Source organism: Arachis hypogaea, chromosome 20 (genome assembly GCF_003086295.3).
Source record: "Arachis hypogaea cultivar Tifrunner chromosome 20, arahy.Tifrunner.gnm2.J5K5, whole genome shotgun sequence".
Classification (NCBI taxonomy): Eukaryota; Viridiplantae; Streptophyta; class Magnoliopsida; order Fabales; family Fabaceae; genus Arachis; species Arachis hypogaea.
Window position 1 is genome coordinate 24,560,239 of NC_092055.1, and position 72,089 is coordinate 24,632,327.

General features: G+C 35.4%; 5 protein-coding genes across 6 annotated transcripts; 2 read left to right on the forward strand and 3 right to left on the reverse strand.

The window, feature by feature from the left end:
- Positions 1–18,598: 18,598 nt before the first annotated feature.
- On the reverse strand, positions 18,599–24,286 carry LOC112782309 (replication protein A 70 kDa DNA-binding subunit D-like). Of its 2 annotated transcripts, XM_072229854.1 has the most exons (14): positions 24,023–24,286; positions 23,701–23,830; positions 22,560–22,648; positions 22,288–22,397; positions 21,927–22,194; positions 21,251–21,346; positions 21,026–21,151; positions 20,849–20,933; positions 20,613–20,745; positions 20,335–20,492; positions 19,451–19,574; positions 19,166–19,348; positions 18,998–19,063; positions 18,599–18,884 (listed from the first exon to the last, which is right to left on the reverse strand). In XM_072229854.1, exons 7-14 carry the CDS (start codon positions 21,063–21,065, stop codon positions 18,735–18,737), a joined length of 939 nt encoding a protein of 312 aa, XP_072085955.1. In that variant the 5' UTR covers positions 21,066–21,151; positions 21,251–21,346; positions 21,927–22,194; positions 22,288–22,397; positions 22,560–22,648; positions 23,701–23,830; positions 24,023–24,286; the 3' UTR covers positions 18,599–18,734. The 2 variants fall into 2 exon arrangements, with proteins under 2 accessions (XP_072085955.1, XP_029151946.1); XM_029296113.2 differs by lacking the exons at positions 22,560–22,648; positions 23,701–23,830; positions 24,023–24,286 and having other exon boundaries at positions 22,288–22,553.
- Positions 24,287–26,303: 2,017 nt separating this feature from the next.
- LOC112784701 (uncharacterized) lies at positions 26,304–30,900 on the forward strand. The gene is made up of 3 exons (XM_025827998.2): positions 26,304–26,460; positions 29,995–30,191; positions 30,299–30,900. The coding sequence occupies exons 2-3, from the start codon at positions 29,996–29,998 to the stop codon at positions 30,634–30,636; spliced, it is 534 nt and encodes a 177-aa protein (XP_025683783.1). The 5' UTR covers positions 26,304–26,460; position 29,995; the 3' UTR covers positions 30,637–30,900.
- Positions 30,901–32,979: 2,079 nt separating this feature from the next.
- LOC112785622 (uncharacterized) lies at positions 32,980–35,091 on the reverse strand. Its single transcript, XM_025829076.1, has 2 exons — positions 34,384–35,091; positions 32,980–33,831 (listed from the first exon to the last, which is right to left on the reverse strand). Exons 1-2 carry the CDS (start codon positions 35,089–35,091, stop codon positions 32,980–32,982), a joined length of 1,560 nt encoding a protein of 519 aa, XP_025684861.1.
- A 102-nt stretch (positions 35,092–35,193) lies between these two features.
- Positions 35,194–35,904, reverse strand: LOC140183003 (uncharacterized). Its single transcript, XM_072230994.1, has one exon. The coding sequence runs from the start codon at positions 35,902–35,904 to the stop codon at positions 35,194–35,196; it is 711 nt and encodes a 236-aa protein (XP_072087095.1).
- A 3,215-nt stretch (positions 35,905–39,119) lies between these two features.
- LOC140183004 (uncharacterized) lies at positions 39,120–40,562 on the forward strand. Its single transcript, XM_072230995.1, has 3 exons — positions 39,120–39,356; positions 39,555–40,132; positions 40,211–40,562. The coding sequence occupies exons 1-3, from the start codon at positions 39,120–39,122 to the stop codon at positions 40,560–40,562; spliced, it is 1,167 nt and encodes a 388-aa protein (XP_072087096.1).
- Positions 40,563–72,089: the final 31,527 nt, after the last annotated feature.

A 72,089-nucleotide genomic window follows, 5' to 3' on the forward strand; every position in this document is an offset into this window, starting at 1 on the left:
TCCTACACCAAAAATTTTACATTTATATCGTTCTAAATAAACAAACATATTTTATTGACAATCATAACGTGTTTAACGAAATTGGTTTCACGTACATTCAACTCTTTCACCATCTCAGTACAGGTTCGTCTGAATAGTGCTGCGACCTCCTTATCGAACACAACAAAGTTTGTTGTACCAGTACCATCAAAAACCAGCAAATTTAACTTATACCTGTTTTGTTTTTAATTCAAAAACATCAATTAACACCTGGCCTATCACCCTTTAGTTACAACAAAATCATAAAAATGATATTCAACATAATTTAGATGCTCAAACACAATTTTTTTTAGATTTATCAGTTTTCTAGATTTTAGCCTAGCAAAGGAGACTTTGGTATAAAAGTGTTGTAGATATATGAATTTTTTTCTGTGCACTCTATCTTTGTTTGCCAGCTTTTTTTTTGTGGCTAAACCAGATTTTCATCAACCAAAGCAGTTTTTGTTTTTAATAAATATTAGTATTAAGCCAGATATTGCTAAATCATTAAAAATCAACATAATCAATTAGTTAACTATATTGCATTTTTATGAAAAGATTGCACAAATAAATCTAATTAGAGTAATACCTGTCAAGCACATTATTCACGTCCTTATTACAGCCATCGCAGAAGTATTCATCCGCATTAGCTTCTGCCTTCACGCTGCAAACACATGATTTATACCACCAACTTGGAACGGGTTCAACATCAAGAACAGTGGCCCGAACAACATAGAATCCAACCTATCTAGGAACAGTTTGAAAGTTTTTAAAAAAAAATTAACCAAACGAAAAAAAGTAGTTTTATATAAAGCATTCACATCCGCAGCAGCACGTAACTCCTTTATTGTCTTCCTCCCAATGGAATATAAAACTTCATCTTCATCAAGATATGCTGGTTTGCCAGAAACCACAGACAGGTACTGCGAGATCTCTCTATAGTACACACTACTTATCAATCACGATGCCACAAAAATACAGTCAATATGCACAACCATAAATAATTCACAATATTGTTACAATACCTTTTTCGAAGCATCAAAACCTCAGGAATATCTGGATTTATCAAGAGTCTAGTACCATACATAATGTTCTGCACAATATTGGTACCTATATATAACAATCATTGTTTAAATGAGTTGTACAATTATACATGACAAAAGAATTATCGAATGGAAGGTAACCAAAAGTATACTTAGATTTTAAAAAATAACTATAACCTACCGTGAACCTAATTAATTATTAAAACTTTTTATTTTAGCAATGACATATAAAAAAAAATATTTAATGCAAATATAAAATAATAAAAAGTATTATATAATAACAGAAATATAGTTTAAAATTATATATTGATTAATTAATTCTCGAGTAATTCAACATAGGATTTACAATCAACGAAGAAAAAAAAAACTGCTGATACCTCGTTTATCCAATTTTATATAATAATAGTTTGTATCACTTCAACCAATTAAATTTTAGAAATTAAAAACAAAAAAGAGAATTTCCAATGATATTTAAAAAAATCTCTACTTATCTCAACTGTTTTTACTATATGAAAATATTGATGGCATAACCTTCCTTCTATTGACAACCTTTCATGAGCCACCCATTTTGCATCTCAATAATTAGTAGAAATAGTTATAATAAGAATATAATCATTTGATAGTAATCAAATACTCACGTACCTCCAGCATTTTTTACTCTTGCAAATTGAAAAATAACTATTGGTAGTTGTTGATCGCCCGATGCTAAAAAATCCTTGATCCGGTCCACCATCTGTCCAAGAATAACAATATTAAGCTGTAAACTGTATAGAAATGCAAATTATTTAGAAAATAAAAGATTACTTATTTAAACATATTAAGTGGAGAGTAAGGATTGTTGGAAAAAATGCACCTGTCATTCTCAATATGAATGACCATCATGTTAATAAGTTTGCCATCGTTCATGTATTTCCTGTAATACCCGGTCTAACCAAAATTTAGTAAATAATAAATTAAATAGGAGCAAATATGGTTGGAAGATTTGGCAATTGGAATTTGATAATTTAAATATGAATTTGGATTCAGTGAATTTTTCCGAGTCGGAAAATATAGTTTTCTGCGTAAAAGTGCGCAGTGGAATTTTGACCGGCAGTACCGGCTGAGATCTGTCTGGTACTACAACTGAGGAAATTGATTATGGGTAAATAAGATTAAGAAATGAGGAATTATAATTAGGGAAGGTAGAAATATTTAAAGTGCGATTTAGAGCGCTAATCTTAAAGGTTTTGGCCCAAAATTGGGCCAATGGGCAAAAATAAGTGAACCGGGCCTAAGTGGGCCCAAGACCCAACATATATAAACATTAGTTGTGAGCATTTCAGCTCATTTTACCCTAAAAAGAAGGGTTGGGGCGCTGATTTGAGAAGAGAGAAGAGAAGAGAGAAAACCTAACTCTCTTTGATCTTCAAACCACCATAACTTGAGCTACGGAGCTCCGATTGACGAGCCGTTTGCGGCCACGCGTTGCTCTTCTCATTCTCTACAATTTTATCTAAGTTTGGTGGTGAGTATTTCATTCATCTCTGCCCAGTTTTCGAAATTCCCCACTGTTACACATTTTTGGGTAGTTAGTGTTGAAATCTTGTGATTTTGGGTGTTTAGGGATACTCCAACATGGATTCTAAGTGGGTTCTACCCCTACTTCATATGGGCTGAGGTAAGAAGTGCTCAAACCCTTGTGATTTGTCATTTTTATAAGCCCTAGGTTGATGTATGTATGTGACATTGGTTATGTTAGTGTATTTGGTGACGTTGGTGCACAATTGGGAGATTGGTATTGCTTGAGGAGCTTTGGTAAGGCTTGGAGCTAAGGTTGGTGAAGAATTCCACAGAAGAGGCTCAATTGGTTTGGCTACAAGAGGTACGGTTTAAGTTTCATTTAAGTACCATGTGTTGTGATGAGAATTCCTAGGCTAGATGCCCCTAGGATTAAGTTTGGATTGTGTAAATGGTTGGTGCTAATATACATAGTTGATATGTAATGTGAATTAATGATTGGGTTGAGAATTGTGTGACCTTGTATGCTTGGTGTATTGAGAATTTGATGTACTGGGTAATGAGTATTGTGGTTTATGCATTTAAATTGTGAAAAATGGGCCGGAGGCCGTGAATTTTGGGCCGGAGGCCGAAAAGAGGTAAGAAAGGTAAGTCGATGTGTGCATTGTATGATGGCACAAGTGATTGGATGAATTTCAGATAATGAATATATGAATGATTGGGTTGGTTATTGAATAATAAGGTTTGAGGAGTTGAGGTATGGGATTTGGTAAATTTGGGTGCAATTATATAGATGAGGTATGTTGGTTTTGGTTGAGATATATTATATGGTCATATATGTGATTATGATTATTGATGCCTTGATGGTATGATGATGCATTAGAGATATGTTTGTCGTGATATATGCTTGAGGAATGATTAAGGTTAATTTGTGGGTAAAGCCACGTGATAGTGAGTACGATATTGATTATGTATAATGATGGTTGATTGGAAATAGTGTTGTTGAAATTTGGCATGAGAAAGAGTATATGATATGTAAATGTGTTTGAGTTTGAGAAAGTGTCAACGTGCGAGTTGAGGAGGCTTGATGTTGATTTTGGTATATTTTGATTGATTTCAAAGAAAAGGCTGAAATTGGCATGTTTTGATTGATTTTAAAAAGAGTTGAAAATGGCTTGTTTTGAAAATGGCACTTTGTGGTTTTGTATGGAAACATGGTTTTGGGGCATACTTTGACGGGACATAACCTGGACTACGGATCTCTGTTTTCTGCCAAATCTGTTTAGAAATAAAATTGGATCCGGGATGTCCATGTCGTTCGAAGGACGGGTGAAAAACAATTTAAAATGAGAGAGTTATGTCCGTCGGAAGATTGGGGGTTGAATCTGTAAATTCTGCAGCTTTTAACTTAGAAAATTTTTAGCAGAACGACCCTACGCGCGTAGGCGCACCTGGCGCGTGCGCGCCGTTCTTCCAGAAAGCACCATCCACGCGTGCGCGTGGTGTGCGCGGGTGCGTCGATGCGCTGCACCAAATGCCCAGCTATTTTCCCGAGACTTGTGCCAGAGTTGTGCCAGTTTTGTGCCTGGGGCGCAAGAGCACCCACGCGTACGCGTGGCTGACGCTTGCGCGTCGTTTGGCTATTTTTCAACCCGCGCGTTCGCGCGTATGACGCTTGCGCGTCGATGAGTTTTGTGGCCATCCACGCGTGCGCGTGGAGTGCACGTATGCGTGGTCCTGTTTTCATGCCAAAGTTGATTTTTGAGTTTTAAAAGCCAAATCTCATACTTCTAAGCCTCCGATCTCACCTCTTATGTATTAAATCATTCTGATATGCCTAGCAATGAGCTAGGGGATGTGGTAACTTGCGAGTGAAGCAAGGGGAAAAGTTATGATCAATGATGATCAAAGATGATTATATGAGATATGGAGGATGACGGTGGAAGTACCGTGTATGCCATGAGCCGGAGGGCTATATTTATTGATAAATGGCCCGTTCTTGATTGGACCATGAGCCGGATGGCTGAGTTATTGCCGGGTTACGGCAAAGCCATTATTGTTTATGGCTGAGTATAAATGCATATATGATTAATGAATGAATATGTTAAATGGATAATAATGAAAAAATATTGAAATGTGATGTGCGACCCCGGGTAGTAGGCAGTGGCGTTGTCCACTTGCTCCGGGTATGAGACGGAAAAGGAGGATTATGATAAACGAGTTTAATCGTGGAGTTTTGAATAAATGTGTATTTGTGATACCTGGGTAGTAGCAAGGGTCATGGTTCGTCCCGCTTGCTCCGGGTCATTGTCTGAGGATTGATAATAATGAAGGGTGATTATGAATAAATGTTTATTTGTGATACTTGGGTAGTAGCAAGGGTTGTGGTTCGTCCCACTTGCTCCAAGTTAATGTTTGAGATTTGGTAACAATGAATGTTGATAATATGAATTGAGATTGAATGAATATATGTTTGAGATGCCTGGGCAGTAGCAAGGGTTGTGGTTCGTCCCACTTGCTCCGGGCCAATGCTTGAGATACCTGGGTAGTAGCAAGGGTTGTGGTTCGTCCCACTTGCTCCAGGTCAGAGATTGCGACGCCTGGGTAGTAGCGGCAGTAGTGGTGAATCCACTCGCTCCAGGTTGAGCTTTTAGACACCCGCCTGGGTAGTAGCCGCAGTAGTGATTATTTCACTGGCTCTGGGTTGAGCGGGCAGTAGCAAGGGGGTTGTAGCTCAAACCTACTTGCTCCGCAAGGGGTGTTTCTGTCCAATGGTTAGCTACCAGGACATGTCGGGTTGGCTATATAACCGACAGATGATATCATCAGCCATAGGGCAGGCATTCATCATATGCATATGTTTGAATTGTTTGGGTTTGCCATTTGTCTTGGATTTCTACATCATATATGCCATGTTACCTGACTATATGCTACTTGTTCTACTTGTATCATGTTTGTGTATTACTTGCCTGTATTGCTTGTGTTTGTACAACTGAGAGGCCCCTCATGCTGGTGTCGGTGGGTGTGAGGGTTGTTCTTGATGGGATGAATTGATGATGCGATTGCATGATGATGTATTGATATAGAACTGCTGAGGCAGAACAGCTGGTGATGGTTTTGCTTATGATTCTGAGTCTGATTCGTGGAAGAGTCAGCGAGTTGGGAAACATATGAAACATGAATTAAATTTAGCACTCCCTTATGACAGTTGCCTATTCATGGATTAGCGAGAACCTAGGATGAATAATTGGTGAAGAAGTTTAGGATGCTTAGTGAGTTTTTGTTGCAGTACATTGAATTTATTTGGCACTTTTACCGTACTGGGAACCCATGGGCCCGGGGTTCTCATTCCGTATATATCTCTTGTTTTTCAGATACAGGTCCAGGTGCTCAGAAGTGAGTTGTGGGTCGTCTGAGAGACGGCGAAGATCTTTATTTCCTCTACTTTGTGTTTTGATTAGAATCTCTCCACCTTTGTTTTGGAAAGTTTATATTATGTATTGAACTCTTTGAATTTGCCTATAGAGGCTCTCATGTTTCCTTCGGGAGAGATTAGGATATACTGTTGTCAACTAATTTCATAATGTACTCTAGCCGACCTAAACTTCGCGGGTCGCGACTAGTAGCTATTTACTTATGTTATATATATCTATCTGTTATCTATCTCTTTATCTCCTCTACGCCTTGTCCGTATATCGTTTTCGGCTTCACAGTTTATCTTTTGCTGTCGAAACGTGAGAGATACATCTTCGCGATTTTATTTCTACTCTTTTCAGGCTTCTCGATTAATACTCCTTTCGAAATTACCTATATTTATTTATTAAAAATCCACCTGAGAGTCGTACCACCGTAATATCATTGACTTATGACTCGAGCATAAGGATTTGAATATTAGGGTGTTAAATTATGGTATCAGAGCAGTTCGTTCTCGTGAGCCTGAGGGATGGAACTGCTTATGCTTCAATGCATACTCTGAGTCTGTGCCTGTGCTAGTTAGGGTATCCAATCGATACATCTAGCATGAAGTCCATGAGTGTACCTTTGGTACTTTGAAGCACTATACTTCCGATATTGAGACTGATCAACTTGATATCAATTGTTTGGTGTGTATAGGAACCAGATGGCACCTCGTGGACCCGGTCGGGGACGTGAAAGAGATCGTACTAATACGCAGGAACCGAAAATCAACCCGAATAACCCGGTAAACCTTATGGCGGCATTGGAGAATATGGCTGCTGCTATGCAGGCCACTACGGAGACTCTTGGGCAATAGATGAACAATAATGGCAATGGCGGAAGGGAAGCTCAGGGCCCGATGACACTGGAAACCTTCTTAAAGGTTAATCCACCTAAGTTCAAGGGAACCACCAATCCGACTGAAGCTGATACTTGGTTTCAGGCCATGGAGCGAGCACTGCAAGCGCAGTTGGTGCCTGAAGAGCAGCGTGTTGAATTCGCTACCTATCTACTCACGGGGGAAGCATCACATTGGTGGCAAGGGGCTCGACGTCTCCTGCAACAGGGGAATGATCATATCACTTGGGATGCCTTCCAGGTGGAATTCTATAAGAAGTACTTTCCGAATTCCGCCAGGACAGCCAAGGAATTGGAGTTACTGCAGCTAAAGCAAGGTGCTATGTCCATATCTGAGTATACAGACAAATTTGAGGAGCTATTCAGGTTTTCCCGCATGTGTCAAGGAGCTCCGGGAGACTTCGAGGAATGGAAATGTATTAAGTATGAAGGAGGGCTCCGGAGCGACATCTTAAGTTCAGTGGGACCAATGGAGATCCGAACTTTTTCAGAGTTAGTGAATAAGAGCAGAATTGCTGAAGAGTGTGTGAAAAGGAGGGTTGCAGAGAAGGGAAGTCATAGAGAGCACAACCAAGGATTCGCACCAAGGGGTCGAGAGTTTAAGGAGAGAGGATACGTACAACACTTTCCCCAAGGACAGAATAACTTTGCGACGAGTAAGGAGTCCCAAAGGAATGGTAAGGGAAAACGGGCAGCGGCTGCTTCTGATGTTTCAAGCTGTCAGAGATGTGGAAGTCATCACCCAAATAGGCCGTGCCGATTGGGGTTAGGTGTATGTTACAAGTGCGGGTTACCAGGGCATGTATCAAGAAATTGCCAACAAGGAGAGAGTCAGGATGCGGGCCGATTGCGACAGTAAGATTGAGGTAATTGCCTTAATACAAATGGATAAATGCCTATGATGTAAATGACTTTCTGTTAAGAATGATGTGTTGTGTTTGTTATGTAGTTGGTTGATTTCTGGATTTTTGGTGAAATGGATTGAACTCGTGACTTTTAGTTCCTTTGATTTAAATAGATAAGGGATGGTCCTAAATGATGGATTTGGAAACGTTAATTCGAATTGTCGGTCAAGTTAAGTGGTGGTTTAGTACTTGAGGAAATAAGTGATGGAACTAATACTTGACGAGAAATCAAGGTGGCATAGCGGAAGCTTGCTAAAGCGTTAGCATAGTATGGTAATAATAAGGAAAAGTAGAGCATGATTGGAAATGCTTTATGCTTTGAGTACTTAAAAGTTTAGTGAGCTTATGCAGATAATGATTCTAGGTAATTGGAATTAATTGCGGCTGTGAGCCTTGATGGTTCTGAAACGGATGAGGAAATTATCATTGATGCATAATTGGATTTAGATGATGAGAGAGTGCGAGTTGTCGTGTTTGAGAGATGAGTACCATGATGTTTGGTCATAGTGACCTTGGAATTAGATTGAGATTTATAATGATTGGTTTTGAAAGACGAATGTGAAAGCCACTAAATTGAAATATAGATGCAGTACTGAGATTGGTTTGAGGGAGCCCGTGACGGGTGGTAAACTCCAATTTTTGGGGAGGTACTGTTGAAAATTTTTCTCCAAAAAATTTGAAAGAGTGCTGGTTATGGTTTTGAGGATAATTTTTTATATGAGTAACTTTAACGAAAGAGATGTGTCTCGAATGCTTTTATAGATTATTAAAGGAAAGCGGATTCTCATGATTTTTGTTAAATTTTTATTTCAAACTCATTTGCTTTCTAGAAATGAAAGGGGTTTTTGATTGATGAGTCAGAGACTTTATAACAGCAAGTCATGTAGAAATTCGAAGGTTTGAGAATAAGAAAGTAAGTTTGGAGGTTATGCTTGGAGTTGAGCTGTGATTAGTGGTAATTGGCTTGGCAGAGGGAGAGGATAGTGATGGATGGAATTTTCGAGGGCGAAAATTTCTGTTAGAGGGATAGAATGTAATACCCGGTCTAACCGAAATTTAGTAAATAATAAATTAAATAGGAGCGAATATGGTTGGAAGATTTGGCAATTGGAATTTGATAATTTAAATATGATATTTGGATTCAGTGAATTTTTTCGAGTCGGAAAATATTAGTTTTCTGCGTAAAAGTGCGCAGTGGAATTTTGACCGGCAGTACCAGCTGAGATCTGTTTGGTACTACAACTGAGGAAATTGATTATGGGTAAATAAGATTAAGAAATGAGGAATTATAATTAGGGAAGGTAGAAATATTTAAAGTGCGATTTAGAGCGCTAATCTTAAAGGTTTTGGCCCAAAATTGGGCCAATGGGCAAAAATAAGTGAACCGGACCTAAGTGGGCCTAAGACCCAACATATATAAACATTAGTTGTGAGCATTTCAGCTCATTTTACCCTAAAAAGAAGGGTTGGGGCGCTGATTTGAGAAGAGAGAAGAGAAGAGAGAAAACCTAACTCTCTTTGATCTTCAAACCACCATAACTTGAGCTACGGAGCTCCGATTGACGAGCCGTTTGCGGCCACGCGTTGCTCTTCTTATCCTCTACAATTCTATCTAAGTTTGGTGGTGAGTATTTCATTCATCTCTGCCCAGTTTTCGAAATTCCCCACTGTTACACGTTTTTGGGTAGTTAGTGTTGAAATCTTGTGATTTTTGGTGTTTAGGGATACTCCAACATGGATTCTAAGTGGGTTCTACCCCTACTTCATATGGGCTGAGGTAAGAAGTGATCAAACCCTTGTGATTTGTCATTTTTATGAGCCCTAGGTTGATGTATGTATGTGACATTGGTTATGTTAGTGTATTTGGTGATGTTGGTGCACAATTGGGAGATTGGTATTGCTTGAGGAGCTTTGGTAAGGCTTGGAGCTAAGGTTGGTGAAGAATTCCATAGAAGAGGCTCAATTGGTTTGGCTACAAGAGGTACGGTTTAAGTTTCATTTAAGTACCGTGTGTTGTGATGAGAATTCCTAGGCTAGATGCCCCTAGGATTAAGTTTGGATTGTGTAAATGGTTGGTGCTAATATACATAGTTGATATGTAATGTGAATTAATGATTGGGTTGAGAATTGTGTGACCTTGTATGCTTGGTGTATTGAGAATTTGATGTACTGGGTAATGAGTATTGATTTGTGGTTTATGCATTTAAATTATGAAAAATGGGCCGGAGGCCGTGAATTTTGGGCCGGAGGCCGGAAAGAGGTAAGAAAGGTAAGTCGATGTGTGCATTGTATGATGGCACAAGTGATTGGATGAATTTCAGATAATGAATATATGAATGATTGGGTTGGTTATTGAATAATAAGGTTTGAGGAGTTGAGGTATAGGATTTGGTAAATTTGGGTGCAATTATATAGATGAGGTATGTTGGTTTTGGTTGAGATATATTATATGGTCATATATGTGATTATGATTATTGATGCCTTGATGGTATGATGATGCATTAGAGATATGTTTGTCGTGATATATGCTTGAGGAATGATTAAGGTTAATTTGTGGGTAAAGCCACGTGATAGTGAGTACGATATTGATTATGTATAATGATGGTTGATTGGAAATAGTGTTGTTGAAATTTGGCATGAGAAAGAGTATATGATATGTAAATGTGTTTGAGTTTGAGAAAGTGTCAACGTGCGAGTTGAGGAGGCTTGATGTTGATTTTGGTATATTTTGATTGATTTCAAAGAAAAGGCTGAAATTGGCATGTTTTGATTGATTTTAAAAAGAGTTGAAAATGGCTTGTTTTGAAAATGGCACTTTGTGGTTTTATATGGAAACATGGTTTTGGGGCATACTTTGACGGGACATAACCTGGACTACAGATCTCTGTTTTCTACCAAATCAGTTTAGAAATGAAATTGGATCCGGGATGTCCATGCCGTTCGAAGGACGGGTGAAAAACAATTTAAAATGAGAGAGTTATGTCCGTCGGAAGATTGGGGGTTGAATCTGTAAATTCTGCAGCTTTTAACTTAGAAAATTTTTAGCAGAACGACCCTACGCGCGTAGGCGCACCTGGCGCGTGCACGCCGTTCTTCCAGAAAGCACCATCCACGCGTGCGCGTGGTGTGCGCGGGCGCGTCGATGCGCTGCACCAAATGCCCAGCTATTTTCCCGAGAGTTGTGCCAGTTTTGTGCCTGGGGCGCAAGAGCATCCACGCGTACGCGTGGCTGACGCTTGCGCGTCGTTTGGCTATTTTTCAACCCGCGCGTTCGCGCGTATGACGCTTGCGCGTCGATGAGTTTTGTGGCCATCCACGCGTGCGCGTGGAGTGCACGTATGCGTGGTCCTGTTTTCATGCCAAAGTTGATTTTTGAGTTTTAAAAGCCAAATCTCATACTTCTAAGCCTCCGATCTCACCTCTTATGTATTAAATCATTCTGATATGCCTAGCAATGAGCTAGGGGATGTGGTAACTTGCGAGTGAAGCAAGGGGAAAAGTTATGATCAATGATGATCAAAGATGATTATATGAGATATGGAGGATGACGGTGGAAGTACCGTGTATGCCATGAGCCGGAGGGCTATATTTATTGATAAATGGCCCGTTCTTGATTGGACGATGAGCCGGATGGCTGAGTTATTGCCGGGTTACGGCAAAGCCATTATTGTTTATGGCTGAGTATAAATGCATATATGATTAATGAATGAATATGTTAAATGGATAATAATGAAAAAATATTGAAATGTGATGTGCGACCCCGGGTAGTAGGCAGTGGCGTTGTCCACTTGCTCCGGGTATGAGACGGAAAAGGAGGATTATGATAAACGAGTTTAATCGTGGGGTTTTGAATAAATGTGTATTTGTGATACCTGGGTAGTAGCAAGGGTCATGGTTCGTCCCGCTTGCTCCGGGTCATTGTCTGAGGATTGATAATAATGAAGGGTGATTATGAATAAATGTTTATTTGTGATACTTGGGTAGTAGCAAGGGTTGTGGTTCGTCCCACTTGCTCCAAGTTAATGTTTGAGATTTGGTAACAATGAATGTTGATAATATGAATTGAGATTGAATGAATATATGTTTGAGATGCCTGGGCAGTAGCAAGGGTTGTGGTTCGTCCCACTTGCTCCGGGCCAATGCTTGAGATACCTGGGTAGTAGCAAGGGTTGTGGTTCGTCCCACTTGCTCCAGGTCAGAGATTGCGACGCCTGGGTAGTAGCGGCAGTAGTGGTGAATCCACTCGCTCCAGGTTGAGCTTTTAGACACCCGCCTGGGTAGTAGCCGCAGTAGTGATTATTTCACTGGCTCTGGGTTGAGCGGGCAGTAGCAAGGGGGTTGTAGCTCAAACCTACTTGCTCCGCAAGGGGTGTTTCTGTCCAATGGTTAGCTACCAGGATATGTCAGGTTGGCTATATAACCGACAGATGATATCATCAGCCATAGGGCAGGCATTCATCATATGCATATGTTTGAATTGTTTGGGTTTGCCATTTGTCTTGGATTTCTACATCATATATGCCATGTTACCTGACTATATGCTACTTGTTCTACTTGTATCATGTTTGTGTATTACTTGCCTGTATTGCTTGTGTTTGTACAACTGAGAGGCCCCTCATGCTGGTGTCGGTGGGTGTGAGGGTTGTTCTTGATGGGATGAATTGATGATGCGATTGCATGATGATGTATTGATATAGAACTGCTGAGGCAGAACAGCTGGTGATGGTTTTGCTTATGATTCTGAGTCTGATTCGTGGAAGAGTCAGTGAGTTGGGAAACATATGAAACATGAATTGAATTTAGCACTCCCTTATGACAGTTGCCTATTCATGGATTAGCGAGAACCTAGGATGAATAATTGGTGAAAAAGTTTAGGATGCTTAGTGAGTTTTTGTTGCAGTACATTGAATTTATTTGGCACTTTTACCGTACTGGGAACCCATGGGCCCGGGGTTCTCATTCCGTATATATCTCTTGTTTTTCAGATACAGGTCCAGGTGCTCAGAAGTGAGTTGTGGGTCGTCTGAGAGACGGCGAAGATCTTTATTTCCTCTACTTTGTGTTTTGATTAGAATCTCTCCACCTTTGTTTTGGAAAGTTTATATTATGTATTGAACTCTTTGAATTTTCCTATAGAGGCTCTCATGTTTCCTTCGGGAGAGATTAGGATATACTGTTGTCAACTAATTTCATAATGTACTCTAGCCGACCTAAACTTCGCGGGTCGCGACTAGTAGCTATTTACTTATGTTATATATATCTATTTGTTATCTATCTCTTTATCTCCTCTACGCCTTGTCCGTATATCGTTTTCGGCTTCACGGTTTATCTTTTGTTGTCGAAACGTGAGAGATACATCTTCGCGATTTTATTTCTACTCTTTTCAGGCTTCTCGATTAATACTCCTTTCGAAATTACCTATATTTATTTATTAAAAATCCACCTGAGAGTCGTACCACCGTAATATCATTGACTTATGACTCGAGCATAAGGATTTGAATATTAGGGTGTTAAAATTCATCTCACCCTCTACGCCGGCCATAACTCCAGCAACGTCTTAAATAAATATCAAACAGAAAAATGTGCCCAAATCACACCTTTTAGTGATATTTTGTCATAATTAAAAAAAAAAATCAACTTGTGTACTTGCCATAAATTATACACTTACCAACCAAAAAAGGATGATGAGGAGAGTATCCCATAATTTCCCTAAAAGGGACCAACTTAATACCATATAACGGTATTGCATCACAGAAAGAGGGTAAGACAGTAGTTCTATCTTAAAAAAACAACCAAAATTGATGCGATGTTGTGCGATACAACCCACAGTTGTTGTTAACTCCAAAGTATGTAAAAACATACACAGTTCCTTCCGATATCAATGACTCGAACACAGTTATCAGATCCTCACCTACAGAAGCATGCATAGTTGTTCCCTATTTTTTCACAAAGAAAAAAAATTTTATTATTCACTTTCTACACCCAGTACCAATAAGCTCCAACTAAATAAACAAACAAAATTTATATAAAAATTTTCTTTCAATATTTATAACCGAATAAATAAAAAATATGATTTAAATCTAGAATATTAAGTATTAAGCATTAATAACAGATTTATATGCAACCAAAGGAAGAATATACACATAATGGATTCAAATGTTTAATACTTTAATATATACTATCGTTATATTTTAAACATATATTTAACTATATATTGAGAATAATTAGAATATTTAATTTTAACTGTATATCTAATTAGAACATTTTAAAAAGTTTGCTAAAAGTCTCTCAAAACTCCCTTTTTATTGGCCAAATATCCCTCCCTCCATTCTCAATTTAAATGATTCTCTTTTCCATTATAGTTCCTCATGGCCAACAGTGAAACCTTTTGAATCTTTTTCTTTTCTCTGGTGTACATTTTTTACAAAAGGAAGAGTTAGTTTTATATTTTGTACCTAGATTTTGTTCTTTTCTATATATATATATATATATATATATGCGTGCTAGTCACACTTATTGAAAGACTTGGTATTTGGATTGAATTCTATTCATTTAAATTGACTCTTAATGAGGACATATACTAAATTACCTAAAAAATTCATGAAATAAAATACAACAAAATAGAAGGCAAAGATTAATTTTTCTGATACATGTAAGTCGCAAGCAAGATGGGGATCTCATTGTGACATGACTTCATCATATTGAAGATAAAGTTACTTCATATATATTAAAAATAAAAATATAAAATACTGTTAATAAATAGTTATGGCCTAAAATTAATATATATCGGTCCTATGTTATGATTGTTTAAAATTTGTGCCATCTTCTTCGTGAACCACTCCTATTTCTGAATATTTTTCTGATCTCTAAACAACTTTATGAATCAAAATTTTTCTCTAAATCTCGATCTTAAGAGGGGGGGGAGAAGGGAGAGTGGAGGGTCACTGTTGTCAAAGTAGAGACAACGGCAGCAACTCTCCCACATCATCTAACTGTGTGTTACCAGGAGAAAGAAGAGAGTTTTTATCAACAGAGAGAAAAAATTTTTTTAAGTAATAATATAATTGGAATAATTCCACAAAATTATATAATTTATTTAATTAATTTTATTAAAAATCAAGACAATTAAACATAAGTCACCTTTAATAAAATTAATAGTTCAGTATTAGAATCTTAAAATAATGCTACATGAGAATATAATCGAATATTGAAATTTTATTATTCTTAAAATTGATAATGAAATCTTTTTATTTGATTATTTTATTTTTCATAAAATTTTTTTCATTAAGAATAAGTTGAAAATAGCATATAATAAATAAGTGACTCTATTAATTAGAAGTTGGTAAAATCGCTATCCTTCGAGTTAATACTAAATTATAAAATTGGAAGAAAAAAAAGTGTTAAGTGTACTGGTATTTTGGAATCTATGTCGAACATTTAAAAAAAAAAAAAACACCACCAAGAAGCTTAAATTATTGTATCTTCTTTAAAATACGATAATTGATCCCCACCCAAATAATAATAACTTGAGGAGTAAGGTCGCTGAACGCCAATGACTATTGTTTGATATACAGGTCAATTAGTCAATTACTTTCTTGTTCTTTTAGTCAATTACAGAAATAGCAGATATAATCATATAGTCAAAAAATCTGTATTCTAAAAGTATTCAATAAATTTTAATAAAAAAAAATAACATCTAAAATAATATATATATATATATATATATATATATATATATATATATATATATATATATATATTATACGCTAACAATATCCATAATTATCTAATTATATATTAGAGTCATGTTTGACTTGTATCAAAATAAAAAGAAAGTACTTTCAATGTCATTAGCATGTACCAAAAAACATAGATAATTAAATAAAACAAAACAGAGCCAATAACAAATTAAAGAAAAATTTTACTAAATAATACAATTTTTTTTAGTTCTATACCTATAACAAAAAATGACGCATCAGCCAATTCAAATGAAATACACTAAATATAAATATATTATGTAATACAATCATATTGATAAATTATTTTAGCTTATAAAATTATATTTCCTTAATAAAATTCTTTAATGCAGAATTTAAACCAAAATAAGACACATTAATTTTTAAAGTATTATTTAATTGTTATAGGACATTATAAGGATAATAATTAAAATTATATAAATTTTCTTATGAAACAAAATTTAAATGAAACAATATTTAACAGAGTTAAAATTTAAATCTTTTTTTACTGTAAAATATTCTTTTATAAAAAATTTTCTTGCTTTTCTTGCAAGGAAATATACAATTGGGGTTTATTCTTGTTCATTTTTTAATTGAATGGTCACAAGAAAATCATAAAACTGTTGAGATTGAAATTGTAATAATTATGAGAGTGAGGAACATACAAATGTGGGATTATGTGTATAAAAACAGAGAAATAATTGTGTGGATAAATAAATTAGAAGTACCTACTCATCCATCAATACCATTTCAATAGAGCTACTGGATTTGGGGTCTTTGAATTTTGGTAAAGACCAGAGTCTGATTACTCTGACATGAATCTTCCAGCTCTCTTTTGGCGGTGCAATCATCTCTAACAAATCATATTGTCTATCCATTTTTTCTCTAGATAAAAAAATAAGAGCAAACATAAATTATAGCATGTATGATAATAGTATAAGACCATACTTCCTAGGCTTTTATAACAACTAAGAAGAGGTATATTTTTTGGGTAAATCACTTTAAAATTAGACTGCATCCAAAATCATATTTCTTCCATAATCCAAAAGAAGAAAAAATCTGTCTTGATAATTTAAAAAATAAAAAAAGATTTGAATTGAAAATACATCTCTTATTCTATATCATAAATACTGTCAATTAAAAGTAAATTGAGTAAAAAAAGATATGAAAATAACAGCTGAATTCATGTCTTCCTTTAAGAATATATATATATATACACACGTATATAATAATACCCATAATATATGTATCAGAAGAAAGATATCGTATTATTTTATTTCGAAAAAAATCTCATCATTTTATTGTTGTTTTCTAAACTATGTATCATACGTAGCAAATTTAAGATAATTTTATTCAAATCATATGCCTTTTTTATGAGCTTAAATTATTAGAAAAAATAATTTTATAACATAGTATCGTATTTTTTATAATTTAAAATTTGAGGTATTGATTTTTATTGACTCCAAAAAAAATATTGCAACATAAGACAAATAAAAAAATAATATATAAGATTTAGACAAAATAAAAAAAATTACGTGAAAAGACGTATTAAAAGAGGGATCAATTGTATGATAAATTTAATTATATATGGGTCGCATGCAATTTGGGATTAGGGTTTTAAATTACATATATTAATGAATTAGTTCAGAGACTTACCATGGTTACAACCAAGGTTCTGAGAACAGGGAAAGGACCCAAGAAAGGATCCATCGGGAAGCTGTTGTTAGGATTGGGCATGTTTGTGTGCAAGTGTTTCAAGTTATTGGTTTTTTTTCTCTATAATCTAAAACACAAAACATACAACGTTGAGCTGAATAATCAAATAATAATCTACAAATTTTACAAAAACACAAAGCAACAGCAGTACAACAAATCCAGAACCCCAAAATCAAATAATCATTCAACGATTTCAACAAAACAAAACCCTATAATCATTCAATAATTTGTTGATTTTAGAAAAGAGATCCAGAGAATAAAATGAAATTCGAAGAATAGGTGCACACCAAAGCCACTGACCTTCGAGATAATGACGCCGAGACGACGGCGACAAGACGACCGCAAGCAGCAGGAAGAATCCGACGGAGGATGGCCGCCGAGTGATGAAGAAGACATCAAATAGGGGATCTGACTTGGAAAAATACCGACAGTACAAAGAGAAACTCTTCGGACAGCCACAGACGGCGGCAATCGGTCACTCCGTTCGGCGGCGGTGGAGGCTAGCTAGGGTTTTCTCTTCTTGTTATCTTTGAATGAAAGAATGAATAAAGGTAACAAAAGAGAGGAGGGAGACCAGCATGCACTAAGTGTTATTCCCTTTTTGTTTTCTTTATCTATTCTAATTTATAAAAGTAACAAAAGAGAGGAGGGAGACCAGCTAACGTGTTCTTGTTTTCTTTTGTTTTCTTTATTTATTCTAATTCCCTTTCTGTTTTCTTTATTTATTCTAATTCCCTTTTTATTTTCTTTTGTTTTCTCTATTCATTCTAATTTATAAAGAGACTACTTGTGATTGATCAGATTCTCTACACTTATTTTGATAAACGAAAAAATTGATTTAAAAAAAGTTTTTATTTCTGTTCATTGAATAGATTCTGTCTATTTTAAAATAATTGTTGTTTTAATTTTAACTTTTAGATTCATTAAAAAATTAAAATATGCATTTTAAATTAAAATAAAAGCCATACCTATTTTAAAACTGAAGAAGTATATGATAATGATAATAATAATGATGCTGAATGAGCAAATAATTTCAGTAATGCATGATTTATTCCCAAGTTCTCAAAGTAGTAATCATATCCATGTGAGAGAGGAGATTCCAATGCAAGGTTCAAGATATTCCAAGACCAAACATGCTGTGCATAGTTGAATCTCACTCAACTCTCCTTACAATTGCCAACATATTATCACCACCACCAATATTACACTTATTTCTTCAACGGACTTTCATTTTTTTATATAATTATTCAAATACTAATAATAATAATAACTATTTATTAAAAGAAAACACACTCAAAATCTTGGATTAAATAAACAAATATACGAAACAACTCTTGTATCAAGTTATAAGAGATAAATTAATGTCAACAGAAAAACTTTGAAAAATAAACTACTCATATATTGTAGATCCTAATAACTCTCAAACAACCATAGTTCATTCAAATAATAGTTTAAATAAATTATTCTCCTATATTTTAAATCGAACTGTGTAGAGGCGTGTTGATTTAGTCCTCCACCACAACCCACTTCCCTTTCTTAGATTTGGATGAAACTGACTCATCTCCAATCTCTTCAATATGTTTCTTAGCTCTGAGAATCTTAGAATTATGTTTCTCATCAACTGCAGGTGATGGAGTTGGCTCACTCTCACAAGCCTGGGATATGCCATCATGTACCAATAAATATAAGAATAATAATATTTTAGTTACTATGTAAAAATTAATAACATCACTGTAACAATTTAAATTGGAAATCATTTGACACAAACCTTAGAAGTGTTGTATGGACCAGTAGACAAACTCAATAGTTCAGAATTTTCATGGGACAAAAGGCCCTACAAAACAATTGATTCAATAAAAAGACATCATCAAAATCTGGTTGATCTGTTTTTCTAATACAGAAACAAAAGAAAAAGTTATTAGACAGAGGAGATTACAGTGTCAGGATTGTATTTATCCAGGAAGGCAGAGACCAGAGAATTCTCATTTGTCATTCTCAGCACATGAATCACATATGGTTCATAAGAGTTCAGATTCCTCATCTTGAGTTGCACTTTGAAGATGAACTTAATATCCCTAAGCTTATTAATCTCTTCGGGACAGGAATTTTTCTCAACACCCTTCACAGTTAGGAAAAAAAACTTCATTCATGCTCTCATAAGTAATAAAAATTAAGGTATAGTCCAGACTATTAACACAAAAAAATGAATATAACATCAAACCTTAGTCACACAAGACTGCCTAAGGTCCTTAGTAGAAACTCCAAGAAACTTTGCAGCTTCTCCATCGAACAAAACAAAAGAGGCAGCATCGGTGTGGTCTATCACCCTTATGTGGATGATGTACCTATTATTCACCAAAAGATATACAGTCCAAGAACAACACACTACATAAATCTTACCAATAATCAGTGTCTATACTATGCTATTACTGAATTGGATGCAAATAATTTTTTAATAGCTTACCCAAGAGTTTCCATCCCACAAGGAAGAATAAAACGTATCAAATGGAATTAAAAAAATCTAAAAGCAAGTGACCCCGTGAACAAATCAAAGCTAAATAAATCAGTAGCTAATAAATTTTTTTATATTTCCCTTGTGAATCAGAATCCAAAAACACAGAAATAGCAAGCCACGAGAGTAACTTTGCAATGTGATTTCAATAATAGTTAATCTAAATCTCCAACCCCACATTCACACAATTATCACCGACTGGCCATAACAAAAGCAAAAATTATGAGCAGTGCCTTTTAATTAAAAAAAATTACTAATCAAGTAGAATTTTACAACATGTAATCAAGAAAAAAATAATAATCATGAACAGTGTGAAGCTTCACATCAAACTCAAAAACAACACATAAGATTCCATATTCGATCTGGAAACTCAGAAAGGGGAATTATCCAAGAGTCTCCATCCCACAAGCGAGAATAGTTTAAAATAATTCTTATTATATATAATTCATAAAAAATGTTATAAAAATACCTATTAGAATAATAATAATTTAATAGTGTCTGAGCAAATAATACAAATGCATAGATTACACCATTATCTTCGAGGACAAAGAGTATATAATGTGTGAATGTTAAAGAAGTATCGTGAGTCATACCTTGGCTCATAAAACCCGTAGTCTCTAATGCAATTGGGACAGAAATATTTTTTATCAAGTTCCTTCAAGCCACGACGACACTTCTTACATCCTTTGTACCCCCAACCAAATTCAGTCTCAACTTCTTTAATCGTCCCGACTGTAACAAATACAGCATCCTAAAATCGATGGATGGGAGGGTACAACACAACAATTGAGATTATGATCCAACAAACATTAGAACTAATACAATAAAAAATACAATAAAAAAAGGAAGACTAATAAAGAAAGAATTTTACCTGATTATGCTCCTTTATCTCTGCAATTGTTTTGTAGACTGACAGACGCAAAAAATCCTCCTCATCTGAAACAGGTTGACCACAGACCAGCGGCATTATGCCTTGTCCGTCAACAGGATCCAATTTGTTCACCCTTGCATTTTTAAATCAGAAATTATGAAATTTGTCAATAGTTTAATAATCAAAAGCATTCTATAAATAATCTGCTGACCACAATACTGATCTATACACTGTACCTCGCAAAGAAATCCCTGGCAGCTGGAAACTCAACATTGATAAACAGTTTCGAATTGTAGTTTGTGTTAGATACACCCATGACCCCTACAAAAGACATAACAAAAGAAAATACCATAAGCATATGATGACAAGAAAACATGCATTCAAATACCAGTAAAATAAACAAATAAACAAACCACTATAAAATTTCATCTTGCCCATTTGGAGAATAACCATAGGTAAGACACGGGTGTTCCTCTAGATATTTGAGCAATTCAAAAGCAAAAGACTGCCACAACGTTACCCTTAATTTCTGTCCACCCCTATAAGAAATAGCAATTCTTGTAGATTAAAGAGAGACACAAAATTCCAAAATAAGATTTTAAAACAAAAGCCACTATCAAAAAGATATTAAGCATTACTCAAGATCATCAAGTTCTATGGTGATATAACTTGACGGCTTCCCGTCCGTGTGAATTCGACCAAGTTACCCTTAGAAGCAAACTGAGCTATCACATCTACAAAATAAAGGCACCAATCTATTGATTAACAAAACTCTATATGCCGAAATTTTTTTCTTTGGAATCAACGCATTTTATTCATGTTGAAATCAGATCCCTTTAATTCTCTTAAAAATAAAAATATAAAAAACTTTTAATAAATAGTTAGGGCCTAGAAATCGAAGTTCCTGAAGAAACAAAATTATAGGACATTATAAAGATAATACACAAAATTATATAAATATTTTTATTAAACAAAATTCAAATGAAACAATATTTAACTGAGTTAGAAATTATATTATTTCTTAATATAAAATTACAGCAAGGGAATATTTGTTACAGGAAGGGAATAATAAAAAAATTCTTCCTTAATATAATATCTCAATGAAACAAATTTTAGATTAATATTATATGGATCTACAATAGTTGAGACTTGAGAGGAATAGCAACAACCATCAATTGAATCCATATCTGTCCACTATATGCTCATAATAAAAAAAGACAGCAAATGGTGCAAAACAATATATAGGATTAAAAAATTAGACTTTAAAGAATTAAACAACACATGCATCATAGATTAATCTAATAAAGTACTTACTAACTAAATAACCATCTTCTTTAGACTTTGATTGAATTGTTTTGAACGGAACAAAATTAAATCCGTTCAATGAAACTGAAGAATCTTGTACCGGACGCACAATCGTGTCCCTCTTGAAATGGATCCTAAATTCGTGTCTAGTAGGCTTGAACTTGATGGTATTCAAAGCAACTCCAAAATTAGTGACCACGTACACGTTGCTCTCAGCGAGTAAGCCCTCGAAGATAGGAACAAATATGTCTTTTACAGTGCATTGAATTGTATCTCCCTGAATGCATTAATTTTATAGAGTCATAGATAAATGAGGTTTATTGCTCAGTCATTACCAAAATAAATCTGAAATAAAAAGAAAAAATTTTACCTCTTTATCAAGGACAACCATCTCAATAGGTGCCTTCATCCCAGATCTTGCAAATTGAGAAACGGTCCAAAGTCTAATGACACATACTTTGAGCTTCCACACCTTATGCACTGGACCAGACCTCATATTTAGTGAAAGATAAAAAAAAAAACTTATTGTGAAACAATCCACATGGCACATGAACTCACCTAGCTGCCATTGCTACCTGCCACTACAAAATTACTTAAATAAATTGAATTTCAGTGTAGATAAAGAACAAATGTGGTGATCACCTATGCCAAACTTATAGAGAGTCACAGCACTGTTCAGCCCCAGTATTGGTAAGAATTGCAAGAATCTTTACGTTCATATCAAAATCCAGCTAAAAAAAAGGGAAAGTGTTTAGACTATTCAGGATTAAAGAATCTGAATCATATCAATAAAATCAATAAATCAATAAATAAAATAAAATTCAAAATTAAGTTAGAAATCAACGGCCAACATTTACTGTGTTTCATTTACATGGCAAACTGGAGTTTAATTCTGAAAAATTAAAATAAGAAGCAATATATGCTGAAGAGGAAATCACCATATTTACATACATTAGTAATGTAAAAATGAATTTTCTACTTAATATACTAAAACTGAATAAGTAATGTAAAAATGAATTTTTTTAAATTATATTAAGTAGAAAATTCTGAATAAAATATATTAGTAATGTAAAAATGAATTTTTTTAAAATTAATTTTTTATTTAAAATTAATTTGGCTTATTAATTTAAACAAATTTTTTTTAATCAAACTTAGATTTATTTTTTTTTTGTTAATCTTAACCATATGTATTCCTACATATTAATAATAAATTTAAAAATAAAATAATTATATTTATAAATTTTATTTTAATATAAATACTAATATATTTTTTTATTAAAATTTTTTACCTCTTCAAATATTTTTTTCAAGTTCTGTCTGTACTCCTACGTACTCTCATTTTTTATTAGATTAATTTGTATTTGATGTAGAAAATTTGGAATCATAGGCTATTTTAATTTCAAGAGGTACAAACTAAAGGCGTTATGAGAATTAAATTTGATATATAGCACCAATTTTTTGTTTCCTAATCTGATATAATTCCCAAAAGTTTTGTTATCAGTACCTTCCATATATGACCAAAGATTGTGTTGAGAGGATAGTATCATATTTTCTATAATTTAAAATCTGAGGAATTGATTTTTATTGACTTCAAAAAAAATATTGCAACATAAGACAAATAAAAAAAAATATATAAGATTTAGACAAAACAAAAAAAATTACGTGAAAAGACGTATTAAAAATAAGATCAATTGTATGATAAAATTAATTACATATGGGTCGCATGCAATTTGGGATTAGGGTTTTAAATTACATACATTAATTAATTAGTTTAGAGACTTACCATGATTACAGCCAGGTTCTGAGAACAGGGGAAGGACCCAACCAAGGATTCATTGGGAAGCTGCTGTTAGGACTGGGCATGTTTGTGTGCAAGTGTTCCAAGTAATTGGTTTTTTTTTGTTCCGTGTAATCTAAAACACAAAACACAAAACACACAAAGCAGCATCAGTATAACAGAGCCAGAACTCATAAATCAAATAATCCTTCAAAGATTTTAGCAAAACACAAAACCCTATAATCATTCAATAAATTGTTGATTTCAGAACAGAAATTCAGAGAATAAAATGAAAATCGAAGAACAGGTGCACACCAAAGCCACTGACCTTCGAGATAATGACGCTGAGACGACGGCGACAAGACGACCACTACCAGCAGGAAGAATCCGACGGAGGATGGGCGCCGAGTGATGAAGAAGACATCAAATAGGGGATCTGACTTGAAAAACACCGACAATACAAAGAAAGACTCCTCGGACAGCCACGGACGGCGGCAACCGGTCACTCCGTTTGGCGGCAGTGGAGGCTAGCTAGGGTTTTTCCTTTTTGTTTTCTTTGAAGGAAGAAATGACTGAAAGTAAGAAAAGAGAAGAGGGAGACCAGCAATCAGTAACGCATTAACGCGTTATTCCTCCCCCCTCTCCCCCGAAACGACATCGCATTAGGCAAATCAAATGTATACCGGTTCGGTCCAAATCGGCCGCTGAGCTTTCATTTTTTTTAAGTCAAAAGATTATAAATTAATGTATTATAAATTAATGTTAATTGATATGTAGTAGATAAACAAATTTAATTAGAATAAATAACAATTTATTTATTTTATTTTAAACTTTTATTTTACTTTAGACTTTATAAATAAAAAGATTAATTCACTAATAGAATGAATTATAATATTTAAATATATAATCAAATCAAATCAAATCAAATAAATTAAATCGGGAAACACTCTCAGAAGCATGTCACGTCAGCTTCATCATTAAGTGCAGACATCCGATTTTTATATAATAGAATAGATATTATATAATATTCTAATAAGAGAGATAAGAAAGTAAAGTGTTCATCAATTAGGAAGTGGAAATTTGTTGAATCTCTTTCTACAGCTTTAAAGCCGACATTATTATTTCTTTCCCACTAATTGATACATTATCAAAGAGCCTTTCATAAGGGCCAGCTCAAAATCACCATAAAAAATAGTGTGTTTATATCTACTATTTTAAAAAAATTTATTGGTATTTTTTTTAAAAACTAATTTATCTAAAATATAAATTCTCAAAGATTTATTTGTCACTTTATTCTCCAAATTAATATATCTCTTGCTTTTAAAATAGTTAAAAAAAAGAAATAAATTAAAAATATTAAAAATTATAATTTATTCTTTTAATTATTTTTCTAAATTAGAAATAAAAATTTAAAATTTTTTATCTGTTTTTATGTTTAAAAAAACATATATAATTAATTTTTTATTTATTTAAATATTATAAAAATAAATTAGTATTTCTAATTACAAAGATCACCTAATAAAAAAAAATTACAATATAGATGATAACAAGTCTCATAGAGGCTGAAATTTTTGGGAGTTCATAAGTTCTTGTGCCAAAAAGCTGAAAATCTCATGAGAAATGTGGCAAAATATATTGATTAGGGTATCTTTTCAAAGTTAAGTATGGGTTTATATAAGTACTTGTAAATCAATCTTAACCTCTTGCTTTGGTTGTGAAATAAACGCCAATGATAAAAAAAAATAGAGATATAATAGTTATAATTTTAATTTAATTCTTAAAATTTTTTAATATTAATTTTAAATGAATAGATTAATTTTACAAAATTTTTACTAAATTTAACAATTTTATGATTTAAATCTTAATATAATTTTATCTTTTACGTATTTAATTTACTCTTCTAATGTTTCATGAAATCTTGATTTCTTTAAGCGTAATTAGAAGATGTTCAATTGTTATCATGGTTTTGAAAATTCAACTGAACAGGCCGGTTGGACCGGTCCGACCGTGAAAATACAAATAATTTTCAAAAGTCAAACCGTTCATTTTAAAACTGGATACAAATCGCTAAATCAGCCGGTTGGATTGGATTGGATTGGAAATCGGCCGGTTTGGATGGAACGACGCCGTTTCAGTTAAATAGAAAAAAAAAAAAGAACGCGTGCTCAGTGCTGTGCCTCCCACTACCCCTCTTTCGTTCCTTCGTATGTTCTTCACTAATCAAGTAATCAGAAAACTCAACTCAAAGAAAGAAAAAGTGAAAACCCTAGGTAGCCTCCACTGCCGCCGAACGGAGTGAGCCACTGCCGTCGTCCGTCGTTGTCCGAGGCTTCTCTCTTCGTCCTTCGGCGTTCTCCAAGTCTCGAACCGCTGTCCGCTCTCAGATTCACCAGTCGCAGTCGCGCAGCTTCTTCCTCGAGCGTCCGTTGTCTTCGTCTTCTTGCCGTCGTCTTCGTCTGCTGACTCTTCTCGCCGCGGTTCTCGCCGTCTCAGACCGAAGGTCAGTGCTCACTGCTCACTTGTTCTTCGTTTTTTTTTTAATGCTTTGTTCAGAAATCAAATCACAGGATGATTAATTGATTATTGAATGTTTTGTGATTTTATTGAAGAAAACCCTTCTCCATTCCAATCTCCTTCCTTCGAGTTCAGAGATCAGAAGTTCAACCAAGAGAAAAGCCCTAGCCTCCACCACCGTCGCAAGGAGCAGCCGTGTTTGCCACCGTCCGCCGCAGTCAGGGTTGTCTCTTTGAGTCTTCGTCCGCCGCAGTCAGTGCTCACTTGTTCTTGTTTCTTTTTTATGCTCTTTTCAGAAATCATTGAACGATTATTGAATGTTTATGTTTTTATTGAATGATTATCTGATTAATGATTATTGATTATCTCCTCTGTTCTGCTGTTGTTTTGTGTTTTGTGATCTTTTTGGGTAGTGATGTGCTGGTTTGTGTTTTACTGTTTTGTGATTTAATTGTGCATAAATTGTGACTGTCTTAATAATTAATTGAACTCCAATATTTTGTTCAAAACGTTCCCAACCTTGCTGTCCTTGAATGCTGGAAATATACTGCTTCTGCCTGGGTTGCGGAAATTAGAGCTTTTATTTTAGCACAATAGCATTAATAAATCTAGACTTTGAATTATTAGGAATCAGGCTATACTAGGGCTAGAAAATATGAATTATGTTCTATAAGCACCCTTTTATTTGGGTCTTAAGACTGACTTTTGTGTGTCATTAAGCTTCACAAATTATGCTGCATTATGACTGGCTTAATTCTGAAATTAATTTATTTGTCTTAGTTTAAGGTGGATGTATGAGTTTTTAAATATGGTGATATGGTGAAAAAATTTTATTTTTGATTTACTATCTTATTTTCCCATATACAAGTCCTGAACTATACTTTTGTTGTACATTGCATCCTGCATAGGTTTTTGTTGCATTGAATGGTGCATTTCAATATTTCATACACTTTTGGAGTACTTCGCAAACATGTATAATGCAACAGTTGTTAGTCAATTAGATTTGGACTTGAAACTCAGTATATTTTGTATACTAGCTGCCTAGCTGGGCTACTTAATCTTAGTCTTAATTAAAATATAAGGTTAAGGATTTCACAACTTTTGTATTTCTAATTTTACATGTTAAAAACTGATTGTACTAAGAAGCTAGTTAAAAACATATTTTTTAAAGCTTTGGACTAAACCTGTACGCAAATACATGAAAAGTAGTTTATTACTTTATTTTACTGAAATTGTAGAGAGTTTGAAGAGAAAAGTGTTCATTTCTTGAAGGATTGCTGCTTCTGTTATTTGAAACTTTAGAGATATAATTACAAAACGATTTTTTCAGTTGAATTACGGTTAAACCAGTTAAACTAGTAAGCCAATGAACCAATGATTAAAGCGGTTTGGTGACCAATTCGGTTCTCAGAACCTTGATTGTTATAAATCACCTTCATTTAAGAATTCGAGTCATAATTACTAAATTGGCATGGACTCTTGGTTTAGGGTAAAGATTTTTGCTCTACTACGTCTAAAGGAAGGTTATTTTTGAATTAAGACACTCTTTTAGTTTTAGAAAGTTTTTTATCAAACAGAAAAAAAGTTTTATTTGTCTTTTGCTACTACAGAAGTTTAAAAATAAAGAATGAAAGAAAGTGACACCAACATATATCTTAGTTCAATTTTGAAGTGTAGTGAGATCTATATCTTAGTTCAATTTTGAAGTGTAGTGAGATCTATGTCTAGTTTTTATTACAATTATGGTGCAATTTCATTATAACGATCAATAAGATTACAAATACCAATTCAAATACATGAAAAGTAGTTCATTACTTTATTTTACTGAAATTGTAGAAAGTTTATCAAACAGAAAAAGTTTTATTTGTCTTTTGCTACTACAGAAGTTTAAAAATAAAGAATGAAAGAAAGAGAAACCAACATATATCTTAGTTCAATTTCGAAGTGTAGTGAGATCTATGTCTAGCTTTTACCATAATTATAGTGCAATTTCATTATAAAGATCAACAAGATTACAAACACCAATTCAAACTATAATTATGAGTTTCACAAACCAAGACAAATCAGAATAGTCAAAACCAAACAATCAAATCAATAATAAAGACTCAAACGTAAACAGAAATTATTTGACTTTTTTTTTTTTATGTAATGTTTTTTCTTTCATTGGTTTTTACTCAAAATTTTTCATACTAAAACATGTATTTTTCTTTTCAAATAGAAAGACTCTATAATCTAAAACTCAAATATATCAATTTGAAATTAAATAAAGAAGAATCACAACTCTCAAACCTGCTGGTTGTGTATTCTTTATTTTTTCTTGATTTTTGATCATCTTTTTATAACAAAACAGCAGCTCCTGATCTTATTAGTCGTTGTTGTCCCAATCAATAATCGTTATTGACACAAATTTTATTTCTAATATTAACTGCAATCTCTTCTAGATTTCTATTAATTCTTGCTCTTGATGAGATAAAGCTCTTTCAATATAACCAAATCATCATCTTCAACCTTTATTATATACCAAAATACTTAATACACAAATAAAATTAATTTAACCAAACTTAATTAACCAAACTAAATATTTGTCATCACAATAAATTAAATAAAACTCTTTAAACCCAAAAATGAGTAATGAATCATAAGTTACTTCGTAAGCTGCTTTTCTTTCCCTAGTACTTTTAGTTATTTATTATTGCAGAATTCTATTGTAATTTGTAAATTTAAGTTTGTTTTATCAAAATTTGTTATATTTTATTTTAAAATTTTAACTTCTATCATATTTCAAAATTCAAACTATGTCAGATTTAACAACATATAAACCCTAATAACTATAAAATAGTTATTGCAGCACAAACTGGTCCCTTAAAAATAAGGTCTAATTTATTAAAAGAAATTTAGCAGGTCAACAATTAGCTCATTTTTTTTTTTTTTTTTTTTGGTTTCCCACGGTATCCCCCAACCCGGCAGGTTAAGGACTAATCCGTCGCGGTAATGAGCTCCATTTAAAGGTTTGCCGCTGGCCAATGGGTTGCTGCATGCACAAGGCGGGATTCGAACCCCCGACACTTGCTTAAGCGGACTAGTGAGCTAACCACTAGACCAACCTAACTTGGTTACAATTAGCTCATTTAACTAGCAAAATAATATTCATTGAGAGATTTATTTCAGCTACATGAATGGGCTACAGGCCCAACAAGAGAAAGAAAAGAACAAAACAGAAACCCAAAAAGCACACATAACAGTAGTAGCAGAGTAGTGTTATATTTTCTGAGGCGGTGTGTTACGTGTGTATATTGACGCATAGCAGTTACCACATCGCTCTTCTCTTGTTTAAGGTATGTTTCCATTTCCTTATTCTTCTTCAATGATGGCTGTGCCTGTGAGACATTCCAATCACTTTCTCTAATTGCAGATTCCCACGTTCCTTGCATCATTGGTTTTCCTTATTTTACTGTTAATAGTTTTAATTTGGTCGTGAATTCAGCATTTTTGTGCTTCAAATTGAGATTAGGATTCTAGACATAGAGTGATCAATATATCCACATTTTAAAGCTACTAAAATATACAAGTAACATTCAAGAGTTTAATTTTGATATACTGTTAATGTAAGGTAATTTATGCAGTCTGGTCAATTGTTTGCTGACCTGACACTATGTAATTAGATACCTAAAAACTGTTTTAGTGCATCAAAATTAAATTCATAAGCTTAATTTATATCTCCTTGAAAATATACAAATATAAGAATCCTTCAAAATTCTCATGTCTTTACGTGAATTCACATTGCAGAATGAAACCAGAATCGAAAAGAAAGAGTGACAAAGCCCACACTTATAGCCATGAAAAACCTTCATGCTTTGATAGTTTTGCTGAAATGTCAAACGCTCTGTTAAATTTTGATATCACCATAAGAAACCAAAGTTCTCCCAATATTATTGGTTCTGCAACTAATCAAGATCCTAATTCAATTCAATCTCTCTCAAAAGGTTAGTGTTTCATTTTTTTTTTAATTTAAATTCAATAATAATCTTGAAATCATTGTGAGTATCTTTTTACTCTTTTATTATAAATTTAAACTTAACATGTGTAACAGATTGCTTCGACTTTAATAATTTATGGAAGACATTGAATTACATAGAGAAGAAGAATGCAAAACGCATAATCGTCGTTAAGAGGGTTGATAAGAAAAAAGAAAAGAAAATGAAGAGGAAGAAGGAGAAGGAGGAATTTCAAATAATAAAATTCTTGACAATGAACCCAAAGAAGCCGTTTGAAAGCATTGTAAGAGTAAAAGGTGGAAACAGAAAGGAGCAAAATTCAGAGAAAAACTCAGATAATCAATTTGGCTTGGAAGAGTTTATTGATGCTGTAAATCATGGAGGCTTTCATCTTAGAACAAGGATTCATCTTAAGAATAAGAATACCCAATAGAAAGAACCAAAACACAAATAAATTTGGTTAGTTTCTATCATCTTAGAAGAAGAGATTTTTCTTCTAATTTAAACAGTGACTGTATGTCCGTCAAGATTTATATTTCTCTTACTTTTAGTGTAGATAAGAACTTCTAACCGTGATATCATGATGAAATCTTGTTAGATATTATTCAATTTGTTTTTCCTGTGTTTTCTCTTGCTTTAAATTTAGTGTTTAAAGATTTTTTTAACCATTCTTGTAATATATTAGTCAATTTGTTTTTCATGTGTTTTCTCTTGCTTTTAGTTTTAGTGTTTAAAGTTTTTTTTGTGACAAATTCTTTTATATGCCGTAAAACGAGAGTGAGAAATTTGTATTCGGTAAAAGATGATATAATTTTGTTCAGAGCCGCCAAAATGGGCTAAATCTATGGAGCAGTCTGTTTACCCATTTAAATGGGCGGATTTTGCCTCTAAAATTAAACCCGTTTAAATTTTTGGCTAAACGGGCTGAACCCGATTAACCCGAAAAAAATAACGGGTTAAACGAGTTAGCCCGCAGGCTAAACGGGTGGTCAATTTATTTTTTTTTATGTTTTTTTCAAAAAAAGCAGCACTTTTAGCCGATATTTTTTTCGATCTGATCCGAATATCCGATCCATCAACTAAAAAAAAAATATTATTTTTAAAGGTTTTTGACCTAAAAATAGTATTTTTTGTTAAAATATTTTTTAAAAATAAAATCAAATGATAAATGGGCTGGCCCGAACCTATTGAGCTGACCATAACGGCCCGAGTTAAAAAATTCTGGCCCATGAATAAAGCGGGCTTAAAATGGACCAGTCCATTTAACCCACGAATTTAACAGGCCGGGTCTAAATGGGCTGGGCTAGCCCGTTTGATAGCCCTAATTTTTTTAGAGTTAATACTTAGATTGTTTTTTAAAATTATATTTATATTTTAGAGTGATCCTAGAATTTAGACAAGATGAATAAGTGTAATGTTTTGACAGTTTTGTTATATATTTTTATTTTGTTGGCACCCAAATTTAATTAAGTTGGTTTAAACTCAACAAAAATCACTCACACAAAGTGCGTGTGAAATCATATACTTCTTTTTCTAACATAAATTATTTGAATGAGTTTTTTTAAAAAAAGTTATTTTTCTAGATGATTTTTTTCTTAAAAAAAAAAATAAGAGACAAAATTTGATTTATATTCAAATGTAAACTTATATTTTTCTATTGGTCAAGTGGTTAGCTCATTCGTCCGTTTAAGCACATACTAAAAATTTAAATCATGTCTTATATATACAGCAATTCATTAATCAACGAATTTTAAATAGAACTCAAATCCCTAATTCAAATGTACTACGGTCTTACCAATGAATTTTGTCTGGATTTAAGTCATATTTTGGATCAGTGGAACTTGATCCATGTATTTCTCTAAAAAAAAAATTTTCTTTTGCGTTAGAATTTATATGGGAGAAGTACAGGCCGAACAAAAGAAAGAAAATAATAAAATAACAAAAGATATTTAAAAATAAATATTTTTATATATTTTTTTAAGATAAATGTTATTTTATTAATATAAAATAAAAGTATTTCCATAAGGAAGTACAAAAGAATTGGGTATTCTCATTTATCATCAACTGTGACTGAAAGACTAAGAGTTTAAAGAAGAGTAAAGTAAGAGTAAAGAAAATTAGCAGCATCTATCAGGTATGACTCACGAGTTCACGCACTAAATTCCTGGCTTCTTTCACTATCTCTGGTGTCGGGCTTATTACCTTCTCAAAAATACACTGATTCCTCGCTTTCCAAGTGCTCCAACACAGCGCCGCTATGAGGAGGGTCTTTTGTCTACCGTCGAATTGAGCCGCTGCCCAAGATAAGACTTGTTGTCACCAATTGAAAAAGGTCTCTTCTTCTCTCATCCATAGGTCAGGGGTTATTAAGCTTAGGCTCCATATTATTGAAGACAGGGACATTGGAACAAAACATGAGAAATTGATTCAGCTTTCAACATGCATTTTGGACAAGTGGCAGGAGTGGATGCGAACCAGCTGTGAACTTGTTGCAACACTGGAAGCTTTTCATGAAGACTTTTTCATAGAAAAATCTTAATTTTATGTGGTAATTTCAACTCCCAAATGCTATTCCAGACTCTGTTGTGTATGTTCTGGGCCTCAATGAAGTAGGAGAATGAAAGAATCCATAAGCAATTTTGTATCCTGACCCAACTTCATATATACCAGATTTTGTCCAGCACCAATTAACTCCATCCTTCTCCTCTGTTGGTTTGATTGAAAAAATTTTATTGCATATATCAACTGAAAAAATCGACTCAATCAGATTTCTATTTCAGCTTCTATCAGGATTTAGTAACGCACTAACGTAATACACTTGCAGATTTGGCGGGATTGTGAGTGCATTTTGAGGGACATTAAGGGGTACTGGTGGTGGGAGCCAGGGGTCACGGAAGATGCGAACATTAGTGCCAGAGCCTATTTTCCATAACAAGCCTTTCTCGATCACCTTGCGCCCTTCAAGAACACTTCTCCAGCCCCACGACGATACGCTTCCTATCTCTGCATGTAGGAAATCTGTATATCTGAAATATTTAGCTTTGAGCATTCTTGATAGAGTAGAATTAGGGTATTTCATTAGACGCCAATATTGCTTGCCCAATAAAGCCAAAATTTGTGCCCTTAGGTCCTTGATCCCCAGCCCTCCATCTTTCTTCGATCTCGTCATTGTGTCCCATTTAATCCAAACCATTCTTTGTTCTGCGCCTTTTTGACCCCACCAAAATTGCGAGAGCATGCTATAAATCTCAATCAACAGCGTGCCCGGGAGCTTGAAACAAGAGAGTGTATAAATAGGAATCGCCTCCCCCACCGCTCTCAATAGCGTGTGCCTGCCACCTGATGACAATAGACTTCTTTTCCAACCCATAATCCTCTTCTGAACTTTATCCTTGATAGCTCCAAAGGTTGCTTTCTTTGATTTTTGAACTATAGAGGGCAGTCCCAGGTATTTGTCTTGTGCTCCGATATGTTCAATATTTAGTGTCTGAGCAACTACTAGTCTTGTGTTCTGAGGTGTGTTGTGACTGAAAAAGATAGCCGACTTATTCAAATTGACTTTTTGCCCACTGAAACCCTTATAAATCTCTAGCAATTCTAGAATATTTTGGCTTGTATTAGGTGCGCTCTTGCAAAAAAGGATTGAATCATCAGCAAACAAAAGGTGATTAACTGTTTGGCATCTCCGATTAACTTGAACTCCTTGAATTAATCTGTTTTGCTCTGCCTTGTGTAGCAAGAAGGAAAGCCCTTCTGCACAAAAAAGAAAGAGATAGGGGGTCACCCTGTCGGATGCCCCTATTTGGCCTAAAATAGCCAAAAGGTTGACCTTCCACAACGACAGAGTAAGAAACAGTCGTTACCAATTCCTTAGTCTAGTTAATCCATTTAGCATCAAAGCCCAGCTTATCCATAATATACCATAAAAAATGCCATTCAACCTATCATAAGCCTTGCTCATGTCTAGTTTAATAGTCATCTCATGCTCTGCCCCACTTCTCTTATTTTTCAAATAGTGCATACATTCGTGGGCAATTAGAATATTATATGAAATGAGTCTACCTTTGAGAAACGCACTCTGATTTGGGCTTATAATTTTATTCATAATACATTGTAATCGGTGCACCATAACTTTAGAAATAATTTTATACATAACTGAAGACAAACTGATCGGTCGTACCTGAGTCATGTCACTAGCATCTGGCACCTTTGGAATCAAACAAATTTGAGTATGATTGAAGCTTTTTAGAATTCTGCCACTGTGAAAGAAACTTCTCACTGCCTTAAAAAAGTCACCTCCAACTATATCCCAGAAAAAGTGAAAAAACTTAGCTGTAAATCCGTCATCACCAGGAGCACTCTGAGCATGAACACTAAATGTAGCTCTTTTGACCTCGTTCATAGTTACTGGCTTTTGGAGCCTACGGTTCATGGAAGCTGTAACCTTAGGCTCCAAATCCTCTAAGTATGGATTCGGATCAGCCAAACAAGAAGAAGTAAAAATATCGCAAAAGTAGTCTTCAGCTACCTTTGCAATATCCTCCAGTTTCGATGCAATCTCATTGTCCCTCCCCACTAATCTCCAAATTATGTTCCTTCGCATCCTTGATTGAAATTTCTGGTGAAAGAATCTAGTGTTCTGATCTCCTTCTTTTAGCCACTTGACTCTAGATTTTTCTCGCCAATAGCTCTGTTCTTTCAAATATGCCAGTTCCAACTTCTCCTCCAAACTGGTAACCTCCTCTCCCCCATTGATTCCAGCCACCCGTAACTCCTCTAGTTTAGCTTGAAGGTCCTCAATTTCTTTTCGGGAGTTTGCTTTGTGATTTTTTTGCCATTGAACTAGTTTATATCTACAAACTTTCAACTTTTGGGCCAAGGAGAACATAGCCGAGCCTACAACTTCTATTCTCCACACTTCACTAACAATTCTCTTGACATCCTCTTCTCCACACCAACGTTCCTGGTATTTAAACCACCTTTTACTATGCTATGATTGAGGTTCGGTTTCCATCAAAATTGGAGCATGATCCGAGCCTGACTCTGTGAGCCTGTGCACCACTGCATTCGAAAACTTCAACTTCCATTCCATCCCAACTAAATAGCGGTCAAGCCTCTCCTTTACCAAATCCTCTCCTTGTCTTCGATTTGTCCACGTGAAAGGGCGTCCCACCATTCCAATATCCACTAATTCGTTACTGTCAATAAAATTAGTGAATGTTGCAATGGTGGTTGCTGATTTTTGGCCTCCACCCTCCTTTTCTGCTTGGCTTGTTATAGCATTAAAATCGCCTGCTATTATCACTTTTCCTTCCAGGTGTTGGCTCATTGTTGTAAGCTCCTCAAACTGTAAGGATCGAATTTGTTTCGAACAACTCAAATGGACACCAATGAACGACCATACCTCACTACTTCCGACTTCCTTAATTTCGGCTGCCACAAAGAATTCTCCATTGCTAATAATTTGAACACTGATGCTGTCCTTCCAAGCTAGCACAAGTCCTCCTGCCACTCCTGCCGGGTTAACAATATGCCAGTTTTCATAGCCGCATACCCGAAGTTTTGCTTCCACATGTCGAGATTGGTTCTTTGTTTCACTTATATACACAATCTCGGGGGAGTGGGATTTACAGATCCCTTTTAAGGTGTGAATTGTCAGGGGTCTCTCCAAACCCCGACAATTCCAAACTATAGTTTTCATGGCGCCTTGGGTGCCATTTGTAGGCTGGCACCCTCCACCATATGTTCAACTGCATTTTCATCTTCTATTCTTACTTTTTTTGTAGATCCTTCAGCTATACCACTCATCAACTTTTTTTTGGGTTCACTTTTAGTATCTGACTCTGCAGCACCTTGTCTTGCTAACCTTTTCCACTTTCTACCTTTCTCTGTGGTGATACACTGCCTAATAGCGAATTGCATAAGCTGCCCTTCATCCTCCTTGGTATTGGACTGACCAGCTATGATAACCTCCATGCATTTTGTTCTAGAATTGGCTGATTGAGGTGACTCAGGTGCTGCCCTGTTACCAGTGTCTTGTGGTTTCAAACTTTGTTTCCCTTCTTGCATTGACATCCCTGCAAATTCTTCCAATAAGCAGTTTAAGACCGGTTTTTTCTTACGTTGAGTGGCCTTATTCTGGTTTTGGGTTGAGTTGTTGAATGTTCTTTCTCTTTCAGAGTAGATTCGCGTTCCAACTTGGCTGGCTTTAACCCATTCGCCAATGTCATCCTCTTTTACCATATCACTCTCTGTGTCCTTCAGCAGATCATGGCATTTTTTCACGTCGTGCCCCAATTTTGCACAATAGGTACAGAACTTTCCAAGTCTCTCATAGCGCAGTGCCACTTCTACCTCCTTTTTATTAAGTCCTGCCACTATTAACTGATCTCTCACTTGCCTGGCAGCATCAATATTGATTTTGGTCTTCACAATCCTAGTTTCTCTGCCTCGCATCTGAAATTTACCTACCTCCAACACTGTGCCTAGTTTCTCTCCCAATTTACGTCCAACTTCGAGGGTTTTAAATGATTCTGGAAAACCTCAAAATTGAACCCAAACTGGAAAATTAAAAATAATCTCTTCATCACAGTTCTGATCTTCCTTCCATCTCTTGACATGGAGCACATAATCTTTGAATAGCCATGGAGAACCACGTTCAACACGCAAGATATCCACTTCTTTATTAAAAAAGAATTGGAAGGAATTATCCCCTTTGTCACTCACGCTAAATCCTTCCGGATTTCCCCATATAGCCTTTAAAGCATTCTCCATGGTTCCAATTGAGAAGGTTTTAGACGCAAAGAGTCTGCCATAGAGACTATTGGAGCAAGCGTTAATACCTTCTAATATGTTTGCCTCTTCCAATAGAATCACATTCCTACCTCCTTTCCGGTTGTCTTTCTCGGTCCGGTTAACTAATATAAATATTTTTATATTTAAACTAACACTAATTAAATTTTTAATTTTTTTATTAAAAATAATGACTCTAATATTTGCAAAATAAAAATCGAGAAGCATCCAACACCAATAGTATTTCTTATTCCTCATATCCATGGCACAATAGTTCTGAGGTAAAGATTGTTATTGCTTCTTCTTAATTAAGGTATGTTGCACTACAATTCCTCCATCCCTTATTCTCTTAATTGGCACATTATTCTTTTGATAATGATTTTCTTCTCTTTTAATCATTTTGATGCCTGTAACAATTAGAGGTCTCAGTCACATTCTGAGTTCTGACATTATGTGATCCAAAATTTCACATTTTTTACATACCTCAAAATCCATAATTTTTATATTTTTTTTTCAATTTTTTTAGTAAAAAAAATGATAGAAAAATATAAAATAGATGGATTCAAATGAAATTACTATATGAAAAATATAAATATTTTTATTTAAAGATTTTATTAAGTATCTGCTAAGATTATTTAAGATTATTAATTTTTTTAATAAATAGAACACATTATATATTAGAAACTTTAGATATTTTCAATTTCTATATTATCTTTCTATGTTTAATACTTCAATAAGTATCCTAAAACTGTGGTGCCTATTAGGGTTTGACCAAGTGCTCTGCTAGGGCGTTCCTCGTGTCATATTGACGGCAGTCGATCACACAAAATTTTCATTCAAAAATTCAAATATTCACTAATCCGATTGAAATGGCAACATCAAATAGGAATCATGATCCATACCAGGCCAACAACGCAGAAGATGAGGAGGATGTTGTGGAATTGGATAAGGAAGACTTCTCTAACGGAGTAAAAGTGTGCTCTAAAAGTTTGTTGGACAGAGTTTTTGCAACAAGGTCATTCTCCATGGGAACTATGGAAAATGCATTGAGAGTAATCTGGAATAGACCTGAGGGCTTTAGGGTTGAAGAAAAAGGAGGCAACCAATTCCAATTCTTCTTCTCTGAGGAGGTGGATGCACTGAGAATTGAGAGGGGTTCCCCATGGTTATTCAAAGATTATATTTTACATGTTAGGAGGTGGACTGAAGCAGATGCATCATCAGAGTTGAAGATAATGCTATTTCTAATGTGGGTTCAATTATGGGGAGTGCCGGAATGCTATAAGACGCTGGACGTGGGAAGGAAGCTAGGAAAGAAATTGGGAGAAGTTCTGGATGTTGGAATGTTTGATGTTCGAGGAAAAGAGTCCAGAATTCTTAAAGCAAAGATTATGATCGATGGAGAAAGGATCGTGCAGGATGGTTTGAAGCTGAAAATCCATGACCAGAAAATGATGAAAATTGGCTTACGATATGAAAGAATCGGAATATTTTGCACGTATTGTGCTCACCTTGGACATGGACCCAAAACATGTGGAGCTCTATTAGAAGATACAGCTGCAAACAACATTAGAGAGGACATGGTGGGGGAGTGGCTCAAGGCGGATCAAGTGGGAAGACGGATTATAGTGAAAGCGGAACAAAATCCAACAGAAAATACAAATCAAGCTAAGACTAACCCTCAACCTCGGAAGAAACCACCACCCTATTGGCTGCTCGATGGATTTGCTAATCTTAGTGTGGTGGAAACAGGAGCAACAACGGGGGAACCACATATTGGGCTGGATAGTGATGAGATGGAGGCCAGCAAAGAGAAAGTTGTGGAAGGGGGAGAGAGTCCAGCAACGCAGGACTTCCCTTTGACCTTGGGTGATATTACTTCGACCCTCAATATCAATCAAGATATTAAGGGTATAGAGGATATTGGGAACGGAAGGAAGAAAACCTTAAAGGTGAAACAATTGGCGAGACAAGGAAATAACGGAGAGAGTTTACTACTTGGAAGGAAACGGAGGAATGAAGAGAAGGAAAATTTGGAACAGAACAAGAGGGTATACGTGGAGACAAATATGGATTGGAATGAGATGGTGGAGGGTGCCAGCCGTCAATGACACCCCGGGAACCATGAGGCTGATTAGTTGGAACTGTCGGGATTTGGGAAGACCCCTGACAGCCCACAATCTTAAAGGGATTACTAAATCCCACTCCCCCAAGCTCGGTTTTCTTTGCGAAACAAAAAATCAAGCTCGAAGTGTAGAACTGAAACTGAGGGCAGCAGGCTTTAGCAACTATTTCATTGTCAACCCGAATGAAACAGCTGGGGGTTTGGCACTTGGTTGGAAGGAGGATGTCACAGTTCAGGTACTACAACATTCATACTACTTCATTGCTGCAAAAGTAGTGGATTCAAGCATAAATATGGAGTGGGGGGTGATTGGAGTTTACCTAAGCACAAACGATCAAATCCGACTTCATCAATTTGAAGAACTTAGCTCAGTTATTCAACAATTTTAGGGGGTAGTAACAATAATGGGAGATTTTAATGCTATTTCATCCCAGAATGAAAAATCAGGAGGCAATTTCAAACTCCAATCGGTAATTGATGCTTTTAATTCCTTTATAGATGCTCACTCTCTTGCTGATTTGGGTATGGTGGGTAGGCCTTTTACCTGGACTAACAGGCACAGAGGAGAGGCTCTCATTCAGGAAAGATTAGACCGTGTGCTTGGGGGAGTTAGTTGGGTGGCTAACTATTCGCATGCTACTGTTTTAAGATTGTCAGAAACTGGTTCAGATCATGCTCCTATCCTACTTGATACTAATCCAGCCAGGGAAAAATCGAAAAAGAGATTTAAATTTCAAGAGAGATGGTGCTCTAGTCCAGAAGTTCGACAAATAATCAATGAAGCTTGGAAGGAAAGAGTTGAAGGTTCAGCCATGTTTGTGTTGGCACAAAAAATTAAAAAATGCCACCATAAATTGGTTCAGTGGCAGCAAATAAGCAACACAAACTCCAAAAGAAGAATTGAACAAATCCAGGGTCAGATTGAAGCTCTTCGAACAGAGGGTAAATTCGGGGGACAAGAATTAATTGAATTAGAAAGGCAGCTAGAAATAGCATTTCATGATGAGGAAATGTATTAGAAAGCCAAGTCCAGGATCAAATGGTTACAAGCGGGTGATCAGAACACGCAATTTTTTCATCAAAAATTCAGAAATAGAACCAGGAGGAACAATATCTGGAAACTAGAAGGAGATAATGGTGAAGTTGCAACCACTAATGCAGGAATAGCCGAGGTGGCAGAGAGTTATTTCAGGGGCTTATTTACTTCTAACTGCCAAGCTAATCCTGAGCCGTATTTTACAGACTTCGAGCCAAAGGTTACAGCTTCCATGAACCGTCGGCTTCGAAGACCAATCACTATAGAGGAGGTCAAGAGAGCTACATTCAGCATTCACCCTCAGAGTGCGCCTGGTGAAGATGGTATGACGGCTAAATTTTTTCAGAATTTCTGGGACATTGTTAATGGAGATGTCTTTAGAGCAGTTCGAAGTTTTTTTTTGTAAATGGAAGAATGCTAAGAAGCCTTAATCACATCCAAATCTGTTTGATTCCAAAGGTTCCAGATGCCAATACTATGAATCAGGTGCGACCTATAAGTCTTTCTTTAGTTATCTATAAAATTATCTCTAAAGTCATGGTGCATAGACTTCAAGGAATGATGCCTAAACTAATAAGCCTTAACCAGAGTGCTTTTATTAAAGGTCGACTTATATCCGATAATATTCTTATTGCCCATGAATACATGCACTATCTGAAAACTAAGCGAAAGGGTGTGGCAGCAGAAATGGCCGTCAAACTTGATATGAGTAAAGCCTATGATAAGGTAGAGTGGCATTTTCTATGGTTTATGCTAAACAAGCTGGGATTTGATGATACTTGGATTAACTGGGTTCGCGAACTAGTAACTATTGTTTCTTATTCCGTCGTTGTGGAAGACCAACCTTTTGGCTTTTTCAAGCCAAATAGAGGTATCCGCCAAGGACACCCTCTATCCCCCTATCTTTTTTTATTTTGTGCAGAAGGACTCTCCTTCTTGCTACACAAGGCAGAACAAAACAGTACTATTCAAAGAATTCAAGTCACTAGGCGATGTCCTAGAGTAAACCATTTATTATTTGTTGACGACTCTATTCTATTTTGTAAAGCTTCTATGGATAGTTGTGATAATATTCTTAATTTACTAGCATCCTATCAGAGCTTCAGTGGGCAGCAAGTTAATTTGGCCAAGTCGGCAATATTTTTTAGTAACAACACCCCAAACCCAATTCGAATTCAATTGGCAGAGGTATTGAACATTAACTATATCGGGGCTCAGGACAAGTATCTTGGTTTACCCTCTATTGTGTCTAAATCTAAAAAGGCAACATTCAGTTTCGTTAAAGAAAAAGTTCGAAACAAGGTTCAAGGGTGGAAGCGCAGCCTCCTCTCGGCAGGGGGAAGACAAGTCCTTCTAAAAGCGGTGGGCGAAGCCATTCCAATCTATACTCTATCCTGTTTCAGACTTCCGGATAGCCTAATCTCAGATATTCATAGCATTCTCACACAGTTTTGGTGGGGACAAAAAGGGAGTCAAAGACGCATGGCTTGGATAAGCTGGAATACGATGACCAGACCGAAGAGGGAAGGAGGATTGAGTTTTAAAGACCTTAAAGCACAAAATCTAGCCTTACTGAAAAAGCAATTTTGGAGGATCCTAACACAACCTAATTCTCTTGTAGCCAAAATACTCAAAGAAAAATACTACAAATATACAGAGGTACTAAAGGAAGAGATAGGAAGCTCACCTTCATGGGGCTGGAGAAGCCTTTTAGAGGGACGCTCTGTAGTTAAAAAAAGAATCACTTGGCGAATTGGCTCGGCCTCTCAGCTGCGTATCTATGAAGACCCTTGGCTTCCTCCTCCGTATCCGTTCACTATCACGCGCAGCCCGCACCATCCAAACCTAGGACAACCTCTTTTCTGGGTGAAAGACCTATTCACAGAGAACCAACAATGGAATCAGACATTGATCCATGAAAATTTTCCGACAGATATTGCTAACAAAATATTAACTCTGAAGATTGAACCTAGAGCTGATGAACTTCAGTGGGTATTGAACAAGGGTGGAAAATATGACACTGCATCAGGCTATTCGGTGGCATACCAATTCAATCACGACCCAATTGAGTTTTGTCCCCAATTGCTGAGACAAAGGGATGTATGGGTTACCTTGTGGAGCTGGCTCTCCCCCACAAAATCAAAATTTTCCTTTGGAAGAGCATCCACCAACGTCTCCCGGTCTGCCACCTCCTTCACCATTGCTTCCCATCAACATCTGGAATCTGCTCGTGTTGTTCAGAAGAAGATGAAACAGTACTTCACTGCTTGGTGACATGCAAATATGCTAAAGAAGTTTGGAATCAAAGCCCACTAGCTTACCTGCTAACAATCTCCCCTTCTAGTACCTTTACCCAATGGTGGATATCATCAATGGAAGTCCTCAAATCTAGCCCCAATCGACAGACTCACTCCCATTTTCTGGCTATTCTTCTCTAGTTCTTGTGGAAGGAACGAAATTCATGAATTTTTAAACACAAACGGAGATCCCGCAGTGAAATCCTCTCTTTAGTTTGCAAGCACCATGATGAACTGCTGCGATCTTCAAACTTCCTTCTTACCTAACTTTGATAATTTTGATATCTATTTCTTGTTTAAAAAATGCTAGTCTTTACCTTCATTTACTGAAGGCTTAGTTGGGTTATAACCCTATCTTCTTTTATTTTGTCCTATTAGTAATGGACAGCTGTACTTTCTTTTCTATTAATGAAAGCTTATATCTTTAGAAAAAAAAAATAAGGATCCTAAAACTATCTTTTAGAAAAATTCTTTATTTTAAATCTTTTAATAATGACTTTAATTAAAAAATTCTTTAGCTAAATTCAAATTAACATTGAATATTATTATTAAAAATTAAAAGATATACTTTGAAAACAGAATATCGTTATTAATCATAAATTAACAACCATTTACCAATTTATTTTACAATTTATTTTATAATATAGTAGTATATATATATAGATTAAGAATTAATCATCATATATTTATATATATTATTTTATATATTTTTAACATATATTTTATATAAGTAGTTAATTTTTTTTATATAGTTAGCATAATTAATGTATTTTTATAAGTAATTTCTTCTGTTAAAATAATAATTTTTAACTTTTAAAATCTAGAAGTAGTTCTCTACGAAATTAAGCAGTAACAACTTTTCTTTTTCGGAAAAAAAAATGTCTCCTTTTAATGAAATAAACTAAATCCAATTAATCTAGGGGCGGAGCTAGATGAAATATTAGAGGAGAACTAAAAATATTTACACAATAAAATAAGACTAAAATAAAATTTTAAGAGAAACTAAACTGAAATTTACATATAATTTACATATAAAAAATTAAAATTAGGAGGACTATAGTCCCCTCTTTATATATGTAGCTTCGCCCTGAATTAATCTACATTTATCAGATAAGATAATAACCATTAAAAACTATTTTAACCCCAAAAAGATAAAATAAAAATCGGTTTCAATATCAATTATTTTCGGTATTTAAATTTAAAGTTAATTCCGATTCCATTCAAATCTCTTTTATATAAGATTCTTCAAGAACTCTTATATTACTATTGCCCTCTTCCAAGTGAATTCACACTATACCATGAAGCCAGAATCGAAAAGAAACCGGGATGACAAGTCTTCATGCTTTGATAATTTTTGGTGAAACGTCAAAAGTTCTATTGTGACTTTTTTTTTTTTTTTTTGCAATAATTATAGTTATTAAAATCGGACCAAATCGAAAAATAAGACTTTATACCGATTTAATCCGATGATTAGATGCATACGAGTGAAAATCGATCGAATTTGGTAAAAGCCGATCCGACCGAACCGCTTGAGTTTCGAAATTTTCTCAAAATGAAAGAAATAGGTTCGAACCCCCTTCTAAAAGAGAGAAATGGTAGTCACAACCATCAAACTATCCTGCTTGTTATTAATAAATGTTCAAATTAAAATATATATAGATATCTTCACAGTAAATAATTTACTTGTATTTAATTTATTTTAATTTTAGTTATAAACTCATTTATTCTTAAATTAATTATATTTTTATTTAATAATAATTATAAATTCATTTATTTTTTTATAATTATATAATATTTTTTAATATTATTTTTTAATAAATACTTATAGTATATAATAATATAATAATTATAAACTAATTAATAAATTATTCAAATTCAAAAATAATAGTTATTGTAATATAAAAACAAAATAAAAATATTTATGATAAAGTAAAATTAACAAAATACTTATCGTTTCTATTTCATATTATTTTAGAATAGTTAAATATTTTTAAAATATTAATGAAAATATGTATTTTAAATTTTTGTCTATGTTTTATTTTTTATTTATATATGACCGGATCAATCGGTTCAACTAGTAACTTACTGATTAAACTAATAATCCAATGACATAGTAGTCTGATCGGTTCGATCACAGATCTGATTTTGACAACTATGGCTATAACAGATTGCTATTATTTTAGTTGTTTATTGAAGGCATTGAATTGCATAGAGAAAAAGAACATGACCCGTTTGATCCGGATTGGGAGAATTCAAAAGATAAAAAAAAAAAGAGCGAATGCTACTGTGTAGATATTAAATTTTTTCTACATGTATAGATAAACAGGTGTCAAAATTTTAAAGTGTTGTGGCATGTGAATTGCTACAATATCTAATGTCTATGAAGCACGGACACTTTGCTGAGTTATCGTGTCGGACATATTTCGGACACGACACTCACCGACATTCGTCCGATACGCGTGTCTGCCGTGTCCAAGTGTCTTAATAAAAAATAAAAAATTCTTCTCCGAACATGCGTAGACACACCTAAATACTATCACGTGTCTGCGTGTCCAGTCTTATTCTTAACATATATTCTTAAAATAAATTTAGATATAGTATATATTATTATTTATTAAAACAAAAAATATTTTAAATACTTAATATAATTAAAATAAGACATTAAAAATAATTAAAAATTTTAATTTATATTTTAATATCAATAAAATATTAAAATATCATTACAATTTATCTAAAAAATACTTTATATTTTATATATATGCATGTCCCCGTATCATGTAAAATTTTAAAATTCGCGTGTCGTCCGTGTCGTGTCGTGTCCCGTGTCTGTGTCAATGTCCGTGCATCATTGTAATGTACTCTGAAAAGTCACACTCACACGTTCATATTTCTTTATAGTAATAGAACTCACATTCTTAAAAATTTGTTTTTTCTTGGCGCCATATTTAACTTTGCTTATTGTTAATTATCAGCTAACAAAAATTAATCATTAAGATTAGTAAAAAAAAATAAATATTCCTAAATTGTATTTTTGTTTTTTTATTGTCGTTATTTTTTATTTCTTTAGTAATTAATTAATAAAAGCATTCCTCTAAAAAAATTCACTTGGTAGAGGCACAAATATTTTTTTAAAATAATGAAATCACTCTTATATAATTTCTAACAAAATAACTAATTAAACATTTTAATGTACATGTATTTATACTGAAAAAAAATAATTAAAATTATGTCTAAAAATTATCTACTAAATCACTTTATACTATTTTAATATGTATAATAATATTACATAAAAAGATGAAAATAAATAAACGATATATAAGTATATTATTTTAACTAATTTAAAAAAACTATTTAATATTTTATATATTATCTCGATTAATTTTTAATAAATAATAACATATATTATATCTAAATTTATTTTAAAAATATATGTTAAGAATAAAATTAGACACGTTGACATGTGGTGGTATTTAGGTGTGTACAAGTGTGTTCGGAGAAGAATTTTTTATTTTTTATTAAGACACGGTTGGACACACGCGTATCGGACGAGACGAGTATTGGTAAGTGTCGTATCCAAAATGTGTCCGACACACGAACATGGTAAATAATTAGCTATTATTATTATTATTATTATTATTATTATTATTATTATTATAGCAAAAAAACTAATATTAATAGCAAAAAAACATAAAAAAAAGACACGACATCTTTTCATAATCATCTAATTAAAGTATGTTAAATTACTCAAAAATCTTTGTTATTAAATAACTAACTAATACTATAAACATCAAAATGTCCTTACTCGCTACTGTAATTATTTTCTACAAAAACAAATTCTTGAATTTGTGTGGCTCCCAATGCTGCTGAAAATATTGTCTTTGATTTTCGTTCATCGTAGCAAACTGTATTATAAGTTTGACACCTGTTATCTATGTGTAAAAATAATTTAACATCTATATGCTAGCATTTGCCAAAAAAAAATGAGAAGAAGGAAAAAATTTTAATAAAGTTCATGTCTGTAAAATCAAACAAGCTTCTTAAAAAAATTGTAAGAATAATAAATAGAACAAAAAAGGAGCAAATTTCAGATAATGAATTTGGTTTAGAAGAATTTTTGGATACTGCAGGAGATAGAAGCTTTCGTCTTAGTACGCGGATTTATATTAAAAGTAATAAGAATTCTCCTTAGAAAGAACTAAATGTATATAAATTTGAGGAAAAATTATCTAAATAAATTGAAATACAACAAAAATTATCAATCACAACTTTCTGCAACTAGTAATCTGAATAAACTTTTTTACAATTTTATATAAATCGTTATAGAATTTAGCGCTTTACGGGATACAAAGAAACCGTGGTAACCTAGTGCGGAATAAGAAGAGAAGTTGATAGACTAAAAAATGTTACACACTATAACGGCTGTAGGAGGGAAGAGAAGTTGATTGACTAAAAAATGTTACACACTATAACGGCTGTAGGAGGGAGCCACGGATTATACATAGTATATGGTAGTGGAGACCAAATGTGAAGTAATTGAGTGCCATTTTTTTTTAAAATAAAAGGTGAATAAGCTCTAAATTAAAAAATTAATATATTTTATTTTGTCAAACTATTACATTTTCTTATATCTTAATATAAAAAAATAAAAAATAAAAAACATTAATTTGATTGTTATATCAAAATAAAATCATTTAAAAAGTTTATACAATTTTTTTATCAAAATAAAACTATTTATAATAGGATTTTTTTTATATGTTACCATTTTATTTTTATTATTAAATTTATACTTACATTGTGTGTAGTATAAAATCTCAATTTTAATTCTATTTTTTTTATAGATGATTTTGTTTTTATATAGTTTACTATTTTTTTTATAGTACAACAAGTTCTAGACCCCAACAAAATATACATGACACATATTTTATATTTGTTTTCTATTTTTACCTATCATATCATATACAATAAAATACTAAACACTAACTATACAATAATTTTTTCACCTACCATATCATACACAACAAAATATTTTTACTTTGTATTAATTTTTTTACACTACCAGTGTATGTGAAACGAATCCTAAATCATCATTTAAATGAGATAATTAAGTTTAAAATATAATTTCATTATTCTCTCCTTGATACAATATAATAATTACATAGAATTGTGAAAAAGTTTATTTAAGTAACGAGTTACAGAAAGTTGTAATAATAATTTTGGTTATATTTCAATTTATTTAGGTAACTTGCCTTAAATTCGACTTATAAGATTATAATATTATGTATTGTCTTACAACAATAGATATTTTTTTCCTAATTTAAATACTAGTGTCTTCAAAAATTAGAGTGTTCATCCAAATTAGAGTAAAGTGAAAATAAACTTTTAGGAATTTACATTTTGAATAGATTAGCCTTTAAAAAGAAAATATTAATAAAATTTTCTAACAAGTTACTTTAAATTAAGATCTTTTAGTCACCAAAAAAAAAATTAAGATCTTTTACTCTAATCATAGAGACTAATTAAAAGGTATTGTGTTTATAATTTATATCTACTATTTTAAAAAAAATTATGGGTATTTTTTTAAATAATTAATTTATCCAAAATATAAATCTTTAAAGATTTATTTATCATTTTACTCTCCAAATTAATATATCTCTTGTTTATAGAATAGCTAAAAAAAGAAATGAATTAAAAAAATATTAGAAATTCTAATTTATTCTCTTAATTATTTTTCTAAATTATAAATAAAAATTTTAAATTTTTTTATCTGTTTTATATTTAAAAAAACATATACAATTAATTTTTTATATATTTAAATATTATAAAAATAAATTAGTATTCCCAATTATAAATGATCACCTAATAAAAAAAAAATCACAATACAGATTGTAATAAGTCTTATAGAGGCTGAAATTTTTGGGAGCCTTGTGCCAAAAAACTGAAAAACTCATGAGAAATGTGGCAAAATACATTGATCAGGGTATCTCTTTAAAGTTAAGTATGGGTTTCTATAAATACTTATAAATCAACCTTAACCTCTTGTTTTGGTTATGAAATAAACGCAAATGATTAAAAAAAAATAGAAATATAGGAGTTATAATTTTAATTTAATTCTTAAAATTTTTTTATTGTAATTTTAAATGATATTTTACAAAATTTTACTAAGTTTAATAATTTTATAATTTAAATTTTAACATAATTTCATATTTTACGTAACAATTTTATAATTTAAATTTAATATAATTTTATATTTTACGTATTTAATTTACTCATTCAGTGTTATATAAAATCAGTTTTTAAACGCTAATGAGTTATAGCTCAAATGACATAGTCTCTCCATACTCAATTAAAAGATTGGGGGTTCGAGTCTCATATCTTTGGTAAAAAAAATTAGTTTTTAAACTTCACCAACGGTCTTTTTCCCTCTAAAACTAAATACACACAGCCTTTAGAATTGGTATTCTCAAATTTGTGGGATCTTTCTTCCCAACCTAGTAAATCTGACTTTAGGTACTATGCATGCTTCATTGATGCAAGCGATTCGAGCGATGAAGATGGAATGATCGGAGCGTGGTTCTCAAGAGTCCAAAGAGAATGAGGCACTGGTAGAGTAGTTTGAGCGAGGAAAAGCTAGTTCTTTTAGCTCTTCTTATGGATTCTCAACTCAGCTTTGTATTCGATTAATTATTACTAGGTTCGTTATAGCTTATGTTGTTTCTATTAATTATTTGTATCACTTGAATAGTTACGGGTTGATTTTATTTACGGAAAGATAATATTTGATTTGCATATATAACAGAAAATATAAAGACAGTCACAGTAGAATTAATTTAAACCAAAAAACAAATTAAAAAATTTGATTTTTTTTATTTCTTTAACCGGAATTAGAAAAGGTTCCATTATTATAAATCACATTCATTTAAGAATTTGAGTTATAATTACTAAATTGCCATGGACTCTAGGTTTAGGGTGAAGACTTTTGCTCTTTAAAGTTTAAACCCAAAAATGAGTAATGAATCATAAGTCATGGCTAATTTTTTTGCATACGATGGAAGATTTGGTGTAACGCCCGGTTATGGAGCTTATAGGTGTATAACACAAGTGTGACAGCGGTTAGATAATGGAGGAAAATCAGACGATCCGATTTCTTGCAGGTGTGAGGGGGCACAAATCGGACCGTCCGATTTGTGCGTGGTAGATGCTGTGTGCAAAGAAGTCGAACTATGCAATTTGTTGCATGGGGAGGAGTTTTTTTTGCCACACCAAATCGGACCGACCGATTTGAGGGCTCCATTCAAAAAAATTCGCAGAGCCCAGCGATTTCTGGGTTTCAAATTTTTTTGGGCATGCTGTTTAGTAATCGGACTGTCCGATTTTTTAGTTCAAAAAACTTCAATGGCCATGCATGCGGTCGGATGCTCCGATTTGAGTGTGATACCTACCCAAGCTGACCAGCCCATTTCATTTTTTTCTTCTCCGGTGCTACAAGTCTCTAAATCTCTTCTCTGTAGATCTCTTCTTCTTCTTTGTAGATCTGTTCTTCTCTATTATCATGGATGATAGAGTAAGATTAAAAGTGTATTATCATGGCCAAATTTTATTACAAATATCGGAAGGAGTAAAATTTGTGTGTGAAAATCTGTTGGATATTATTATTCCATTCACACTGTCATTTGAAGAATTAAAAGGTGTCATTTGTGAGAAGATATATTCTGAAATATCTAGGAGAGTGTCGTGTATTCTGTACAGATATTCTATATCTATCGTTGGTGGGTTCGTGCAATTTCAAACGAAATACGTGACCGACGAAGCGAGCATGCAAGAAATATTTTCAGTGTATCTTGAAAGTCAGTCGCGAATATCGTTCATCGAACTGTATATCGAGTTCGAGCAATCTGCAGCGGACCGAGATATTGAATTGGAAGATTACAACAGTGATAATGAAGAAGAGTTCGAAAGTAACTACGAGGTCGTTGATCCGGGTGCAGACGAAGATCAAGCTGACGAGGCTATGGTGGCAGATGTGGCGGATGTGGCGAATGCACTAGCAAACCAGCAGCCGTTTGTGGAGCCGAGTTTCATGCGGTCGTTGGATTTGGAGACCATGCATGCACCGGAGTTTCCTCAATATGTAAATGCAAGTACGCCATCAATTTAAATTAAGATTTGTTAAAGTATGATTTGTGCACGGGTTTTGAGTTTAGGACAAATAGTTAAGACAACGGTAAATAGGCATAATATAGCATGTAATTAGTAATTGTTTAATGTTTAATTATGAAGTGAACATGTAGGCTGAGAAATGTAGTATTTTCCGTCATTGTTGATAAAATCGGACTGGAATAGCCAGTTTGACCGGACCTGCCAGTTCAACTGGACTGGCTGGTTCGACCAGATCGGCCAGTTGGACGGGACTAAGAATTAATGCCACATCCTCCAGTGTCACGGCACACTCACCAACTGAAAAATGAAAAGTGTGAGTCTCAGGGCGCCATCTCTCGATCAGAGCATTAACCAATGCCGACTGACATTGGACAACTCCAATCTGTGAAACATGATAAAAGCCGGTGTCCCATAAATACCCCTCCACTATTGGATTGTACCGATCCGGCGGCATGTAGTAATCACATTGCAACATTCTAGGACCCTAAACACAAACATAATATTAATTAATTAACAAATTAAATTTAACAGAATCAAATTTTCATTATCAAATAACCAGTAAAACATATCCACAATCAATAATAATAATAATAATAACAATCCTGCTAAATAACTAACTATTATATTATACACTAATACTTAAGTAACTATTCAATTCTATTCTAACAAGATACATACAACAATAAATCAATCATTAATCCTTTATTAAATATTTATGTTATACTTATAACAAAAATAATTAATTTAATTATATTTAATTCATAATATTTATTTTACTATCCTACAAAAGCTTAAAAATAAATATTATAACTACAAAAAAATTATTAATTACTAACAATTAATACTAATTAAATTATTTATTATCACACGTATGGTACCAATCTTAATATTAGTGCTGTATTCTAATAATAATTAAACCATCAGTAGTAAATAACAATTATTATTATTATTATTATTATTATTATTATTATTATTATTATTATTATTATTCCAATCAATTCATTAATAATAATTAATTTTAATTATTTTATTTATCATATTTTTATTTTTAATAACAGTATTATTATTATTATTATTATTACTGTAATTATTCTATTAATAACAATAATTAATTAATTATCATAATGTACCATAATCTTTCCTTCTAAATAATATTATTACACTAATTCCTAATCTCTGCATTATAATCTAATATTACTAATTCCTAAAATTATTTTAATCAGATTAAAATATTTAAAAATTATTTTTACACTAATTTCTAACATTATCATCATAATAAACTATTAATCTCTAACATTATAATTATTATTTTAATTAAAATAAAATTTTCTAAAATAAAAACTTACATAGTTAGGATGATCAATGTAACACCCTACCATACAGAGACTTATGCTTAAGTCATAATTCAGAGATGGCAAGGTATTACGACCTCTAAAACAAAAATTTAGTACGTATAGTAGTATGAATGATTGATTATAACTAGGAGCCTTGTAAAAAAAAAGGATAAACAAAAACCGCAACTCAAAGCGCAACACTCCGATCACTAACACAACGAGCAAAGGATAAGCTAACGCAAGATCATATATATAAAGAGTATCAAAAACAGGAATATCAAGACTCAAAATCCGGCTGCGAAGATAACCGGTTCGAGCATAGCAATATATACATATAATAAAATAAGGAAAACCCCAAGGAAAACCCAAAGGGACATAAATACCGAAAACCTAATCTCCAAAATCCCCTCTAGAAGGAGTCATCACAGTTTGTATTATTTAATGGAGATAAAAGTATCTAAACAAGATATATAAATCAAGATAAAGTCCCGAGAACAAGAATCTTCGCTAATCCAGAAGTCCCCAGCATGCCTCAACGAGAAGCCTCGCGTCCTGCATCTGAAAACCACAAAATCCGCATGGGTGAGAACCAGAGGTCCCCAGTACGGTAACAGCTTCCACATATATAATACATAATAATAGAGGAAAGCCGAAGGCAATCCTAGAACTTCCTCCAGAAAATATCAAAGCTTATAAACAAGCTAAACCGTAAGTGGCAACTAACTAAAGATTCTTCAGTCTAACTAATACTTCCCTTTCCAATTCCTTCAGACCTCCCAACCACCAGCAGGAGTATAATATAGCAAACACAGTTATATCAGACAAGAGATTTACAAATAGGAACAAATAAGGCATTTAGGCAATTAGCAAGTAATATGCAGTCAAATAGGCAATCTCAAACAATTCATGTAGTATGCTTATGATGCATGCCTGTCCCTAGTGGCTAATGATATCATCTGTCGGTTATAGAGCCAACCCGACAAGTCCTGGTAGCTAGCCATTGGACTGTCCCTCTGTCGTGCATCCCCAACTCGAGTTATACTCATCATAAACTTGATTATAATCATGATCCATATCCATCACCCTCACTGGTGAATATTTATCCATCACCATCACTGGTGAATATTTATGGGGGCGAGCTCATCCGGGCCTTTCACAGTGCCCGGCCACACTTACGACATAGGGTCAAAAGAGCTTCGAGTCTCAACCTGGAGCACATGGTGGCTAGCCATTGCTACTACCCAGGGAAACCCTCATCTCCAATGGTGGAAGTGCAAACCTTCACAATTCAATCAACATCATATATGCATTTATACTTGGCCATAAACATGGCTCCGCCGTAACACGGCAATAATCTAGCCATCCGGCTCACGGTTAAATCCATAACCAGCCAATTCATTAACAATTACGGCCCTTCGGCCCATGGCACAACAAGCACTTCCACCGCCATTCTCCGCATCTCACATAATCATCTTTGATCCTCAATGATCATTCATTTTTCCCTTGCTTCACTCGCAAGTTACCACATTCACTAGCCCTTTTTCTCATGCTAGGCATATCATAATGATTTAAGACATAAGTGGTGAGATCGGAGGCTTAGAAGTATGAAATTTGGCTTTTAAAACTCAAAAATCAACTTTGGGATGAAAACAGGTCCACGCGTACGCGCACTCCACGCGCACGCGTGGATGGCGCTTTCTCGAAGAACGGCGCGTACGCACCAAGTGCGCCTATGCGCGAGGGGTCATTCTGCTAAAAATTTTCTGAGTTAAAAGCTGCAGAATTTACAGATTCAAACCCCAATCTTCCGACGGACATAACTTCCTCATTTTAAATCGTTTTTCACTCGTTCTTCGAACGGCATGGACATCCCGGATCCAATTTCATTTCTAAACAGATTTGGCACAAATCAGAGATCCGTAGTCCAAGTTATTTCCCGTCAAAGTATGCCCAAAAACCATGTTTTCATACAAAACCACAAGGTGCCATTTTCAAAACAAGCCACTTTCAACTCTTTTCAAAATCAATCAAACATGCCAATTTCAATCCTTCTCTTTGAAATCATTCAAAATGTACCAAAATCAACAACAAGCCATCCTCAACTCACACATTGACACTTTACCAAGGTTTCCAAAACCACATCCAACCATTTTAACACTTCCCAATCAAATGGCTAAAGGACAAACACAATATCATGTCATACATCCTTCCTCATCCCAATTTCCAATAATACCATTTCCAATTAACCATCATTATACATAATCAACATCATACTCACCATCAACATGGTACCACCCATCAATTCAACCTCAATCATCCATCAAGCATATATCACAACATGCATTTCTCATATTTCACACAATCAAGGCATCAATATTCATAATCACATATATGAACACATCATATATTTCAACCATTCAACAACACCAACAATTCAATGCCTATCTTAGGGCCTCTAGCCTAAGTATTTCCTACCACATTACATATTAGATACGGGAAACTAAAACCATACCTTAGCCGATTCCCCAAGCTCAACCGGAGCACTTCCAAACCACTTGTCCACAAGCTCTCAAGGTATCAACACCTCCAAGAACAGATTTTATCACACAAAACCCTCTTCCAAGCTTTCCAAAATCACCAATCAAGCTCCAATATTCACATATACACAACCTAAGCCACAATCATCATACCCATACACAACATCTCAATACCCAAACATCATAGAACAACAAATTATACTAGGGTTGAGAATCTTACCACACCCAAGGTCCAAGGAGACAAGATTAACCTTCTCCTTCAAGAGAGTTGGGTCCTATAACATCAAAGAACCCAAAATCTCAACATTTTTGCTCATGAAACTCGAAATCAAGGGCTGGAATTTCGAACAGTAAAACGTGGCTTACCTCAAGATTGATTGTATGGGTTTTGTAGAGCTCTCCGCGGTGAACGCGTGGCCGCAAACGGAGCGGCAATCGGAGCTCTAGATCAAAAGTTATGGTGGTTTGAAGATCAAGTGGGAGAAGGAAGTTGAGAGAGTGTTCTTCCCCCTTCCATCTCAATTTTCAGCGTGTTTTGGTGTTGTGTGAGGAGAGAGAGTGCTGAAAACTAGGGTTTTGGTTTAGTTATGTTGGGCCAAGGGCCCACTTTGGGTCCGGTTGGTCCGGTTTGACCTGTTCGGTCCAATCTTGGTCCGATTTCTATAAAATTGGTACCGAAATTCTCGTCTCAATTTCCTCGATCACATTTAGCCATAAAAATAACATTTTTGGCTTTCTAGAATAAATTCTCATTTATGGGTTAATTAGCCATTAATTAACCGGGTCTTACATTCTACCCACCTAATTGGGAATTTTGCCCACAAAATTCAAATTCAATTACCTGAGAATAAGTGCGGATAATCCGTTCGTATCTCCGACTCAAGTTCCCAAGTGTGTTCTTCAACACCGCCTCGACTCCAAGCCACTTTGACTAATGAAACCTCTTTTCCACGCAATCGTTTGATACTAGTATCGTCAATTCTAACTGGAGCCACTGGAAGCGTCAAATCTTCTCTTAACTGAACTGATTCAGTTTCTAACACATGGCTAGCATCAGGAGTGTACTTCCGAAGCTGTGACACGTGAAACACATCGTGCAGGTTCGAAAGATGAGGTGGTAGAGCCACCCGATACGCCACCGGCCCAATCCTCTCCAGGATCTGAAATGGACCAATGTATCGAGGATTCAACTTCTTTGCTTTAATCGCTCTACCTACTCCTGTGGTCGGAGTAACCTTCAGGAAAACATGATCTCCTTCCTCAAATTCCAAGGGCTTCCGCCTCTGATCGGCGTAACTCTTCTGGCGACTCTGCGCCATAAGCATCCTATCTCGGATTTTCTTAACTTGTTCAGTGGTCTCAGCTATCATCTCCGGCCCCAACAAGCCTTTCTCTCCAGCTTCATATCAACATAGCGGAGATTGACATTTCCTCCCATACAATGCCTCATACGGAGCCATTCCGATGCTCATATGGTAACTATTATTGTATGCAAACTCCACTAACAGCATATACCAATCCCAACTTGCCGGTTGATCCAAAACACAAGCTCTCAACATATCCTCTAGTGTTTGGATCGTCTTCTCAGATTGACCATCTGTTTGAGGATGGTAAGCTGTACTCAAGCTTAATCGGGTTCCAAAAGCTTTCTAAAATGCACCCCAGAACCTCGAAGTGAAACGAGGATCTCTATCAGAGATTATAGTAGCAGGTACACCATGGAGTCTCACAATCTCCTTTATGTATAACCGTGCTAGCTCCTCAAGGGTGTAAGTCATCCGAATGGGCAAAAAGTGAGCTGACTTCGTTAGTCGGTCCTCAATCACCCAGATAGCATCAAAACCAGTCCTAGTCCTTGGCAATCCCGACACAAAGTCCATTGCAATACTTTCCCACTTCCATTGCGGAACCTCTAAAGGTTGCAACATCCCGGAAGGTCTTTGATGTTCAATCTTTACCTTTTGACAACTTAAGCACTTTGAAACATATTCCGCCATATCATTCTTCATACCCAGCCACCAAAACATCGCCTTTAAATCATGGTACATCTTAGTACTTCCCGGGTGAATGGAGAATCCGCTTTTGTGTGCCTCCTTTAAGATATCTTGCCTCAAAGTACCAACATCCGGCACAATGATCCTACCCTTGAATCTCCATAACCCACCTTTTTCTTCCGACACTCTCCACTATTTTCCTTGCTCGATAGCCGGTAACACCTTCCATAACGCTTCATCATTTTCATGAGCCTTTAGGAGTTCGGACTTAAAGTCACTTGAGATTTCTAATCGGCTTAAACACAAGGTTCCAGATACTTCTCGAGCACCAATTTTTAGACTCTCGAATCCCTTGAGCAACTTCTCCTCTTGAAGCATCATCCAAGACGCATATAACGACTTCCGACTTAACGCATCCGCCACTACATTTGCCTTTCCCGGATGGTAATTCAACTCAAAGTCGTAGTCCTTCAATAATTCCATCCACCTCCTTTGCCTCATATTAAGCTCTTTCTGATCAAAGAGGTATTTCAAACTCTTGTGATCGGAAAAGACTTGGAACTTAACCCCATAGAGATAATGCCTCCACACCTTCAAGGCAAATACGACCGCAGCGAGTTCCAGATCGTGCGTAGGGTAACTAACTTCATGAGGTCTCAACTGTCGTGAGGCATACGCCACCACATTATGATGCTGCATCAGCACGCACCCTAGACCCTTCAACGATGCATCACAGTACACCTCAAAAGACTCGTTCGGCTCAGGTAACACTAACACAGGTGCAGTGGTCAACTTTTTCTTCAATGCCTGAAAGCTCTCCTTGCACTCAGGAGTCCAAACAAACATAGTGTCTTTGCGAGTTAACTTTGTCAACGGCAAAGCTAATTGCGAAAAGCCTTTGATGAACCTTCGGTAATAGCCAGCTAAACCCAGAAAACTCCTTATCTCAGTTACTGTGGTTGGTTGCTTCCATTCCATCACAGCCTCCACCTTAGTTGGATCTACGGCTATTCCCCTCTTACTCACCACGTGACCCAAAAACTTTACCTCATCCTTCCAAAACTCACACTTAGACAATTTCGCATAGAGTTTCTTCTCCTTTAAAATCTGCAACACGGTCCGCAAGTGTTCCGCATGCTCTTCTTCAGTCTTGGAGTAAATCAGTATGTCGTCAATGAAGACAACAACGAATTTATCCAGAAACGGACGGAATACTCTATTCATGTAATCCATAAACACTGCAGGAGCATTCGTCAACCCAAAAGACATCATAGTATACTCGTAATGACCATAACGAGTCCTGAAAGCGGTCTTAGGGATATCCTCACCCCTTACCCTTATTTGGTGATAACCGGATCGCAAATCGATCTTAGAGAAAACCCCAGCTCCTTGTAACTGATCCATGAGATCATCAATCCTTGGAAATGGGTACTTATTCTTTATAGTGACCTTGTTCAGCTACCTGTAATCTACACAGAGCCGCATACTTCCATCTTTTTTCTTTACCAGTAACACTAGAGCACCCCACGGGGAAACACTTGGTCGGATAAAGTTCTTACCCAACAATTCCTCTAACTGAGACTTTAGCTCGGCCATCTCTAACGGTGACATCCTATAAGGAGCACTTGAGATTGGTCCCGCCCCAGGCACCAACTCAATAGCAAACTCAACCTCTCGGTTAGGTGGAAATTCCTCAATATCATCGGGAAACACTTCCGGAAACTCACACACTACCGGAATCTGATCCAACTTTTGATCATCACCCGAAACACCAGCGGTTAACAACAGGATACCCTGACATTCGATTCCAGAACAGTTCACCATCATCGAATTCAAGTAATAATTATTCACCACGACCGGCCCTTCTGTATCTTCCGGCATAAAGTACACCAACTTTGTAGAACAATCAAGCAGGACATGGTTCTCAGATAACCAGTCCAATCCCAAGATAAGATCAAGACCGATCATCGGTAAGCAGATTAAATTATGGACAAAATCACGCTGCTTGAACCTGAACGAAACTTTCGGGCATCCTAGCCTAGTTACCATGGCCTCATGGGTAGCATTATACACTTTTAAGTCATAACCTAAGGTTACGATCTTCAATCCTAACTCATGGGCTTTCTCAAATGCAATAAATGAATGTGATGCTCCCGAATCAAATAAAGCATTTAAAGTTTGACCAGCCATTTCACAGTTACCTTGAATGAGTGTCTCGAATCCTTCTGCACCTACAGCTAAGGTGGTGAACATCCGACCAGTCTGTTGTGCTTTTCCAGCACCTTGCTTTTGCTTCTCCGGACAACTTGTGGCTTTATGCCCCGCTTTTCCACAATTGTAGCACAAACCCCATCCGGCTTTGCATGGTGCTCCCGGATGGTGACTTCCACACCTAGTACAAGCTTGATCATTCTGAGGCTGCTTCCCAAACCTTTTCCATTGGGAGTTGTTGTTGTTGGGCCTCCTAAAAGAACCTCCCCTCTTGAAGGGCGGACCTCTAGGTGCAAAGCTCTTCCCTCGATTTTGTGAAAATGATCCTTTGTGACTCCCTTTCTCAGTGGCTGCCCTCTTCACACACTCTTCAGCAACCCTACACTTGTTCACCAACTCGGAGAAAGTCCTAATCTCCATTGACCCCACCGAACCGAAAATATCACTCCGGAGTCCTCCTTCGTACTTAACACACTTCCATTCCTCATATTCCACCGGAGTCCCTTGACACATACGAGAGAATCTGAACAGCTCCTCAAACTTGTCAGTATACTCAGATACGGACATAGTACCCTGCTTCAGCTACAATAATTCAAGCTCCTTGGCCGTCCTAGCAGAAGTCGGAAAGTACTTCTTATAGAACTCCTCTTGGAAGACATCCCAGGTGATATAATCATCACCCTGCTGCAGAAGGCGTCGGATTCCTTGCCACCAATGCGACGCTTCCCCAGTGAGCAAATAGGTAGCGAACTCTACACGCTGCCTTTCAGGCACCACCTGCGCTTGCAATGCTCGTTCCATGGCCTGAAACCATGTATCGGCTTCAGTCGGGCTAGTAGTTCCCTTGAACTTCGGTGGATTAACCTTCAAAAAGTTCGCCAGTGTCATCGGGCCCTGAACTCCACCTCCGTCATTACCATGGTTGTTCATCTGTTGACCAAGAGCCTCAGCAGTGGCTTGCATAGCAGCAGCCATATTCTCCAACGCAGTCATAAAGTTCAACGGGTCATTAGGGTTAGTCTCCGGCGCACGAGCATTAGTACGACCTCTCCCACGGCCTCTACCGTGTCCACGAGGCGCCATCTGGTTCCTATACACACCAAACAATCGATATTAAGTTGATCAGTCTCAATATCGGAAGTTTAGTACTTTAAAGTCCCAAATGCATGCTCATGAACGTTTATGCCAACTATATCAAGTAGATATACTAACAGCACATAACACACATACAGAGAATGCACAGAAGCATAGTCAGTCCATTCCTCAGGCTCTACAGGAACGAACTGCTCTGATACCATCTGTAACAGCCCAGACCACCCGCTAGCACGATATTGTCCGCTTTGGCACACAAGGCCTCACGGTTTTGCCTTTGACGATAGGGATGCTAGCCGAAGCCCCCCACACTCACTCGTCAAAACGCGTCATGCTAGGGAGAGGTATCCACACCCTTATAAGGCATGCTTCGTTCCCCTCCCCAACCGATGTGGGCCTTACAATCCACCCCCTTAAGGGAGCCCAGCGCCCTCGCTGGCACATCGATCCGGGTTCTGGCTCTGATACCATAATGTAACACCCTACCATACAGAGACTTATGCTTAAGTCATAATTCAGAGATGGCAAGGTATTACGACCTCTAAAACAAAAATTTAGTACGTATAGTAGTATGAATGATTGATTATAACTAGGAGCCTTGTAAAAAAAAAGGATAAACAAAAACCGCAACTCAAAGCGCAACACTCCGATCACTAACACAACGAGCAAAGGATAAGCTAACGCAAGATCATATATATAAAGAGTATCAAAAACAGGAATATCAAGACTCAAAATCCGGCGGCGAAGATAACCGGTTCGAGCATAGCAATATATACATATAATAAAATAAGGAAAACCCCAAGGAAAACCCAAAGGGACATAAATACCGAAAACCTAATCTCCAAAATCCCCTCTAGAAGGAGTCATCACAGTTTGTATTATTTAATGGAGATAAAAGTATCTAAACAAGATATATAAATCAAGATAGAGTCCCGAGAACAAGAATCTTCGCTAATCCAAAAGTCCCCAGCATGCCTCAACGAGAAGCCTCGCGTCCTGCATCTGAAAACCACAAAATCCGCATGGGTGAGAACCAGAGGTCCCCAGTACGGTAACAGCTTCCACATATATAATACATAATAATAGAGGAAAGCCGAAGGCAATCCTAGAACTTCCTCCAGAAAATATCAAAGCTTATAAACAAGCTAAACCGTAAGTGGCAACTAACTAAAGATTCTTCAGTCTAACTAATACTTCCCTTTCCAATTCCTTCAGACCTCCCAACCACCAGCAGGAGTATAATATAGCAAACACAGTTATATCAGACAAGAGATTTACAAATAGGAACAAATAAGGCATTTAGGCAATTAGCAAGTAATATGCAGTCAAATAGGCAATCTCAAACAATTCATGTAGTATGCTTATGATGCATGCCTGTCCCTAGTGGCTGATGATATCATCTGTCGGTTATAGAGCCAACCCGACAAGTCCTGGTAGCTAGCCATTGGACTGTCCCTCTGTCGTGCATCCCCAACTCGAGTTATACTCATCATAAACTTGATCATAATCATGATCCATATCCATCACCCTCACTGGTGAATATTTATCCATCACCATCACTGGTGAATATTTATGGGGGCGAGCTCATCCGGGCCTTTCACAGTGCCCGGCCACACTTACGACATAGGGTCAAAAGAGCTTCGAGTCTCAACCTGGAGCACATGGTGGCTAGCCATTGCTACTACCCAGGGAAACCCTCATCTCCAATGGTGGAAGTGCAAACCTTCACAATTCAATCAACATCATATATGCATTTATACTTGGCCATAAACATGGCTCCGCCGTAACACGGCAATAATCTAGCCATCCGGCTCACGGTTAAATCCATAACCAGCCAATTCATTAACAATTACGGCCCTTCGGCCCATGGCACAACAAGCACTTCCACCGCCATTCTCCGCATCTCACATAATCATCTTTGATCCTCAATGATCATTCATTTTTCCCTTGCTTCACTCGCAAGTTACCACATTCACTAGCCCTTTTTCTCATGCTAGGCATATCATAATGATTTAAGACATAAGTGGTGAGATCGGAGGCTTAGAAGTATGAAATTTGGCTTTTAAAACTCAAAAATCAACTTTGGGATGAAAACAGGTCCACGCGTACGCGCACTCCACGCGCACGCGTGGATGGTGCTTTCTCGAAGAACGGCGCGTACGCACCAAGTGCGCCTATGCGCGAGGGGTCATTCTGCTAAAAATTTTCTGAGTTAAAAGCTGCAGAATTTACAGATTCAAACCCCAATCTTCCGACGGACATAACTTCCTCATTTTAAATCGTTTTTCACTCGTTCTTCGAACGGCATGGACATCCCGGATCCAATTTCATTTCTAAACAGATTTGGCACAAATCAGAGATCCGTAGTCCAAGTTATTTCCCGTCAAAGTATGCCCAAAAACCATGTTTTCATACAAAACCACAAGGTGCCATTTTCAAAACAAGCCACTTTCAACTCTTTTCAAAATCAATCAAACATGCCAATTTCAATCCTTCTCTTTGAAATCATTCAAAATGTACCAAAATCAACAACAATCCATCCTCAACTCACACATTGACACTTTACCAAGGTTTCCAAAACCACATCCAACCATTTTAACACTTCCCAATCAAATGGCTAAAGGACAAACACAATATCATGTCATACATCCTTCCTCATCCCAATTTCCAATAATACCATTTCCAATTAACCATCATTATACATAATCAACATCATACTCACCATCAACATGGTACCACCCATCAATTCAACCTCAATCATCCATCAAGCATATATCACAACATGCATTTCTCATATTTCACACAATCAAGGCATCAATATTCATAATCACATATATGAACACATCATATATTTCAACCATTCAACAACACCAACAATTCAATGCCTATCTTAGGGCCTCTAGCCTAAGTATTTCCTACCACATTACATATTAGATACGGGAAACTAAAACCATACCTTAGCCGATTCCCCAAGCTCAACCGGAGCACTTCCAAACCACTTGTCCACAAGCTCTCAAGGTATCAACACCTCCAAGAACAGATTTTATCACACAAAACCCTCTTCCAAGCTTTCCAAAATCACCAATCAAGCTCCAATATTCACATATACACAACCTAAGCCACAATCATCATACCCATACACAACATCTCAATACCCAAACATCATAGAACAACAAATTATACTAGGGTTGAGAATCTTACCACACCCAAGGTCCAAGGAGACAAGATTAACCTTCTCCTTCAAGAGAGTTGGGTCCTATAACATCAAAGAACCCAAAATCTCAACATTTTTGCTCATGAAACTCGAAATCAAGGGCTGGAATTTCGAACAGTAAAACGTGGCTTACCTCAAGATTGATTGTATGGATTTTGTAGAGCTCTCCGCGGTGAACGCGTGGCCGCAAACGGAGCGGCAATCGGAGCTCTAGATCAAAAGTTATGGTGGTTTGAAGATCAAGTGAGAGAAGGAAGTTGAGAGAGTGTTCTTCCCCCTTCCATCTCAATTTTCAGCGTGTTTTGGTGTTGTGTGAGGAGAGAGAGTGTTGAAAACTAGGGTTTTGGTTTAGTTATGTTGGGCCAAGGGCCCACTTTGGGTCCGGTTGGTCCGGTTTGACCCGTTCGGTCCAATCTTGGTCCGATTTCTATAAAATTGGTACCGAAATTCTCGTCTCAATTTCCTCTATCACATTTAGCCATAAAAATAACATTTTTGGCTTTCTAGAATAAATTCTCATTTATGGGTTAATTAGCCATTAATTAACCGGGTCTTACAATCAAGATAATTAGCAATGTGTAACTCCGGACGATTGACATCTTTTATTCTTCTTCTTCTAAGCATTGCTAAAAAGGAGTGGTCTAATTTTTTTTAACTCAAAGCTTCATCAATGGAGGGCCATGGAAGCTGGGGGTGGGGTTGGAGGAGAAGAGATTTTCGTTGCTGCTTCAAAGTAAAAGGGAATGGGGAGGCATTCAATCAGTAAAGCATGTATATATTTTGGTGGGGGGACACTTGCATGCGGGACATGTGGCTGGAGACACAAAGCGAACGATCCGATTTGTGTACCTTTCTAGTCCCTAATCAGACCGTCTGATTACTAGCGTCAAATCGGACTGTCTGATTTCTTCATCGCAGCCATCACATCTATGGGAAACACCATGGATGCCTATAACCATGTTATACACTATCATCTCCCCAATATATAAAATAAAAAAGTGTCATAAGTTGCTATATAAGCTGCTTTTCTTCCTCTAATACTTTTAGTTATTTATTATTGCAGAATTCTATTGTAAATTTTAAGCTTGTTTTTTCAAAATTTGTTATATTTTATTTTAAAATTTTAACTTCTATTATATTTCAAAATTCAAACTATGTGTCTATGTCAGACTTAACAACATAAATTTAATAATTATAAAATAGTTGTTGCAGCACACGTCTCATCCGTTAAAAATAAGGTCTAATTTAATCTATTTCTTATTAATTATAATATTTAATTATTTAAATTAGGAGTAGCAAGTGGAGAAGTCCCTCCGTTCCGTCGAAAGTATGCCTTTTTGGCGGGCTGGCCCGCCCTGCTTCACCTAATTGTAAGTTGGCGGGTTAAACCCGCCAAATTTTTATTTTTTTATTATTAATTATTAAATAATATATATAATTTTACAATTATTTTAATAAATTTATAATTTTTAAAAGTATAAAAAATTATAGTTTTTACATTCATAAACATTAAAGTCTTTGTAATTATAAATATTGTCTCCAAAACAAAATAAACATAATTATAAATATTATCTCCAAAACAAAATGAACATAATCCAAAACACTCAATTTTAATCTTCATTCTCTTATAAGTTAGGTTAGGGGAAGTTAGATTTTGACAAAAAAAAATTGTAAAAATATCCCCTTGTAAAAATACACTAAACCCGGCGGAAAAGCCCGCCCCGCTCCGCTAAAGTCCGTCAAAGCCCATAGTTTAAGCAGTGCGAGTTAAGCGGACTTTTGCTATTTGGCGGTCCTAATTTTTCAGCCCGACCCACCTTTTTTTGCAGGTTATGCGGGCCGACCCAATGGGTTTAAGCTCGTTTACCATCCCTAATTTGAATCAATAACTGAGATTTATTAAAAGAAATTTAACAAGTCAACAATTAGCTCATTTAACTCGTAAAATAATATTGATTGAGAGATTTATTTCAGCTACATGAGTGGGCTACAGGCTCAACAAGAGAAAGAAAAGAACAAAACAGAAACCCAAAAAGCACACATAACATAGTAGCAGAGTGTTATAGTTTTTGAGGCGGTGTGTATATTGCAGTGTTCTGAAAACCGAATCGGACTGACCGGTTCAACCGGATTAACCGAAAACCGATCTCCTAACCAATTCGGTTAAAGTGAAAAACTGTCTGATAAAAAACCAGTAAAAAACCGGTCAAACCGATAGTTAATCGATGAACCGTTTGAACCGGACAATCTTTTACCGGTTTTTAATTTAAAAAAATAAATATATATATAATCCCTTCTCTCTTGCACACACCCACAACCCACTAACCTAGTCACCATCCAGCCCCTCTCTCTCTGTCTCTGATCTCTACACGAAACCCTAGCCGCTCTCTTTCTCCCAGACCTCCAGCAGCAGCAGCCAACGACCAGCGCAGCCGTCACCGACGAACTCTTCTCCTCAGCCAGCAAACCACGCCGTCGCGATTCTCTTCTCCTGGATCACTTCACCTCGCGTCGCCAGGTATGCTCGCTGTTGTTGTCACTGTAAATCATGTTGCTTGTATGCGAAGTTTGTATTCGTAGGTTTTGATGAATGACAAACCAACAAACGACATGAAAGACAAACCAACAAACAACTTGAATGAACAAGCATGTTGAAAAATCAATCAACATTCAACATTGAGGAATGAAGAGTTGAAAGCAACACAACAACAACAAGAAACTCAAGTCCACAACATTTGAAGACAAGTATAGTGTCTTAGGACTTAGGTAACTTCTTGTTAAGAACCAATTGCTAAAATCTCTCAACACACACTCACAAAATGTTTTGATGCACATCTTGCAATTCGATGCTAGCCAAATGGTTTAAAAACTTGTTTTCAAAGGTACAAAGGCATAGGAATTGACTCCAACAAGTTTGAGATCAATCCTAAGTATTTTGAAGTGATTTTAAGCCATTCTTTAAGGTTTGCATCGATGCACACTCATCTTGCATCGCTGCAAAGCATGCAACGACTTGTTGCATCGATGCAAAGATGTTTGCATCGATGCAACTTAGCTGAAAATTCAAATTTCAGCTTCAAAGACACATTTGCATCGATGCAAAGTGTTATGCATCGATGCAAATGATTCAAAAACATAAAAAACGGCTAGTTTTAACAAAATGGCTCCATCCCATTAACTCCCAAACGTTTCTAAGGTTTGGGAAGTCTATAAATAGATGGATTAAAGCCTTATTTCATACATGTGAGTATTTGCAAACTATCTTGTTCATATTCTTTCATTCTACACATTTTTAAGGTGTTATAATACACAATTTGAGAGAGCAATATCAATTGGTTCAATAGTGCTAAACTTGTAATCATACACTCTTCTAGAGAGTACTCATTTCATCTCAACAATTCCTTGAGAATTGTTTTCTTGTAACACTTTGTAAATTGGAGTGTGATCTCCAAGGTTGAGTCAAGAGTTATAAACACTATAGTCGGTGAGGATACCAAAGAAGTATACTAAGTACTCAAGGCAAATCTTAGAGAAGGTATCTCTAAGTGGAGTGGGTTAGTATACGAGTGGTGATCATATACCGTGAGGTGTTAGAAACTAAGGACTTGGATTGTAAAAGGTTTTGCGCGAGCACCTTGAAGCTTGGCAATAGTGGAACTTCTCAATAGCGATTGAGAAAGAAAGTGGACGTAGGACAAGGATTGTGCCGAACCACTCTAAATAGCGTTTGCATCTCTCCAAACTCATCTCTTCAATATTATTGTCTTTTACCTTTGAGCAAATAAATTGTGATCGAAAAGTAGCTTCGTAAGTACTTAAGGAATAGCTTAAGTCCGATTGGTGAAAAGCTTGATCAATTTATTTGAGTTGGTGTCTATTGGAAAGTAAAAGCTCCTTATAAATGCTTAGCAATTGAGTTAAGCTCTTGGAAAAATACTAGTACAATAACACTTTTGTATATTGTCTTTAACTTTCGCAAAAAGATTTATTGTTGTTGCAATACTCAATTCACCCCCCTCTTGAGTAATTGTGCATAGGTTCTACAAGTGGCATCAGAGCTTAACCCTTTGAAAGACTTAACTGTTTAAGGGAAAAGATCATGGCAAGCACAAGCTTTAACAACAACAACACTAGTGAAGGTAACTCAACCGCTAGACCTCCTCTTTTTAGCGGAACAAATTACTCTTATTGGAAAAATAAGATGAGAATTTGGATCCGTTCTCAAGATGTGAGAATTTGGAAAGTGATTGAAAATGGAAATCACATTCCAACAAAGACAACAAGCGCTAAAGAAGGAGAAGTCTCCGTCCTAAAGCAAGTACCGAAAGGAGAAAATGAATATAGTGACGATGATTGGAAGAAAGTGGCAATGAATGATAAAGCCATCAACTTCATTCATTGTGCACTTAACGAGCATGATTATATGAAGATCTCTACATGTGAAACCGCTAAAGAGATTTGGGATAAACTCCAAATCACTTACGAAGGAACCGACCACGTTAAAGAATCAAAGGTATTTATGTTGGTTCATGAATGGGAAAATTTTAAAATGAAAGATGAAGAGAGCATTGAAGAAGCTCTTGAAAGACTCTCCAAGATCTTCAACAACCTAAGCATGCTTGGCACAAAATACAATGATAAACAAATTGTGACCAAGGTGCTTACAAGCCTTACACCAAAATGGAACTCCAAAGTGAACGCCATTGTGGAAGGAAGGCTCTATGATCAACTTACATTTGATCAACTACGAGGTAATCTTCTCACCTATGAAATGACTATGCTAAATAGACAAAAAGGTGAAGAAAGCAAGAAGAAAAGTCTCGCCCTTAAAACAACATCACTACAAGAAGAGAGTGATGATAATGAAGAAGAAGGAAATGAAGAATTTGCACTCTTATTAAAAAGATTCAATAAGTTTGCAATGAAGAAAAACTTCAAGAGCAAAACAAAGGTACCAAAATGCTATGAGTGTGGAGAAGTTGGACACATTAAACCCAATTGTCCAAAACTTCAAAAGGAGGACAAAAACAAGAAATTTAAGAAGAAGGAGAAAGCATACATATCATGGGAGAACGAGGATGAATCCGACTCCGATGACGACGAGGTTGCAAATCTTTGCTTAATGGCAAGCGAAGAAAAGGTTAGTAATAACAACTCCACTTCTTTTAATTTACAAGATGAATATGATGCCTTACTTGAGGTGTACACAAAACTTACCCAAGATTATTCTCTCCTAAAGAAAAAGAATATGGATCTTTTAAAACAAAATGAGATGTTGAAAAACGAGAATATCAATCTTGGAAAAGATAAGTGTAGCACAAGTAGTGATCCATACAAATCTTGTAAAATGCATGAAAATGAAATTACAAATCTTAAGAACACTTTAGCTAAGTTCAATGAATCTTCAAAGAACTTAGATAAAATGTTGAAAAACCAAAAGCATGTTCATAATAAGGAAGGTTTAGGTTTTGAAAAAGGAAAATTTAAAAATACTAAAACTCCTATTAGGCAACCGCAAGCCCAAAAGGCAAGCATGCCTAAAAGGAATGAAGCCTTTAAACATCCTCCTCAACATGCTTCATTTAGAAATTATAATCACAATGCATATAGATCAAAAGATGTTGCATTTAGGAAACAACCTAGGCAACCATTTAGAAACATGCATAGGATGCATAATCCAAATGTCATATGTCATTATTGTAATAAAGTAGGTCATATAGCACCCGTATGCTTTACTAGAATTAAACATATAAACTTTCGTAGTCTAGATACGAGATGGGCACCTTATGGGCATTATGCTCATACTAACCATCAAGGACCCAAATTCACTTGGGTACCTAAATCCCAATTTTAATTGTTTTGTAGGTACGTGTTGGAGCTAAGGATACAAATTGGCATGTTGATAGTGGATGCTCCAAACACATGACCGGCGATGAATCAAAGTTCACCGCAATAGAGCCTACAAACGGAGGAAACGTGATCTATGGAGACAACAACACCGGCAAAGTAATCGGCGTTGGAAAAGTTGGTAAAAATTCTTCTACCTCCATAGATAATGTTATACTTGTCAAAGGTCTCAAACATAATCTCATTAGTGTTAGCCAACTTTGTGACAAAGGAAACTTAGTCACCCTTGATTCAAAATGTTGTTTGATAAAAAGGCAAGACACTAATGAAATTGTACTAATTGGGCACCGTGTTGACAATGTATACATGATTAATCTAAATGAAGTTTCCTCAAATGATGTGAAATGCCTTGTTAGTAAAAATGATGAAACTTGGTTATGGCATCGTAGAGTAGCTCATGCTAACATGGACCATCTTAGCAAGTTGGTCTCTAAAGAGTTAGTAATTAGCTTACCAAAGCTACGTTTTGAAAAAGACGTCCTTTGCGACGCATGTCAAAAGGGAAAACAAGTAAAGGCCTCTTTTAAATCCAAAAACATTGTTTCAACAACAAGGCCATTACAACTTTTGCACATGGATTTATTTGGTCCTTCTAGGACTATGAGCTTTGGTGGCAATTACTATGCTTTAGTTATTGTTGATGATTACTCTCGATTTACATGGACCTTGTTCCTAGCAAACAAGAGTGATGCATTTCGAGCATTCAAAAGATTAGCCAAAGTTATTCAAAATAAAAAGAATTTGCATATATCATCTATTAGAAGTGATCATGGTGGAGAATTTAAAAACAATCTTTTTGAAACTTTTTGTGAAGAAAATGGCATTGAGCATAATTTTTCCTCTCCTAGAACACCACAACAAAATGGTGTGGTTGAAAGGAAAAATCATCATTTAGAAGAAATGGCGAGAACTATTATGCTCAATGAGGCTAATATTCCTAAGTACTTTTGGGCGGATGCGGTTAGTACCGCGTGTTATGTTATGAATAGGATTATCATTCGACCTATTCTTAAGAAAACACCGTACGAATTGTACAAAGGAAGAAAGCCAAATATTTCCCACCTTCACGTCTTTGGCTGTAAATGCTTTATTCTAAATAATGGAAAAGATAACTTAGGCAAATTTGATGCTAAGGCTGATGAAGGAATCTTCTTAGGCTACTCTTTAACTAGCAAAGCTTTTAGAGTATATAATAAACGCATCATGACTATGGAAGAAAGTATTCATGTCGCTTTTGATGAAACTAACCGTTGTTATGCTAGAAAAGATTTTGATGAAAATGTAGAAAACTTTGATTCACTAAATTTGAATGGTGAAGACAAAGAAAAAGATTTAAATAAAGCATCTACAACAAAGGATAATGTTCAAGTTGAAGAAATTGCACCATCACAAGCACAAATAAATGCACTTCCAAAGGACTGGCGTACTTCAAAGGATCATCCTCTAGACAACGTCATTGGTAATGTTTCGAAAGGGGTAACAACTCGATCCTCTTTTAGAAATTTATTTACATATAGTGCTTTTGTTTCTCAAATTGAACCATCTACCATTGAGTCCGCAATTGATGATGAACATTGGGTTATGGCAATGCAAGAGGAGCTTAACCAATTCAAACGAAATGACGTTTTGGAATTGGTGCCTAAACCAAGTAATCAAACAATTGTCGGAACAAAATGGGTTTTTAGAAATAAACTCGATGAAAATGGTACAATTGTTAGAAACAAAGCTAGATTAGTAGCTAAAGGTTATAATCAAGAGGAAGGCATTGATTATGACGAAACTTATGCTCCCGTAGCTAGATTAGAAGCTATTAGGATGTTACTTGCTTTTGCATCCTCTTATAACTTCAAACTTTATCAAATGGATGTTAAGAGTGCCTTTCTTAATGGTTTCATTCAAGAAGAAGTATATGTTGAACAACCTCCCGGTTTTGAGGATTATGAAAATCCTAATCATGTTTTTAAACTCAAGAAAGCTCTTTATGGTCTTAAACAAGCTCCAAGAGCTTGGTATGAACGTTTGAGCAAGTTTTTAATAGAAAAGGGTTTTAGAAGAGGGAAGGTTGATACAACTTTATTTATCATGATTGAAAACAAAAATATCCTTTTGGTACAAGTTTACGTCGATGACATAATATTTGGTTCAACTAACGAATCACTTTGCAAGTTTTTCTCAAACCTCATGCAAAGTGAATTTGAAATGTCCATGATGGGCGAACTCAACTTCTTCCTTGGTCTTCAAATCAAACAAGGAAAAGAAGGAACTTTCGTTGGCCAAACCAAATATTGCAAGGAATTGCTCAAAAGATTTGGAATGGACAATGCTAAGGCAATGGACACACCAATGAGCACTACTTGCTACCTTGACAAAGATGAACAAGGTAAAAACATAGATGTAAAGAAGTATAGAGGCATGATAGGATCATTGCTTTATCTAACGGCAAGTAGGCCAGATATCATGTTTAGTGTATGCATGTGTGCGAGATACCAAACTAATCCTAAGGAATCTCACTTAAGTGCGGTAAAAAGGATTATGAAGTATCTCCTAGGAACATTAAATGTTGGATTGTGGTATCCGAAAGGATCCACTTGTGATTTGATTGGTTATTCCGATTCCGATTTTGCCGGTTGCAAATTGGATAGGAAAAGCACTAGCGGCACTTGTCACTTGCTAGGAAACTCTCTTGTTTCATGGCATAGTAAGAAACAAGTAAGTGTAGCCTTGTCTACCGCCGAAGCCGAGTATGTAGCCGCCGGTAGTTGTTGCGCCCAAATTTTATGGATGAAACAACAACTTGTGGACTATGGACTCATGCTTGATCACATTCCTATCAAATGTGATAATACTAGTGCAATAAATTTAACCAAGAATCCGGTTCAACATTCAAGAACAAAGCATATTGAGATTAGACATCACTTCATAAGAGACCATGTTGAAAAGGGTGATGTGGTTATTGAATTTGTCGAAACTAGTAAACAACTAGCGGACATCTTCACTAAACCTTTATGTAAAGAAAGTTTTTTTAACATCCGAAATGAACTTGGTATCTTGGATTCTAATCTAATATGATTTGTTTGAATTCATTGTTTTTATATTGCTATTTTTGTATCTCTTACTAACTTAAGCATTGGAGATATCCAATTAGCCATTGTTTTGTAGGTTTATGAATTGATGAATGAGTGATTAATCT

What these genes read in the sequence shown, in the direction of transcription:
- LOC112782309 (XM_072229854.1), bottom strand. Translation starts at nt 21,065, where the DNA reads ATGGTTATTCTCCAAATGGGCAAGATGAAATTTTATAGTG. An exon ending in CAAGATGAAATTTTATAGTG is followed by an intron (nt 20,934 to 21,025) that starts GTTTGTTTATTT and finishes TGTCTTTTGTAG; the next exon opens with GGGTCATGGGTGTATCTAAC. An exon ending in TACGGGTTTTATGAGCCAAG is followed by an intron (nt 19,575 to 20,334) that starts GTATGACTCACG and finishes GGTGAATAATAG; the next exon opens with GTACATCATCCACATAAGGG.
- LOC112785622 (XM_025829076.1), bottom strand. Translation starts at nt 35,091, where the DNA reads ATGTTCTCCTTGGCCCAAAAGTTGAAAGTTTGTAGATATAAACTAGTT. An exon ending in ATGCTAGTGACATGACTCAG is followed by an intron (nt 33,832 to 34,383) that starts GTACGACCGATC and finishes CTTTTTTGCAAG; the next exon opens with AGCGCACCTAATACAAGCCA.
- LOC112784701 (XM_025827998.2), top strand. Translation starts at nt 29,996, where the DNA reads ATGAAACCAGAATCGAAAAGAAAGAGTGACAAAGCCCACACTTATAGC. An exon ending in AATTCAATCTCTCTCAAAAG is followed by an intron (nt 30,192 to 30,298) that starts GTTAGTGTTTCA and finishes CATGTGTAACAG; the next exon opens with ATTGCTTCGACTTTAATAAT.
- LOC140183004 (XM_072230995.1), top strand. Translation starts at nt 39,120, where the DNA reads ATGAGGCTGATTAGTTGGAACTGTCGGGATTTGGGAAGACCCCTGACA. An exon ending in AGGAGGATGTCACAGTTCAG is followed by an intron (nt 39,357 to 39,554) that starts GTACTACAACAT and finishes ATTTCATCCCAG; the next exon opens with AATGAAAAATCAGGAGGCAA. An exon ending in GCATTTCATGATGAGGAAAT is followed by an intron (nt 40,133 to 40,210) that starts GTATTAGAAAGC and finishes TCAAAAATTCAG; the next exon opens with AAATAGAACCAGGAGGAACA.
- LOC140183003 (XM_072230994.1), bottom strand. Translation starts at nt 35,904, where the DNA reads ATGAAAACTATAGTTTGGAATTGTCGGGGTTTGGAGAGACCCCTGACA.